Below are 63,232 nucleotides of genomic sequence, written 5' to 3'. Positions count from 1 at the left end.
TTGCTCGTGTACTACTCGGACCTCGGTAATGCGAAGAACGGTGGAAAACGCAGAGTTTGATGAGACGTTTTTTCCAATTTTACACCCGGCGGTAGGTCGAAGGGTGTTTTCTCATCTCCTGGTTCTGCGGGTCCGTCGTTTCGTTTGCACAGTTTTCACCGTATCTGGCGAAGCCGGTACTTGATTCAAAATTGAAAAGGTTAAACGGCCGTCCCTTTAAATTTGTAGCTACATCGATGTCGTCAATCCTGGCAGCGGAGGGCGGCTTCCGGATGACTGGGCGTCGCGACGCGTCGCGTCCCGACGCCCTGCAGACTTCGAGTGGTGCCAAGCGAAGCGGCGCGGCGTCGAGAATCGCGGCCCACGCCCGTCACAGAGCTTCCATCGACTTTACGGGCTCAAAGGAATCGAGGGAGCGATCATTTGTAGGCATTGGCGCGTGCCTTTGAGGTCTCGTTAAAAAGGAAATCTGACGATCATGCTCAAGATTTCATGGTTATAATTAACGAGCTTCTCTCTGAAATGCCTGCTAACGATATAAGATTATACATACATATATATACATATACATAATATAGTATATATTTGATACCTAGCTTTGCCAAAGAAAGAAGTTTCCTTTCTTTCCCTCAAACACTCGACTGTTTTGCCCGCCCCCCCTCCTCCTCTTCATATTTTCACCGTTTTTTGATCTTCCCTGACCGAGGCTCGCAATTTTCGACTCGCTGCTCCGCCCCCGTTTCTTTAAAATCATCTCAGCGAACTGCTTGTTTGCAGCACTCGCGAAACGATCGCTTCGAATAATTTATGCTTCCGTTTCAATATATATGTGTCTATACATATATTAAACAATCTTCAGGGGGATAAATTAATCGATTGATTTATCGGCTGACATAGTTTGTCAGATAGATTACTCGACTATAATGAAAATTTAACATTGGACAATTTGATATTTTTACCGGACCAACCGAAAAATAATTCCCGGTGAGCATCGACCACGAATCATTATATTCATGAGCTTGTGCAAAACATAGTCTTCGGGTTATAATTCGGGTGAACAACAAGATGCCTTTTTTTTATTCCTCTCGGCCTTTCACTTCTTCCGCTCTTTTACCTTCTCTTTTGTTGTCTTCGCGAAATTTTACCGAGTCCTCAGCTATCTTCCGCTCAAAAGTTGATCCGGATCTCTGAACCCTTACATTTCTACGTACGTGCAAAAGTATATATATTTTTCTCCCTCTAAACTCGTCACCAGAATTGTATAATCTTTTTTCTCTCTATCCAGTGACACGAATTCCCCAACGTACGATAAGATCTGTTTTTACCGCACGGATTCGCCCCCGGTAAAATCTGATTTGATGTTCAAGTGTCGGGTGGTGGATACAACGAAAAGAAAGAAAGAAAAATAAGAAAATAACAAACACAAAAAACTGATTTGTCGTATCTCTTACCTTTGTTTTGAACTTTCACAAATTCAGCGATAGTTAGAACAGACAGATAGAACCGTTTTACGTTTTAAAAAATCTCTCAATTTTGGAGAAGTGCTGTGACATATTTCAAGTGTTTAAATTATCCTAATCATTGTACTTCCAAATTTCATTATACACGCCTATAATATTTCAACGACCAAAAGTTGTAAGCGTATAAGTTTTGATTTCAAATTATTCCCATTCTCCATCCCCCACAAAGGGGGTGAATAATAAACGCCCTGCTGAAGTGATGAAATTATTGTACAGGATGTTGAGTAGAGTGAAACAATCGCATTGAGACTTTAATATAAATAAGGTCTTAAATCAATTTAGGCGACTGTTCTCAGCGATCCTCCCTAAATTTGACTTAACAGGATTTCGCCCCTCTGACGGCTCCGAAACGCGATCCTCCATCGTTGAGGCTGACGGTGAGACACGTTTCGCGCAATTATATCGATCTCTCGAAAACGATGAAACCGAATTTCCGTCCTAAGATGTAGGCCGTTTTTACACTTCCCGAAAATTTCTAGTTCCATCTTAAATCGCAGCTGGCATTAAAAAAACGTCGCGTCGCGCAAATAAGTGTCGAAATCGTTCAAAGGTTCGAAAAGTTGGAAATAAAAGGGCGATAACGAGCCGAGTCGAGCTTCACCAGCGTCCTTTGCCAACCGGTTCAAAGTGAGTAGCGAGAAAATCGTGTCGAGGTGGAGTAAGAAGTCGCTAAAGCGAGGGCTTCGAGGGGTTGAAGAATCAGCAGCGGACCACCTAAGGAAGCGTGGCGGCTCGATTTGCACTCTCGATTTAGCAAATTATTATCAAGCGACGATAGCGAAAACTTTTCGTTAGCGGAAGTCCTGTGAATGGTGGAAAATTAAATTCAACCTATCTCGGCTGGCAGTTTAATGGGATATAACGTGCAACGCTATCTTTGCCACAGTTTCTGCAGAAACGTGTCGTGTGCAACAAACAACCGTCGAGATTCGCGAACTAACAAAAACCGTTCATACTATACGAACTCAAAGCGTTACAACTCCTCGTTAATTATACGAAGTGCCACTGAATTAACTTCCGTTATTTCCCGGGCATTATCTACACGCGTTTTTTTATTATCATTTTTTTTTTGTTGGTTTTCAATTTAAACGAACTGAGCTTTTCCTGTTTGCCCATTTTTTTTCTTCTATTTTTTTTCCCCGTGTTTTCGTCGGTCACTGTTCTTTCACACCGCGCGCTGGGGGAAACAGACCAACGAAAAATAGAATAATATGAAAAAGAAAAATATTAAATCCGAAAAAATCGTCGCCGGGCAAAGAATACGCGGAAAGCAATGGCTCAGAATGGCTGATAGAGGCCTCAGGCGTGTTTAACGCGATGCGACGACGTGTCGGATAATTCGACAAAATATAACCCGCTGCGGGCAAAACAACGTGACAAACGTGAAAAATTCAACCGGGTCACGTGGCTTCTCACCCTTTCGCTATTCTCGTCCCTTTTTTTCTCCATCCCATCATCTCTTTTCGTCACTTAAAACCGCGACAGATAACACTCATGCACGTGTACGCAGTATATTGTAGTATATATATTCGTCGGGGTAAAAATTCGGGAAATAAAATAAGAGAAAGAGAGAGAGAGAGAGAGAGAAAGAGAGAGAAGAAAGCAGGAAATTAGCCCTTCGGCAACGGATCTTGAGAGGCGATGGGTTTTAATTGAACTGCAGTTAAACAAAATTACGCCTCGATTATTACATTCTAGATGAGACTTGGGAAATTAATTAATTCTCAAGTTATCATTACTGCCGGTTTGTTATACATGCCTACCACCTTATATTATATCTGAATATATATGTATACGTACCTTAAGCTACCTCTATTTTCTCATCAATACACCCGCGCTCCGCCGAAGGCTGCCTTACTTAATTAGTCCAAACATTTGGTAGGCTTCAACAATCTTTTTCTTATAATTAATCAAGTAAAAGCCTTATTGTTCCGACAACTTCATCGCGAGCTTCTCACGGACCGAAAATTTCGAGCCTCCCCACGCCACGATATTGGTATTCTTAATTTACTGCTGCTTGATGTGACAATTATTATTGACGGATACAATTCACCATCTAATTGCCGTTTTCATTCATTCTCGAGAACTAGTTATACACGGTTTTAAATGCTTTCTCGTTCGTTAATTATACTTCCATATTTCGTAATTACACGTTATTACAGACGAGCTTATTAAAACAGTTTTTACCTTCTTTCGACTCTCCGGTTCTCTTTAGCTAAAACTTTAATATTCCTGTCATATTTTTTCCATCTCTGATATTTCTGGCCCCGAGCAAATCCAAACTGGTTTAAAACGAGACTTTTCTCATCAGTCCAATACCCTTCATTTTCCGACTTGTCTATTGTTGATATTTTCAAATTCTTCCCTGCTAAGCACACATCAATATTCATATTCGCTAAGGCAAAGAAGAAAACTCTTCATATCTCGTATGTATAAGTATATTATTTATATTATACTTTCCCTTTTGACGTTTTCCCCCATCCGTCTTTGATCCATGAATTATAAATATTGTAATATACTTGGAATGACGAAGGCTCGAGCGAGGAATCGTTCTTGCAAAAAAGGAGCGAAACGCAAAAAGATTATACGGGAATATGGAAGCGGGAATTCGGTGCGGAGGAGTTTTGGCATACGCACAACACGCCGCTTACGCATCTCTTCGCAAGAAACGAGTTATTATTCTCTCTTCAATATTCCGCGCACTTATAATCACGCTCGTGAAAATATTTTCACGACTATGACGTGCAGCAGCTCGTGATTCAATCATTCAAACTTCATTCTGAAAACGAGACCGCGGAAACATTCGACACGCATCGATGCTGTACGATTGAATTGTTCATAAGTTTCTAGACACGCCTGTACAATAACCGCGGAAGATTTATTGAATTTTAATGAGATTTCCAACGAAACGGTGCGAACGTTGAGATAAAAAATAGCAGCACCTCCGGGAAGCAGCTCCGATAATTGCAATTTATGTCACACACGTGTGACCCGAGCCGATTTATATGCATATACATATATAATTCATAAAAATTTTCGAACGATTGAGGGAAGTGGAAAAGCACCGCAAAAATACGGTTCAACAATCATATTTTACATACACATATATACGTGCACGTGGTTTCGCGATTTACTGACCGAGTTTCACCCGGCTGTTACTAATGAAAATATTGTCCACCGATTTTTGACGGAATACAGTTATATTCCCGCCATGCATGGCAGCAGGCGAGACGTGAATTCTGTTGGATTTTATTTATAAACGGGTTAAAGTTTGTCGAAACGATTTTCACAGACATTGAACAGGTGTAATGTACGAGCCGGCGTTATACATGGGTATATAGATATTGTATCAGGCAGCTGTGAAGCTTGGAGAAAGGTTTGAGAAATGAAAAAAGGAAAGTGAAGCTTGTTGGAATGAAAAAAGTATATAACAAATCGCTTTTCCTATATATATATATATATTTATGTGTGTGTGTGTGTGTGTGTGTGTGTGTGTGTGTGTACATATATTTGATTTTCTTCAGACAGACACCATTATTGTTCAGACCGTTTGCAAACCATTTCGAATTCTTACAACAAATTGACTTCGACTACAGACGGCTTCTACTCCAATACATCACCCGCTTCGGCAGGGGAAAATTCCCTCGTAGATTTTCCACGTTTTTCACAAATATCGTATGATGTATATCCACCGCTGAGCGCTTAGCGCTGTATAAATTCAACCCTGACGTATTTTTCATTTCACCGAATGTAACGTTCCGCCAATTATTCACTGGTTTGGTGTTTAAGAATGCACAATTCCGATGTAACCGTTCCGATATGAAACGCATAAACTATATGACAAGAATTATCTAAAGTGCTGAAAGCGAATTCAAGCCGTTGCAATTAATCATCTATAACGCGATTTATCTTCTTATTATTCGTAATTAAATGAAAGAAGCTGCCGATTCAATTTTCTTTCGTAATAACTCAGATTTTTCACATTTTAATTTTCTTTACCGTCGCTGAAATCAACCGGCGCTGATCTTAGAATAGATTTACGAGCAGCGTACTTATATCTACACAGTAATTGTAAATTGCTTTCTATATTAATATAATTCTCATCAGAAATGTTATATACGGATGTACCTCAGCTATCACATATACAATATGCATGACATCTTATCACTTTTGTGCACGCTCTGCGCGTATTTCGCAAAGCACAGACGAAGTTGGACGGAGACCTTGAATCTCGCCTTTGAATTTCCACCAGAGTTAGCACGTCGTATAAATAAATCAGAACACAAGCAAAGGTAGAAGATTAAAGAATGGGCCTCTTCATTAAGTCACTCTTATCAGATCTTTCCGCGCCTTTATCCGATCCCCGTTCACTTACTAATCTAATTTCAACTCCTATTGAAACTCGTTAACGAGATTTATCGGATTAAAGTGCAGACGAAACGCCGAGCATCGATTTGACTACCAAAAAACATATAATGAAATGTGCGATATACAATTAGAGTAACTTTAAATTTTCCGCGCAAAGTAGTTTCTGTAAATGTTGTTTTAACTATTCGCACTGCATTGTTTAATCCCAATTAAATTTTCTGCTACCGTCAACATGCAACAAAGATAAACAAATTTTCCACGAACGAATGAGGGATGCGAGATTCCTCAGCGTTTTCACGTTTGACATATCGGAAATTCAAAAATTAATCGGCGCATTCTTATGCACTTGCAATTTTCGCACTTCCCTATCGGCCGCTCGCAGACGAGAAGCTTTATACCTACGTACTTTGGAGTGAACATTTGTCCCGACTCTTTGAACGGGGTCGTATATATCCTTCCATTCTGTTGTAGCGATTGCGAAAATGGCCCGGGGCGACAGGCTGCCGGGGGCGGCGGAGCCGGGGGTTGGAAACTCGCACGGATCCCAGGATCGAGCATCAGACTCACGATTTATCGCAACTGCAAAGACAATATCGTGTCCGATCGCAAAACAGTCGCGATGCGATGTGTGTTTCTCTTTCCGCGAGTTGACGCTCTACTTTTATTCTCTTACGTTATACGTGTATGATTCTCTCTCCTTTCGTCTCGTTGTGTGATACATATACGTAGGTACGTATGACGTATGACGTACCTACCTATATTTCGAACGTCCAAGTTTCTCTCAGGCATCTCCTCGTCTTTCTCCGTTTCTTCGCGTCGAACAGAAGAAAAACTCGGATTTGCACTCTCGCCAAATTGTCAAAGTTATACCCGGAGTGCCTAATAATTGCGGGTGAAAGGTTATCGTCCTTCTGCTTGCATTGCAGCCCCGAAATTAACTCGCCGTCGGCCATGAGGTTTTTTACTGACTTTGCTGGCCAAAATGGTCGATTTCATCCTGGGTTGCCCCCCTTCCCCCTCCCCCCACCCCTTAGGGCTTTTCAAAAATTTCCAAAACGTTTCGCTGATCAACTTCAGGTGCCTACGTGATATTCCAATTGTTTGCATTAAAAAAATTTCAATTAGTTAATTAGTAGAAATGGATAAATAATGAGAAAGTCAGGGTGGACGATATCGTCCATGTTGTTTGGTGGAGGGTTAAGACAGTGAAAATTCTCGCCCCCTCCCCCCTCCTCACCCTAATTTTCACCTCATTCATGTGTATCGTATTCTGCTTCCTTTCGCTCGTCCATTTTTTATCCTCTTCGTCGCTTCCCGCTATTTTCTCCTCTCCGGCTCGTTTTCTTTTTTCATTTTATCCTCAACCAACATGCCGTGCTCTCGGCGTTAAATTGCCTACAAAATACCACCGGCGCGGCGTGTGAACCGGCGTCACCTTTGCACCGAGTGAAATTTTTAACTCGTCGTTGTTTATTTTATTTCCTCCTTTCATTTTTAGGGGGTATTTTGAACGATCCAACTATACAGCCGTTTCCGTAGCTACACGCGATCGTTTTAACTGCTGCACCCCTAACCCAGTGTCCTATAAATACCCCTTCGGAGTGCCGTTCGATCGTCCGAAGACAATGGGACTTGGCTATTTTCGAAACGACCAATTCACGAGCTGCTATTGTTTCTTCCTAAAGCGATTAAACCGCTGATGGAAAATAATTACGAGTTTTGACAGTTTATTTCGCGCTTCGCGACTCCAATTAAAACTAATTAACTAGTTGCACCTTGACTGAGGGAAGGGAGCCGCTGCTGTAAGTCTTCCGTGAAATTCCTGTACACACATTCCCGTTTGTACGCAGACACATAAGGTATTTCATAAATTTACTCGAGCGGGGGGGAATCTCGTCAAAGTCGAAAAGGGTTAAATCGTTACACGCGACGTTTGACGATCAGCGAAGAGACGAGGATGAGTGAAACGATACGAAATTAAGGGGACGAAAGGATCCCTCACATATAATGTCTGCGGGGAAAGTCAACACACGATGAATTATATGTCTACATATATAAATTCGAACAGGTTTGATGAGGGAATATCTAGTTTCGGACAATGTTTCGTTATTATTTTCGAGCGGAATTATGCAGCCCGAAGGAATTGCAGGTTGACGAGAAAAACCTGCCGCTGGGTATAATTTCGGTTTTTCATCGTCGCCCGGCGTGTTTGTCTAACGAGTTTCGCGAGGTTCAGCAGAGCGGGCTGATCGCGATCTCGTTATCCTTCGGCTTCGTATAATGTCGAGAGAAAACAGCCGGCAGGTGTTGGTAAAAAAAGGTCCTGGGCATCGGGCGAAGGACGTCCCTGTAGTAACGAGTCTAACAGGTCCACTTCGAATTGATGAATCACTCGTCCGAGGCTCTCGCGGCGCTAATAAAGAGAAATTCGATAACGCGCGGTTCGACGTTCTGCCCTCGGGTCTGCAGGGCTCAAGACGATCCTGCAGGACTCGCCGGTCGGGGGTGGGTATCGTTCGAGCAGAGATGACCTGGCCGAAAACAAATTTCTCGGCTTCACTCACTCGGCGAGGACTGCACGGAACCGCCGGATCGTTTTAATTAAATTTGGTATTACATTCGGGACTCCTGGGAGTCCGGCAGTCCAGGAGGACTCTCTCTTAAGGATGTATTTCGCGTACAGTCCGGTAGAAAAATTGATCGAATCATGATATGTCTAGCGTTGAAGCGGCAAGAATGACCAAATTTAATCGATTTTCGATTAAATCTACTTACTAATGTAATCCTTAATTACTCATTACTAATTTAATGTAAATTACTTACTAATGTAAGTGCATATTTGATTTAATTGGTGAAAGATAAATGAATATTTCTTACCCAACATTGAAAAATATTTTTAATGAAACTATAAATTACGAAAAAAACTTTGCTGTCATTGAGAATACGTACTGAAATTTACGAAATTTTGGTTTCAAACGCACCGTTTTTGAAAAAAAAAAATATATACGAAATAAACGAATAACCGATTGATTTTTACCAACTTAATCGAGTCGTGTTCGATTATTTTTTTCGCGTCGATTTTTTTTAACGTAGTCATCATCGCTCTTGAAACCACCATTCGAAAAGCTATAAATTTGAGTTTGGAGCGGATTATTTATTAATTATTTATATTATTAATACCACCTCTCATAATTATGTGATATTAAAACATCAACAAAAAGCATAGGCATAAAAGTACAAAAGATTCAGGTGTAGACTCGTTATAACTTTCAAAATAAAGCTACGTAAGAAATTGTTGAAAATCGTGTAACTTTTCCGAGATTTCGATGTATCAGGGGTTGTTTCTGTTCGTTAATCAAAGCTGTACTACAGCTATAATCAACTGAAACGAATTTTGAATAACGTTATAATGTTTTCGAATAAATCACAAGTTTATCAATTATGACCAGCTGTGTATAAATGATTTCGCCACAACCAAACTTTTCTTTATGATCCGGAGAATTTACAGTCAACATTGGTCCCCGACATTTTTTTGTAAGTCAATCAATTATCCGTATACAAAATCACATACGTACACATATAAATATATATAAGTATACACAGATAATTAATTGAAGTTAGGCGAACGGTATATTTTTTGGCATTTAATTGTAAGCAAAAAATAATGTGGAAATATAATCTACGATTTATTCAAATGATCGTTTTTCTTTTCATCCGAATTTCACGAGGTAAATAAAATTTTTCCTGTATACTCAGAATACATCGTTTCAAATAAATTCCGCCTGACAAATTCGAGTCAGAGTTTGGGCAAAACTTTTTTATTATTTCTATACTTTCGCGGTGGGACTGTACCTACCTCCGATACATCCTTGACCCGAACCACGAGCCGTGTTATTCTCTGATCCCGTACAATTTGTTTCCTTTAACAAGGAGTCTCGACATAGTTGAAGTGCAGGCGGGTTTCCCCGATCCTTTCGTCTTTCGTCCTTCCTCGCGAGAGTTCCCGCTCCGTTCTCGTCTTCTTCTTCTTATTCTTATTTTAATCGCCGCCATTCCGGTAATGATTATTATTATTGTTATTTTTGTGCGCTTTCCCAGCTGGATGGATACTTTGGGCAAGCATTACCAGCCTGAACGTGGGGCGTCGCCTCCTCGCGGTTTGGTAATGAGCGTTTCGATGCTTCCAAACACCGAAAGACGTCCCGACTTTTGCCACGCGCCCTTTTTCCCGACTTTCTTCTTTTCTGTTTATGAATATGAGCGCCCCCACCCCCCTCCTTACGTCCTTCATATTCAAAATTGCGGCAGAAATTTGTTAAATATATGCATACCTATAAATATATACAGTATTATATCCTGTAATATATACAGGACCGATTAGGCCCGGGCTCTTTTGATTCGAGTTGTTTTTCTTCCTTCTCGAAAGAGCCTCTCGCACTTAAGAAACAAAAGGAAAATCTCGGCAGCGTCGACGAAGCGGTAAATTTGTCGGAATTTTTCACCACCAAGAGCAGCAGCGGCAGCCTGCTGCTTAAGAAAGTTTTACACGTACGCGGAGTCGAATATCGCGATACCATTATATTTCACAAAATGTTTCTCTCCCCGCGTTTGAGACAGCAATTTTCACTCAATTTTCAGAATCGTAGATTTTACAACGCGGGCTTTTCATTCTTTGCCGACATTATCGCAGCGCTACCGCACCACCATTTTCGACGAAATTTATAACCGTGCAAATTTTTATTTCCACGTATAATATATCAGTCGATTAAATGCAGTGGTTCTCTGGATTTTATATATATATATATATATATTTATATGTTTAACTAATATCTGATAATGGAAATTTCGCAAATTCTCGGAACTAGTTATAACAATATTTTCTCATTACATATTGGTATATTTCGCGGTATTAATTAGCGCAGCTCGTTTTACCCACAGTGAAAATTGGGTTTTTATAACTTCGTAAAACTTACGTTTGCGGCCCATTACTGCCGATGGCTCGTGAGATGAAAACGTTTTTATTCATGGAGAGAATTTTCGTTTCTTTATACTTTTGAAGAAAAACAAGCCGATAAATTGAGTAAGAATAATCTATACAGTACCGCAGAATTAAACGAGGGTTATAACAAGTATATGACACGTATGTTTGTGTGTACAATTATACATACATACATCGTACGCGGTTGTTAAAGGGGTGAAATTATTTTATTTGTCTGGTAGTTCAACTTTTTGTTGATGCTTTTTACATTGCTGTTACGAATGAATACAGGTGAAAATTAAACAAGTTTCTTTTTGAGGAACAAAAGGAAAAACTCTGCGTGCAAACCTGCGGTCATTCATACACGCTGCGTGTATTCAGCGAGTTGTTTGCCTTGCGGAATTGGACTGAAATAAATAACGAAAAAAAAGGGTCCAAATAACAACAATGAATGTCGGTGTAAATAACTAAAAGGTAAAATTTTCACGGAATTTAATTCAATCGTGTTGCCAATTTCGGCACGTTCCGTGTGAAAATTAGTCTCGGCGTCTTTATTGCACATCCGGAATAGCAGGGGAATCAGCGATGCCACACGCGAAATTGCCTCAAAATGGCTGTCCTTAACCTTCCAGCTATCATCTTCTAGTACCGTGGTGGGTTTCGGAATGTATTCGCAGGCGACAATGTGAGATCGTAAAATAATTGGCTCGAGATTTATTAATCACCTTGTACGTCGATTCCAGAATCCATTTTACGATTCGCTGCGTCCAATATTCGGCTGTGAAATCTCATGGGAATGATGTGTCCATATATCCATGTGTGCGTACATTTACTCATTATTTGTTATATACCTAGTGTAATACTTTCAAATCGATAAATCAAGATCCTGAACAAATGAGCTAGACATGGGCATTATATACCCGAGTCTGATTAAAATTTAAGCTTTTTTTTCATGCTCGCAGACGAGACTCGAAAAGAAATAGTTACGGTATAAGTACGCGCAGAAAAAGCTCGGACTTTTTTCGGATGCGTGGCCGTCGCGTCGAGCGATTTCGTATAAATGAGTGATTGTTTATTCTTCAATATGACTAGAGGACTGCACGGTTAAAATTTTTTAACGTGTGCTAATGACGGGAATTCAACAAGATTTGCAACACGTAATTCGTCGGATGTACGGCATTGATCCTTCGAGTCGCGGACGTCGATGCTTTCAACTATAAGTTAGAACGAAGTGTGCGGGGTGGTTTGTTCGATTTCACTTCACTGCTGAGGCTCTTTTTTTAGAAGACTATCTTCTACAAATTCTCGAACACTAAAGAAAAATTTTTTTTCTATCGATTTGGCACAATTTCAATATTTCAATTTACAACATTAGGTATTCCAATATTGACTATGATCAACAAATCAAGAAATAGCAATATTACATCGAACACTGAAAAACAAGAAAAGTCTGTTTCTGTGATTTTATACCGAAAATATTGACTTTATATAAAAACGTAACGAGTCTACTGGATTTTAAACGATATTAAAGCGATTCTCAACGAAGTATCGATATTCAAGTTTTTCTTTGTAATTCTTCAAAAAAATACAAAACTACGTCTCAATTATTTCTCGAATATTCTGTCTGACGAACCTAATGGAACTTTTTATCCACACCCCTAATTCGCCAAATTATACTCGACGTCCGGCTGTCTGAGGTTTTGCAAGAGATTGATAGAAAGTATGACCCCGTGACAAAGCCGCCTCCTCAACCACCGTCCGTCCATTCGGCCCTCGCCACGGCTGCAAGGGTTTCTCAAGTAACCGGGTAATTCTAACACCGAGTGTTAGACATCTCCTGAGGCCCCCATTAGCATACACTCGTAACACCCCGAAGCCCTCTACAAGTTTACAGGCTCCCGTGGGCCGGGCGGGTGAATTAACTCTCTTCGGTGGCACCCGACAGATCTGCCAGCGTCCTTCCCTGCATCCCTTCCACCTTCCACCTTCCTCCTTCCTCCTTCCTCCTTCCTCCTTCCTCCTTCCTCCTTCATTCCGCCCTGCTGAACTCGCCCCGACCCTCCGACGCGAGTCCACCACTTTCTACATAATCATCGTTAATAATCCGCCCCCTTATCTCAACCTCGCTCCCACCCCGGCAAACTATATGCGCGACCTAAGCCCGAACCCTCCAAACCGAAACTCGTCTTTCAATCGACCTTGGCCTCCGCCCCCTCCCCCTTTCGTCAGGTGACTTCCAAGTCTTATCTTCTCTGGTGGCTGCCGGGCACAGGACGTATTCCGGGTGTGGTACGCGGATTGATTAATTTCCATTTTTAATATGCCAAAGTATTTTCCTTGGAACGGAAAAATTATTCTGTTATGGATGTCAAGAACGCAATCGGGTTCACAGGTTGCGATTGTAATTAACTCTAAATTCTAACAACAAGACTTTGCTCTGAAAATTATGTTACGTTTACCTCTAACTTTGAGCTTGGATTAGTTATACATATAATGTGTGGGTATAACAATTGCAAATGGTACTTATTGCAGAGTAATCTGTATACCGAGGTACGGGACAGCTGATTCATGGCAGGTTGTATGGGACCCGTAATTCTGACGCGAAGGAATGACACGACCTCAAGTTCCGCGGTCGAACTCGCCGCGCGGCAGCGTGAGGGAATTCCGGTTTGATAAAGGGGTCGAGAAGTATCGCGACGGAATAATAATCTCTTCCTCGCCTCGGCGGAGAAATAATTTGGCAAGAGTGTCAAGCCGAGTTGTCGGGACTGGTTAGATCCTCTCCGATCCTCGAAGGTGCATATAACCAATGTATAGTCGACGAGGGGCGAAAGGGGTTGGAACGACGAAGGGGTTGCAGGGCTGGGCGAAACCCACCGCAGCGAGACCGCCCCACTCTACAACGGCGCAGAGAGTAGTAATGGAATTGCAAATCCGACGACATTACATGCCTCTTGGCAACTTGTGATTTCACGCCGGCTCCCTCGCCGCTCTTCCTCTCCTCTCCTCCTCTCCTCTCCTCTCCTCTCCTCTCCTCTTCTCTATCACCCTCTTCGCTCAACGAGGACACGAATTAACCAGACCCGCACTCGCCGCTGGTGCTTCACCATCAGTGTTCGAGTTTGGATGATGCAGAAGACCTTAGGTTAAACCTTTGCAAGCCCCGTTCTACCCCATAAAAGGTACCACACCACCTTCAACCATTGCCGGTGAGTGGACCCAATGAATTATCGCTGGTTATACGTGCAGCCGCAATACTCAACCGCAGCTGTTATTCGCCGACAAGCGCATTGTTTCGTGAAAATGAAACAGGGTTGAAAATAAATGCGGACAGCAAAACCTGAAACGAAAAGAAAAGAAAAAAAAATAGGAACGTATATTTGTCTTTCCTCGATTACGTGACCAGGGATGCGGTCGCATCGAAAAATTTTATGGTATAAACAAGGATGGGGGGGGGGGGGTTATCAGTTCATTAGATTGTTTGGAAATAAAATTTATACGTCATCCCTTCTGGACTCTTCAACCTTTCAAATCCCTTCGTTTTCAGCTTATGGTGAAAGATTCAATACAACTAAGGGTTGTTGTTTATTTATTTATTTTTTTTTATTCTTTACATTCACACTATCAACATCCTTAGTTTTACCGGTGAATTGAAAAAAATTGTAAAATAAAGGGAAAATTATTTGTATAATTGCGTAATGAATGGATTTCATTGTGATATGATATAAGTTTTGGCCCTTTTTTAGGACAATCGGCTCTAGTGAGATAAAAAATCGTCTCGAGAAATGACGGACCCGAGATTTTTTTTTGTTTCATTCGATAAATACGGTTCGTGACTGGGGACGAGCGGATTAATATTGGACGGAGATATTGAAAACCAAAGTTTCCTTTCCTCGAACTCTTGAGTAACTAAGTTACTTCTATATCTTACTGGCAATAATAACTTTTCCTGCAAGCTTGGTTTTTCTCAGGGATGCCGACTTAGAAGCGCACAAAACCTTTCAAGCTTTCTTCGAATAAGTCACATCGTCTCCGCAGGTAGCTCGTACCTACATACGGATTCGCATTATATGTAGCATGTGGGTATACATGTAGAGAAAAGCGGACAGCCTTAAGCTCTTAGAATTTCCGTCTCTGCCTTCTGCTTCTAGTTCCAAAAGGAAATTGAAAATCTTTTTACGCGTACATTTTTCAATATAATCTACGACGTCGGCTGTACCGCGTATATTATATGTAGGTATATAGATTGTATATATATATTATATACACTAGGGTAGCGCAAAAAAACCGACTGTTTTTTTTTTTTTTTTTGAGTCCCGTGTGACAAAATGTTAGTTTTTGATGTTTTAAGAGCCCACTCCAAAGGACAGCTCAAAAAAAAAATTTTAAGAGGTCGCTCCAAATTTTAAAAAATGTCATAAATCGTAAAAAAATTAAATTAAAAAAATTATATTTTCAGTATTTTGTTTGATTTTTAATTCATGTCGTGGTGTATTGTTATCGATTCTTTCTTACTAAATTAAAGAACAAAGATTTATGAAATTTTAATATGAATATTAAAAGGTCGCTCGAAAAGATCTAAAGAAATGCTCCAAAAAAATGAAAAAGAATTATGTGCGACCTTTCAAAATTCGAAATTTTGCACTGAAACTTTCGGAAACTAATTTTTTTTTTTGTATATGAAATTAAACCGTAACGAGTAGAAAAAAAATCGATTTTTGACGATTTCTGACGTTTTAAAAAATGTGGAGCGACCTCTTAAAAATTTTTTTTTGAACTGTCCTTTGGAGTGGGCTCTTAAAACATCAAAAACTAACATTTTGTCACACGAGATTAAAAAAAAACAAAATAGTCGGTTTTTTTGCGCTACCCTAATATACACACATATATATTGTAGTGCGTGAAACGATCATCAAAATATAAAATATTGTCCCGAGATCGCGAGTAAACTAACTACCGAAATAATTGTATTGCCTGAGTGCACGTCGACGTCGTTACGACCTATAATTTTCCCCACGCATTTCAACTCCATAGATCGTATACAGTTTTCATTTCTATTGACACACCGGGTCTCTCGCGTTATAGCCATTGCGCGAACATCAAAATAGCATTAGGCATCGCCGTGCCTACATTATTCATTAATCAACGCACGTTTTACTTTGACGAGAGTCGCGCGTCAATCGATCGATAGCACCGCGACCTTCGAGTATCGATGAAAAGCGTATCGGTACATTGTACAATTGTACCCTTGCTGTTACATGCCTCCGCCCTTATAAAGCTGCCCTCCCTCCCACCCCCACCCCCTTCTTCCAGCGGCCTCAATCGACATAATATGCTTTCCGGGCAACTTTCCACTTATCAGAGTAGCTGCTTTTGCTCTCGAGGGTTTCTCCTTGTTCTCTGTAAGAAAGAAAACGAGGATCGAACAAGAAAAAAGAAAGCTCAGCGGTCAATCATCCGTTCTTTGAGAGGTCGTACGACCGTTTCGTTTTGAAAGCCACTTTTCTACGTCGAAATATGAAGGGGAAAAAGAATAATAATAAAAAAGCAACTGCAATTATTTCGTAATATTGATCGTCGAGGGTCGCGTATAGGTATCCCACCCGGGAAAAGTGTGAGGGGAAAACCCTTAAGCCATCGGATCCGTATTATATGCACTTTATGACCCGGCGGATAGTCGTCGCAGGCGCGATGCTACTTTGAATATATTGTGCCGTGACACGGCGCCTTGCTGAACTTGAAAATTTGATATTTCTCCATTCCAATTCTAGAGAGCAAATCGCATCGATATGCACGTTCCGAGTCTAGTCTAAACTCTCCGTTCTGCATATGGAGACCTCTCTCGGTAGGTACGTACGATATCGTACCAAATCCACTTTTCTCCCCGAATTGCCAACGTTTTGAATACGTACTCCACATACTTCTTCATGATCGTACGTATTGTTGTTATTATTTCCTTCAATTTATTTTTCTCACGAGGAGATCCGTCGGTTCATTTTTCTTTTTCTCTATCGTATCTTATATCTCTGTATCCTTATTGTAATACTATATGTATGTATACACCCATCTGCGAGGAAGATAAGAAAATCGGGCGAGTAGGTACAACAAAGAAACGAAGTTTGTTGAATTCGATGAACATTTGACACAGCTGACAAGGCTGGGAAATGTTTTTTTATAAATTTTCCGAAATACCAAACAGCTATTTTATCTTGTTCGCGAAAACCTCTCTCATCCTTTCCACTTCCGTTTCACAGTACGAGACAATAACCGAAGATGTTATGCGTTGATTCATATCGAAGGCAAGAGAAAACTTTGTAAACTATATTTTATTATTAAATCAGGAACTTTACGGTCGAGTTCGCCAAGTTTTCATCTACTCAGTTGTTTATATGTATATGTGTACAGCGGAAACGCTTGCCAATGAAAATTACAATAGATTATTCAATGTTTCGCGAGTAGGTTACACACACACGTAGGCACACACTCATTATACTATACATAAGCGAAGCCCGCGTCGCCCGAGGGGCATTAATAAATTCAAGAAACTATTAAAATCGTTGGGTAAATTAATTAATTAAGCTCTCAGGGCGCGCGTAAGCCTCGGCGTTATGCGTTACTGCAACAGCAGGAGGTTGGATTTAGTACTTCGTCGTCAAGTGAACGAGGTGTATGTATTATATATATATAGTGTATAAATCTAGACGGTATAGAGGGTGTCTTGGAACCTTCCTGCGATTAAATGAGCACGGATCATGCCTCGTTTCGAAGTAAGTATGATCCTTACTTCGGGATTAACTTTTACGTTATGGCGGACCGGAGACGCTGCGTCGAGATGCGGGCGCGAGCTTTGCTGGGAAAAGTCCTGAGAGTTGTTTTACGAAAATTCCACAGCGTGGCATCGCGGGGGTAAAATAACAAGGGCGAATCCAACGGTTAATTCGATTCTAAACAACCAATTGGCAAATTATCGGAAATTTAATATTAGCGAAATTAGCACACCCGCTAGAATTAGTCGTCCTTAGATTTCGACCTGGAACCCCCGGTGAAGCAGAGCTTTATGAAGCTAATATTTCTCAATGTTTTTCGCAGAGTTCTAATTAATTTATAACATTCAGCGAGAAACTTTTTAATTGAGCTCTTTTCACATCGTGTCATGTTATATGTATAGAGCCTTACTGCCTCCAGCCTGCAGCTCTAGTTTCAATTTCACCTTCTCTCCTCTCTCTGTTCAGTTTCTTCGCCAATTTCTCCCCACGCTTCAAATTACACCCTCTTCAAAGCCTCTTTTAGTCAGCCTAGCTACGCGCGCCGTTCCCTCGACCTGGGCCCAGTCTTTTTCCCGATCTTCCCGGCAAAAAATTAAATCGTCCTTGCCGAACCGACGTGCAGGGTACAATATTTCATTGCTAATTCTTTTACTTTTTTCCTTACGTATAATTGGTTTATTTTCTAGAAAATAATTTGCCAATTTGCTCGAGGTCTTTACCTTTCCTATTTCTGATCCTACGAGTAGTGATCTTTGTCATGCTCATGTAAAATAATTTTTTATTCTTTCTGTGTTATTTCGACAAGAGAAAACGCGTTTTAAACTCACTCGAGGAAACTCTCTGCGCCGAATACGCACAAATGAGTTGAAACCGAGTCTGCAGAGGCTCGCTGCTCGACCCTGTAATTCACGTTTAATGGCGGTTAGGCGTATAATACCACCAAAATTAATTTTCACCTCACAAGACGACGGTATAGTGTATCCCTAATTGAAAATACGACCGTTGCTATGATTACCATGGTCGAATTTGAACCCACCGTGAATGACGCTGTGCAGATTTTACTGTCGGCCATAATTAAACAGATTTCACTGCGCTTATATGGAAAAGCTCAATTTTTTTGCCGTGGCTTTTGCCCTATCCTCGACAATTCGCGATGGAAAATTTGCGATACAGACTTTTTTCCCTGAGTAAGTTCGTGTCTCATACATACCAAGGGAAAAAGCCGTCTAGATCCTTTTAACCGGAAATAGCTAAAAGCATTTTTACATTTACATTCGAGTAAAATAGTTGCCTAGTAAAGTTTTTTTACTGCGCCAGTTTTTTTTACACCTCCGTTGGGGATACTTGCGTACCGAGAACTCAGTTTACAATCATTCGAGGTCCCTGACCGAATCCTTTCCTCAAAGTCTTGTGATATTTCGCTGTATTCCCTTTCTCTCGACATATCAAGCCTCAGATTTCATATCCCGTTACCGTTGACGTCGTTGTTTCGTTGGCTCCTCGGTTTTCCTGGTGAAACGAACCCGAAGAAAGAATAAAAATTGAAGAAAGTAAACAGGTATATATATTAGACTGTATCAAACAAATTGAGTATTTTTTTTCTTTAATGGTATACTGAAAATATTGTTCAAGACGACGAAAAAGAAATACCATAAAAATTTCAGATTTTAATATTGATATTTAGAGGTGCCTTATTGCGATTTTCTACTTTCCATAAGAATAACATGGCAAAAATGGTTCTTGCTCCTTGCGATTTTTATAACTAGATAACGACGCGTTGTACAGAAAATTCATAAACATGTTTTTGTAGAAAATTGAACGTTCTACAAAAAAAGTCTCTTGTCATTTTACGATAAATCTACTCCTTCAAAAGTTATTTGAGGTCCTTTGCTGATGTTTGACCTCAAATAACTTTTGAAGGAGTAGATTTATCGTAAAATGACAAGAGACCTTTTTTGTAGAACGTTCAATTTCCTACAAAAACATGTTTATGAATTTTCTGTACGACGCGTCGTTATCTATTTATAAAAATCGCAAGGAGCAAGAACCATTTTTGCCATGTTATTCTTATGGAAAGTAGAAAATCGCGATGAGGCACCTCTAAATATCAATATTAAAATCTGAAATTTTTATGGTATTTCTTTTTCGTCATCTTGAACAATATTTTCAGTATACCATTAAAAAAAAAATAGTCAATTTTTTTGTTACAGTCTAATATATATACATATATACATATATATACCAGCTAACAGCTGAATAAAAAGAGAAAAATAATCAACGTAGGTATATCGTGTATAGATATATAGTTTTTTCAGCCGAGTTTTACACCAGATTTCCAGCCACGGTGTCAAATCTTTTCTCTCGACTCCACCAAGCTCTTGCGGTCGTAACGCGTGGAGTCAAATTTTCGATACTGGATCCCCGACGGAGAAAAGAGACGCCTGGGAATTCGTTAAATTCGTTAAATGTGTATATATAGGTATATACGTATATGTATATGGATTTCGCGAATGTTTTCAACCTCTTCGTCCTTTTATTCATCCGAGATGCTGGGCTGGCGTCGAAGGGGGTTGGATTCAGGTTCGGGGGTGAGGGTGGAGGCGGGGGATGGCTCCCTGGAGGGTAGCTAGCAGTTCACTCGCGTCCCTCTTGTTATCGGTGCGGCGGCGTTATATACCTTCGAGACTGGAGACACTCAGGACTCCGATGCCGAAGTCAGCACGTCGTGGAAGATTAAGCTCTTTAAAGCTCTCGGGTGCGCGGTACTGTGCAGGCACCACCGGAAATAACGCTGGAGTTTACTGTCTCGATCGGCAGGAGAATGAACGATCGGTTCCGAGGCACGATACCGAAAAATTTCACCCTCTACTCTGGCCGGATATAACTTAACGGGTATAATCGAGGGCTGAGAATCGGCTCGCTTTTCCTTTTATCTCCATTATTATCACTCCTTCGCTCCATCAAATCCTGATCCTTACACCCAAGCTAGGATCAAACGGACGCGACTGTTCAGACCTTGGATAAATTCGCAAGGATTTCAACATCTTTGAAAATGATTTCGCCATTTTTTTACATTTCAGCCACACAACGAGTCTCGTGACCTCTTTGACCTACGAGGGGATCCAACACCTTGAACATTTCGAACGTCCAGGTTTCATTTCAGCCGAGGATTACGTATGACGGTAAGAAGTTGATAATTTTTTCAAAAATCCATTTTGAACATATCACCACGCGGATTTTCAGTCTTGAATATTTTTTGCCCGTCTCGACTAGCAAAAAACGTTCTCGAAACGGATACTACAGACTCTGACTTCGTTATACCGCGGCTCGTTATTTCGATTCTACAGGACCTTTGCCTACGTACACGAGAACGTCAGGAGATACTTTTTTGTGATATTCCACGAGTTTGACGTCTACTTTTGATTTGTTCCACTTTTGTGAGCAGATACCCTTGAATTTTCGAATATCCTGATACAATGTCAGTTCTTCAGGATTAGGTATCGAAAAGAAACTTTTCGTATATATATTTTTTCTTATGGCTGATCCTTCGTTTTTATTTACCCAAAAACATTTACCAGGCACATGGATTCGAAAGAACACAAACCTTTCAGTACGAATACACAGATAGTGCCTGCGTACTTTTTTCTCTGTCCGTTACATTCTTATCGAAAAATTCACGCTCTGTTCAAAATGTATATATTTTTTTAAATTCTTCAATCATCCGTAATGTATAAATCACATCAATTCGTACGTGAAGAAAGAAAAATGGAGGAAGAGAAATAAAAAAAAACATTAAATGGCTAAACACAGTTTATCAATACGAATGTATGTGCGAGAGCAGTACTTACTGCTAAAAAGAAAAACCAAGATGTACAAGATCAAACAGTGTCATCAAGTTCATTGGGCTTAATTTTATTTTTTCCTCAGCAACAAACTCGGAATTAGAGTCCTAATCAAACGTCAATAATAATTATCCGATCGATCTTGTAGAGAACTTGTGTAGCTGGAGAAATTATCGTTCCGCTCGCAATTCCGATCAAATTCATCATCCTTAGCAACGTGGGTACGATCCTTTTCCGTTCAACTCAGATTAAGGATCGAGTCAGTCCAAAAGCACCCGTCATAAGAAGGAGATCCGATTTTCGACAATGGGTCTTACCCAAATTACGCAAGTATTTTGGTATGAGAATTTGCGTAGGTATATGACAGGAAGTATTCGCGACGAAATTCCATTCCTCGATCGCGGACATTTCAACCTGAAGCCGCATTCGATCCACTCGTCTGTGTTCCGGCGTAACGTGATCCTAGAGGATTCTCAGCAGGCGATCCAGGTCACCGAAGTTGTTTAACCTACGTTTAATCATTCACGCCAGGTGGATTGAAGCAATTCGATGCATTGGTGGAGGCGAAAAATAGAAGAACTAAAAGCGGATGGCAGGTAAACGATGTATCCGGCTTTCCGGGAGTTTCGGATATACGTAGGTCGGGAAAAAGGTCGATGCTCGCGCAATCAGGACGGATATATTCGCACGTCAAACCCTGTTCCTGGATTCTCTCCGGCCGGTGCGATAACTCCGGAAACCGTATCACGGATAAATAATGATTTCCGTCCCGAAGGGCCGGCCACGCCTGATTTTTACCACTAAAAGCACGATGCATGAACGCTACTTCGAAGAAGGCGAACTGCGACTCGCTCCGTTGAGCTCCTTTCATATTATTCAGAGCTTCCCGACGACCTCAAAAGACTTAACCGTCGAGCAATGAATTCACATCCAGTATTGGCCATTCCAAATTCTTTTGAGGCAGTCCACCGATCCACGCTGATCCTTCTGACAAATTGACGAATTTTTCCGAAACCTGAAAAATTACCGCTTCGCTTTTCTCGCCGAGTCAGTAAAATGAAAAGCTTCAAGGGATCGCTACATTCGGCTCTCGGATCCCGTGACGACGACAGTGATCATCAACCACTCGGATAACGAGTCATTAGCGGTCGCTGCTCATGTCTCAGTCCGTACTTTGAGCTGCCCGTCATAATGTCTCTGTCTTTAGGGGTTCTCTGGTGAATATTATCTCCCACGGGGTAAAAAGCATGTAGATATATATCTGGGAACACAGGCACACATATAATACATAAGTTTTGCAATGGACTGTTAGTAGTCGGAGGTAGGAAGATCAGACCGTGCATCAGTTCACGCTTCGATGATCAAAAATCAAGCACAAAGCTAAAGAGACGCTTTGTGTCTCGTCACCCTTTTGTCCCGTCGTCTGCTTCTTCGACTCTTTCCTCCCTCCCTCCTCCCTCCCTCCAATCCTTCATCCTTTTCTGGGTTCGCCTCTTGTGTTCTCCATGCATCGCTCGTCCCCGTCGCCCTTTAACCAGTGTCACCATTAGCCAGTGTAGGTGATCCAAATGGTTCTTCGGATTTCTAAGAAGCCCTTCCGCTGGTAAGACTTGGAGTTCGAAGTCGTGCCGCGTCCTTAAGTGCATTATGAGGTTTACCTATACACCTCTTCGAAACGGGGAAAAAGTGCCTCTAATTACATGGCAGAAAAATCTTTCTCAACTTTCGGCAAAAAGGTGTTGCTTAAGTCTTCGGTCGAAATACCCGATTAATCGAGAACCGGGGTCTTGCGATAATATCACTCGGCTGACGAGAGGCTTTGTTTCGCTCATATGTCAGGCTTCGGAAAAGAGAAAGGAGCGGGCAAAAAGCCGAGGGACGAAACGGCTAAACGAGAACAAGAAGCCCAGGTTGGGGGAGGGTAACGACGGCTCCTTCCGCGCACCAATAAACCACCAGAGGACCCAGAGTATAACCGTATTTAAGTGGATTTTTCTCCTCGGTTCTAATTCGACGGAGAGAAACTCTGAACTCCGACTACTCCGTGTACGTATAGATATAGCGTATGATTAGTGGAATTTGTTCGGTACCGCGAACTTGATGTAAGTTCTATTCTGCTAATCGGTGCGGGCGTGCGGATTAACGAGACTCCAGAGTCGTTGTCTGTGCAATCAATCCCAAATGTAGTATCTAATTCAAAATCCTTAGTTGATTGACAACTTATGTCAAGCAGAGCTCAGCTGCCAAAAGCGGCTGCAACGCATTCCGATTGACGCTCAGCGCGTAGCTACGGAGTAACGGTACGAACCACATCCGCCAAACCCGCGCCGTGCTCGAGCTGATAAATGACTTTGGCTTAGAACACTAATGGCGGCTGAAGCTTCAGGAGGTTTTTATTTTCTCCGTTTTTCCTTTTTTTTTTTTAAATTTTTTTTGTACATCATTTTTTTTCCTTTTTCTGCAACCCAGTGACGACCGCTCAGAAATAAAGGCTGCTCTCGTGGATGAGTGATGTTAGCAACCCCAGGTGTGTGTCGAATCGGCTCTTAAATCACACCGCGTGTTCGTGGGGTGAAAAAAATGTTCACAGATCGTATACTTTTTCGTTTCTTTCCTTTTATTTTTTGTATTTTCTGTGTTCGAATTTGTTTTCACATTTTTTTGTTTTTTCGTCTAGTTCATAACCATTTCTTTGTATCTCGTGTGTATGTATAGCAGATGTGATCGTTTGTTCAAACGACGTACTGTGGGGCTGAGAAAAATAAATAAATTAAACAAGAAAAAAAAGGAACTCAAGTCATATTTTAACCCAAGTTTTAACAAAGAAACGCGACTGCGTACGTATGTACAACTGTAATCACGTGATACGCTTGAGCGTGTAAATTGATTACTTTTTCGGAAGAAATCGAGCTTGGGAAAAGTATGCGAATCAAATAAGGGGTCTCGTCGAGAGGTAATCGAACCTCGTTATTCGTCAATTTTCAGACATACTGCTGGGCAGGAATCGATAATCTTGAATTGTCAGATGCCGCTGGAGCGCAGCGAGCTTTCAAACTTTTGATCACCGCGGCCAGAGTAGGTACGAACTCGTATTCGTATACACATGCACGACAGTCTCCAGGTTTGTCAGTTTGCGGGAAGCGAGTGCTGAGTCTCCCTTGTTATGCAGTGCGGATTCCCTCCCCGAAACTTTCTCGTTTACGATAATTATCGCGTACGTGGCTTGTAATTCTCTCTCTCTCTCTCTGTAGTTTGTCTCAGAGTTTCTGGTAATTGTCAGCCGGGTATTAAAATGGATTGACCATCGACATCGGGGTGCAGCTTAGGGCTCGAGGATCGATGCAGCGCTGTCAGTGTAGTGTGTCAGGTTCGGATTTTAGCCGCAACGACTAGACTAGAGTTTCGCATCGCCTACTGTGTACCGGCACAATATCTGCACGCGCATCTATCTTCCCCCAGGTTGAGGACAATAATTCGGAAAAACACAGGGCCAAACTTTTGACTTATGAGCTTGCGCGCGGTATTCGCCGCTGCAGGACAGCGCGTCCCGACGTTTATTGCCAAAGTTGAATGTATCTACGGGTGATGTTGCCACAGGCGGGGCAAAGAAGAGTTACATTTCGTTATGTAATATACATATCTCTGCATCGTTCCTGCGTTTTAACATTGGCCAAAAATTATGCCGTATAGAGTCGAAAATTGGACGTAGAAAAACTCTAGGGCGAGGGGCAGATATTTTTCTCTAAATTGAGAATTCAAATTCCCTTCTTGATTCTTACGTCATGCTTGCTGTTTTACACTCAGTGACGGGGTAAGTCGGGTCGAGTCAGGGGAGATTCGAATAACGGTATATACAAGGGACCGTTGAGGCGTGTGGTGAAACGACTACATGGATACCGATGCAAAGTGGTTTCGGCGAGAGAGTAAAATGGGTAAGTAATCGCGAGGCGAGTAAACGCCAAAGAGAGAGAGAGAAAGAGAGAGAGCTAAAATTGTTTGATCAACGAGTGGAAGTAACGCGGATTGATAGCCCGGTGGGAAAACGTCAGAGGAAAATAGTTCTCGGTGGGTTATGGGGGGGCGGAATAAGCAAAGTAAATGGGGGCGGGCGCCACTCAGACGAACTCGACATACGACGCGCCGGGTGACGAAAAGGATATTAGAATGGTTCGGCGAAAGGGAATGAGGAATGGAAGGAGAGGGGAAAGAGGGAGGAGAGAGAGAGAGACCGCAAAATATTAAAATGATAAATCATATCTCGGATACTCTAGCCGTTCGCGTTCCAACCGTAGCGCGAAGCTCCGGTTGTTTACGGCGATGGATGTCCGCGGAAAATAGTTAAAGGAAGTAAAAAATGGCCGGAAAATACTCTCAACTCGAAGGTCTCCTGATCGCACGTTAGACCGGCAAGCACGTACCATCGACTCTGGTTGTGCAGGCGAGTTGTGGACAGCATAAGAGGCGTTTCCTCTTACCGCTGCACCACGTTTTACCCGCAGGATAAACGCCGCTGGGGGATGCGGCTGATAACTTTTCTTCCTGCTTGCAAGCTGTTTCTCCTGATTCTTTTCACCCTCGTCTCCCCTCGAGCCAATGGCTCTTTCACCGCTTTATCTTCACCTCTCGACTGCAAATTATCGTGCGCCACTCTCGACTTGGACAACGATGCGATCGCTTGTCATCCGCGTCCTTCTTTCAACCTGATTTCTGTGACTGATACGTGCCTGAGCTTTTCCTACTCTTACCATCATCATCGCAGGAACATATGTGCCACGGTTGCAGGTGTTCGGGATAATATCGAGCTCGGTGCACTAGAGATAATTAACGACGACTCGGTCACGTGCTTGACTTGTCCTGATTCAAGCTCGATTCGAGTTTCATTGCAGATGAGTGTCTCGTTTTCAAACCGTTACAGCTCTGGAAACGATGTCATAAATGCAGAAAGCAATTGTTAGCATTGAAGAATACGGATGCAATCCGTGTACGCTTTCTGCACTGTTAAAAATTTCTCTATTGTACTTCCTACACTGTATTGGAAGTTTTATGCGGATACGGAAAACAGCGAATTCATCATAGATTCACTTTTTATTCAATTTACAATTACGACAAATTTACTGCTCAATTTAGTAGATTCAAATTACTATTTTTTTTTAGTCCTATAAATTTTAGTAAGATCAAATATTTCATTGCAATAGTTAAGATAAATACATAGTAATTCACGTCGCTGAACCGAGTTTGTAAATTTGTAAATTGATTTTGTAAATGTGTAGTAAATTCACAATCATCCTTAACACTGTAGATTCGAAACGCAGCAGGTCTGTCCGATAAAAGCGTTTCGTTTCAGTTCTACGACGCTTTGAAAGAGTTGGAATTTTCAGGTTCATCTTTTGAATAGGGTAGATTCGTTTCCGCACTCGGCGAGACGAAGCGGCACCTAATTTTCGCCTACTTACTCCGACCCCTCGTTATGGAACTTCGTTGCTCCCGCAGGCCGCAGTTCTGAAGTTTGGAGCTTCGCGTCGAGCAGTTTTGCGGCTTGAAATACGAGGAATAAAGTGAATCGGGAGTTTTCACTTCGGGAGTCACGTGCCGTTGGATAATTGAAATTGAAAAACTGCGATATTTGTTCGGTACTGAACAGCATCCTTGACGAAAAAACAAAGAAAAAAGAAACAAAAAATTCCTAACATCTACGTCGAACAGTGATTAATTCATCTCTCGCACCTCGGCTGCAACCCGGCACTTGATTCCCCGGTAATAATAGTTCGGCGAGCGAGACGATACGGCGTCCCCGTGGAACAGCTGTTGGATCGAGTCGATTTAGCACCAGGGTGAAAATTTGAGGCTACGTATACCACGCCGACGATGCCCCACGTTCAACGCATGCACACACAGCCAACGTCGGGCTTTTGGAAAGTTTAAACTCCGCGATCTGGTCTCTGGGGTTTCTGCCACGGTCCGGCGTGTAGAGTCTCGACCCTAATTACAGTGCAGGTTCACGGCCAGGAACTTTCAAGTGCCTATGAGGCGGTGCTCTTCCAGATCGAAAAGTTCACCCCGGGGAAGAGGAGGAGGCGAAGGAGCGCCTTTGGTCGAAGCACTTCGCACTGGATGCTCCTCTTCCTTCCGCAATTCCGTTGTACGTACGTCTATGTATCTGCCGTCATGTACGACCCTCTGTATAATGCATGCAGGCACATGCCTGCCTACCTATGTGTTGGTCTGACTGTTTGTGTACTCGGTGGCAAGACGTACGGTTAGTTTGCGATTTTAGTGCGAATTGGGGGCGCCGGGCGACCAACTGTCAAAACATTGCTGTTTCTCAGTCCGTTAGATCCGCATCGTGACCCATATTTCTTGGCTGGCGTGAGGAGTCGGCGAATTCCGAGACCTCGTCTTCCCGGGGATGCACTTCACGTGCGGGTCTTTTCTTCCTGGTATATTCCTCCTCCTTCACTCCCTTCTCTTCCCTTGGGGCTGGCCACTCGACGCTGTTGCGAGACAAGATGCATTCATATATTGCGGAGGTAATGGCAGCAAAGTTTTCCACCCGCAATGATATCGGTTACCCAGTTTATCATCTTTCAGTTTGCTCTTGTCTGCCTATATGTATGGCCTGCCTCTAGCATGCGAAAATTCTCGTATGTCGTCTGCTTCTTTTCAATCCCATGCACTCAAACGGAGGAAAATAATAAAGAAGATTTATTTTGTCGACGTTTGAAACAATTCTACAACGTCTGGAAAACTCCACGCGCTGGTAGTTTCTCCGATCAGTTTTTTACTGCCGCAATCATTCTCCGCGGCTTTTCGCAAGTCAAGGGTTGTTGTCGCGTAAAGTGAATATCTCCTCTTCGCAGAAGAAGACTCGATATGTCCACAATTTCTCACTCAAAAGTGCAATTAAACAGTGACGAATACGTTGGCGAAGTTGTCCACTTCGATTAGCCTTGTTTTCGACTCGTTGAAATATTTTTCATCCCCCGACAAGTTTTCGAAACGACGTTTCGTGCCGCGGTATTAACAGCTTACCGTAACTGGGACAACGTTTACCAAAACTTTGCTTGGTCAGCAGACTCTTGGGGCTGTAAACTGCCACGTCTAGCGGTGCTCTTCGAAGAAATCTACTGGATATCGTTCCCCGAATCGCGGAATCAGTACTTTGAACTGAAACCCGCGTTCTGCTGCATCTCCGACAAAGTTCTCGACGATGACCGTACCATCGACCTAATGCACCCCGAAGGATTACACGTTTGCGGTTACGGGGGAGGCAGAGAGTTCTTTTATAAGTTTGCTTCCCGCTTCTTCATCCCTTACTAGAGCCGGTAGTATGCATATTGACTCGCGCCGTTGGTTTCAGTCGTTCGAAAATCTCTTTCAGAAACAAATAGAGAATTCGATAAATCGTATGTTTGGATACGTTTGCGATGAGATTTTACGGAATGACGCATCTCCGAAACGTGATTAAGGAGCTCTGACGGTATAAATTGTTTGTGAGAAAATTTATATTCTTTGTGATTCGGTAGGGGCGTCATTCTAAATCATGAAGTGTCGTAGATTTTTGGCTCCTTTTATTTTCCCACCGTTCGATTCCTGTTCTTTTCTTTATGGAACAGAATGCGAGGAGCTTTCTACTCCGGAAGTGTGTAAGCTAGGGTTTCAGCGTGGATATAAGGGTCTAAGAGCAGCGTAAAATGTTTTTATTGAAAGATTTCGCGGAACCCTCGGGCAATTTATTTTTACGTTTTACTTCACTTGACGGCCAATCTTTACGGTTGTACAAAACATTTTCTGCGCCAAATTTTTGCTGTTGTATTATACCAAAAGTAGGAATAAAAATTGTGGCTTACCGTCCAGGTACCTGAACCCTTTCAGGTTTCAAGTGTTGTACAAACTACGATGTATCTTTATACAATTTTTACAAAACTTTCGCAGAAAATTTGTTTGATGACACGGAAAATAAATTCTAGGTCGGATTCCCGGGCAAATAAGGGGAAAAACAAGAAAAAAAAAAAAAAAATTGGAAGACGTCGAATATTTAGTGTAACTGCTAAGCGACACGGTACGCGTGCAAATTGCATACTTGGAAGGTTGATAATATTTGCGTGCGAAAATTCTGGGACGTGGTTAAATAACCCGGTTCAGACTGTGAGAACTTGTTTGACAGTCTCGTAGCATTTACATTTACGTACGCATATAAACACGCGGCAATCGTGACAATGAGTTTTCGTCTGCAGTCACAGCTTAGACGTGAATTGTTAACTGTTTCGACGAAACGGGTTTCATCAACAACTCAAGTTTGCGAGCGACAAATGAATTTCTGAAATACTCGTCGGGAGTCTCTTGCCTGTCTCCGCAATCCGAGCTATTGATTTTACTTGCAGAGGGTGAGATAATTAGATGGTGAGGTCACGTAATAACCTATCGGTAATCCATGAGCCGCGCAATTGCGGAATGATCTTATTTACCCATCGATACAGATCACTCTCCGACTCTCTCCTCCCTCTCTCTTTCTCTCCCATGCCACTGCTGGCCGCTTTTACAGCGTATATATAACGCCGCAGTATTCAGCATCACGAGCATCGCGACTGCCTTTGATAAAATGATTGATTCGTCTTCTTCCCTGCACGCCAACGTCAATAAAAATCTGTTCCAAACAAAAATTCAGTAGTTATACCGTATACGTGTATACGAGGGTGCGTCGTGTCATTTGGAGCAACATATTTTGGCAATCATTCAACGTTTCTCGGTTTTTCTGTTTTCATTACTTTGGTGAAATTTTTTTTACGCCGTTTAGTCCTTATTTTTGGTCTTTGTTTTTTCACTGGCCTCTGTGAATAATATTCCCAAGCAGGGGTTCATCGGATATTGGTTCGACTCCGGTACGATCGAAAAATAATTTTTTATTTTTTTTATTTCACTCACTACGCCTGATACTGAACCGAGCATTTCAATTGTCAATCAATATTAATGCGAAGGGTTTTACTGTTGAATGTCTCCCTCCGTGTTACCCTGCAATGTCAATCGCAAGTACCCATCTGTGTAAACATTTACCGCATACGAGTAGAAAAAAGAAACAGTAAAAAAAATATTCAAAAACAAAACACAGAGAGAGAAAAAAATGCAGATTCATTGGTTTGGAGCTGTGGTAAAAAACACTAACAATAAGCCATCGCCAAATTCATCTGGGATTAGTCTGACGAATTTTGCACGGTGCAGGGTAGCGTGACCATGATAGCAATTCAGTCATTCTAATCCTATCCGGCAGTTTTTTTCCCTGAAATGATTTTCTTTATTCTCAAGTGCGTCTGTAAAGAACCAATTAAGTCTCAGATTCCCGATAAATGACTACATCGCTCATAATTATGGGGATAATTTAACGGCTATGGAAAATCGTAATGCGTCTTTGAATATGATTAATATTTCACTAGAATTTTGGACTTGGACATCCGCTCTTGTAGTAAAAATATCATGTAAATTTTGAATTTCATGTCTTTCAATTTCATTTCTTCGTTCGTCCATTCGGGTCAACTGTCAACACTTGATTGCGATTTGGAAGAACTCTGTGTAACTGTATTCGATCTCTGCCATTTCGTCGAGCTTTACTTTCCCATCTTCGTCTTTCTTCTGTTTAATTAAATTATATTCAAGTTAGTTGTGAGTCAAATATTGCGAGGGAGTCACTATATACCCTCGTATATATTATTAAACCACGTCCTATTCTAATCTATATCGCGTTACTAATGCCAAGAGGGCGTGTCTCAAAATTTACAACCTTTTGGCTCTGCAGAACCAAACAGGCGTGTCAAAAACGTATTTTTCTCCAATCAACTTAAAAATGTGTGTTATAATGTATAAATTTATGAAAAAAAAAAAAAATCCATATTTTCTAAAGATTTATACATTATACACATTTTTAAGTTGATTGGAGAAAAATACGTCACATTTCGTATATCGCACGTCAGTTATAGATGGAGTTGCGACTTTGGGTCCCCTGCAACGATTGCTCAGACACACAGCATACGGTTTACCCCCGTAATGCAAGGAGCTACCGATGTTTCGCCAACTCCGAGATAAATCTACAGCCTCGCGTCAATCTTCGTCCGAAGTTTCAATCGCCCCTTGAATCAGGAGCGGAGCGACGCGTCTCTGTAAGCCCTAAGGAACCGCGTTACAGCAGGAAACAGCAAACTACACTCCAAACTTTACACCCTTCCGGTTTCAAGAGAGTGAGAAATTCCCGCCTAGTTTCTCCTCCCCCCGCTCCTTGTTATCGAAGATTATACTTTTTTTCAAATTTCAATGCGAATTTCGCACTTCCAAATGGTTATAGAGCAGAATTCGCGCTGCGGTGGGTTTAATTTCGCAACTGCCACCCCCTCGAGCACAAGGTTATACGTATAATCAGAGCTGAATATTACATAACGTTTATTACGGTATTCTAACTTCAACATCTAATCTCTTCTCGAGGTGAATTATTACCCCCTGATAAAATTATACGTCAGGTTTGGACACTTGCGATTAATAATTCAGATATAAACCGGATGCGTTGTTGGAGGGGGGGGGGGGGGGGGGGGGGATTTCGTTAGGAGGGACTTATATACCGTGCTTGGACTTGAGTCATCTAACGATCGGATTTTAGAGTAGGTATATTGCACAGATCTCTGAGCGAAGGTAGCTCGAGCAGTATAAAAGTTGTTGCAAAATTTGTCACCCTGCGGGTTGATCGTTCTGGTTGCAAAAAATATCCATCCATTGGCTGCTTCGCCGAGCGGCAAAACACTTGGAATATTCCGTCCGGAACGTGATTCGAATTCTTCAGCGTCTTTTCCCAGCCTTTTACAAAAAGACGACGACCAGACGAAGGACGCTGCACCTTCAGGCCCGCTGAATATCCGGTGTAAAATTATAAAGAGTATCCCACCAGCTGTACATGACGTGGATTAACCACGCGGAAAGCGGTTTCTCTGGGCGTTAAAAGGGGCGATGGGCTAAAATAATTTGCGGCCTCGAGCGATCGGTTCTTGAGAGAGAGAGAGAGAGAGTGAGAGAGAGAGAGAGTCGGGGGACCGGCGCGGGCGTCTAGACGGTAATCGGAAAGTTGTTACCGACCGGACCTGCGGCCCAAGTTTCATTTTCAACCCTGGAAAGTTCCGCAGCCAGCCAGCCAGCCTTTAAATTGCTCTCTGTCTCTCGGACCGCAGAGGACACGGATAAGCTCTCAGGGTTTAGATCTGCGTGTTTCAAATTTAATCGCTGTTCTCTATCCAGCTGCGGCGCCTTCGAGAGAGGGAGAGAGAGGGAGAGAGAGCGAGGAAGACGTCTTCAGCTTCTGGTGCTGGTTTAGACGTAGTTTCTATATCGATTAGGACGTTTGGACAGGAAACGACTTTCCCCAGTTCGAGTTGGCTTAACCCCGCCACTTCGCTTTTCCAACCGACGTTTTATCCCACTCGAAATTTCACGAAAAGATTTCACCTCGTTCCCGGAATACCGGGATAAATTATCCCGCCCTTATCGTTCAACGCTCTCGGGCCGATGAAAGAATACGTGCGACGAAAGAATATATATGGGGATTCAACGGGATCCACGTAGCATCCCGTTCGTTTTTATTGCCAAAATGTGAGAATAAGGGTAGTTTTTTTCCCCCACTTATGTATATATGTATGTATACTTTTCATTTTATTTAGTAAACATCATAATGTTATATTTACAATACCCAACTACCTTCACGTGTGACTGCAGTGTAGGCAGATATATATATATGTATATATATATATATATATAATATTATAGGTAAATTCTGTTTTCGCTTGGATGAGATTTATATCGTCGATTTACCTTATAATTTATATTTTCATTTTTTTTTTCTTCTTAATCTTATTTCATCTCATCTTCACTTTTTTTTTATGTCAATTGTACAACAAAGAATTAATTATCAACAGCCCTTGTGTGATACAATTCATACGATTAAATCGACTTGTTTCTACGTACAGACCTTGTCGAAAATCTGAATCTTATCGTAACTCTGCATGTAGAATATAGATACGTATATCTATAATTGTCCTAAATTTTTTCCTTTCTATTTCTTTTCTTTGTACAAAAAATTTGTAAGACCGCTACTTTAGTTTCTTTTAATTTTCTCTCTCTCGCTCTCTTTTTTCTCTTTTTCCTCCACTCGTGTCATACATTGTTTCAGATTTTCGAACCTGGCTGTACACAACAACAAATACCAGTGTTTCGTGAAATATCATATTATGTATGCATATGTTACAAGACTATTTACAATATAGGTACGTGCCGCATACCCAACGCTATTACCAGAGAGAATTGCGTTTTCGAAACAGGCAATCAGCGCGGCAGAGCCTTTGTCGCGGAATAATTTCCGGGGATCCCGATATGCTCTCTGCACAGATTTTCAATAGTCTGATGCCGAGTTTTTTTCCCTTTTCAATTACCCCCTACTTTGTTCAGCTTTTTTTAATCGTTATATCGCCGGGGGTAAACAAGCGGAAGGGTCGACATGCCCTCGTTCCCTTTTTGTTGGCCGTGTAATTCCTGGATTCAGGATACCTACGCGTCATACTCAACCGTCTGGTATTAACGTTCGGATTCAGCGGCAGAGTTCGACGTTGGATTACAAGCTATCAATTAATAGGTTTTATCTGTTTCTTCTTCTTCTTCTTTTTCTTCTTCTTTGTTTGTTTGGTTTTCTTTTAATTTTTTCTTTTTCCCACATTTCTCAATAAATTGCTTACATTTACATCGAGGATATGTACAAAATAATTAGAGACACCAAAAGACAACTCGATGACAGAATAGGCCCAGCTGTCCCAGTCTGCATAGCCTCTGGCCGTTCTCCTGAAACACATAATCGTCGATGGAGAAACGTTTAAAGTTTTGATTGTATTGCGAGTTTCGTCGCACAGTCGGACGGGTCCGTGTCGATCGGTTTTCGGAACAGAACAGCTTCATTCTAAGTATAAACTTCGCTTCGAATAAGTTTTGGGGACTCAACGGGACATTCGAAAATTTCCAATATTCAAACCAGGCGGTAAAACCAATTAAACTTCGGGGAAAACTTACATATTGAAAAACAGGAACTCCACTCTAAGGGAATTTTAAATGGAGAGGAGAAGAAAAAAATAAGATAAAGCGAATGACCGCGGCGGATACGCGGTTTATAATCCTGGCAGAGCCCGTCAAGTACCTACGCCCGGGGATCATTACGAATAGATCGATTTTTGAGTATAACAAATTGGTTCAATTAAAATATCTCCGAGCCACGCCTGTGAGTTTAAACGTATACTTGTAGAGGTAACCTTGAGAATCTGGTATTAAAATCGTTTTATACACCGCGGGTGATCGACGGAAAACGAAAGTAGGTATAATAATGGAAAAAGTTGGCCAAGTGTATTACCATAAGTTTTCCGATGGAAAGAGAGCCGCGGATACTTTCCCATGCGCATATATATATATATACAATATAACAGCAGACTGTGCAGAGATAACGGACATCGATATTGATTTCGAGGGAATATCGTGATAAACTTTTCCCTACGGGTAGTTATAGTTGTATGTAGATATATGATAAAAAATATACGGAGAATGAATTGGCAATAAGTGAAAGGGAGGGCATTACGGCTGTGTCACGGATTAGACGTACGCTGGAGATATTAATTCGTCCAATCGGCCCGATTGAACGTCAATTTTTAATCCGTTATCGAACTTGAAAGGACTCGGATTACATTTTGGGCGAAGCTTTAATGCGGCGAGAAAAGGGGGAGAGAAAATGAAAAACGAAATCACCCAATTTCCCGAGGCATTAAGAGTATAAATTGGCTTTTTGGACATTAACTGCTTCTTTGCCACTCCGCTCTATGTACGCACATAAAGAGACCGTCGGGCAAATTTCATTAGCCAAGATTTTGTCCGGCTTGTACTATACATGAGATTTCGCTCGATTGGCAGAAAAGGGCAATTTGTCTTGATCGATTTATTCGCAGAACGCGTGTAATTCCCGCTCTCTCACGCTCCGATCGTAAAGTCGGACGTATTTTGCGACATTCGATGTGCAGGAGGTCCTTCGCACCCTTGTCCCGCGTATTTCCGGCTCGTGTCTTTAGAAATGTTTGTCAAGAGAAGCCAAGAGCGAAGAGGCGATTAATGAGTCGCTTTGAGGTTTGAGTAAATCGAGAAGATTCGCTTCTCAAAACGTCAGGAAATTAAATCCGAGGATTTCTGCCTTCGCTCTCGGCGGGGGAAAATTTGAATTTTGAATTTAGGAACGCGAGAGAAATCGCGAAACTAATTGAACGTGCGAAATCGGGCGAAGGCTGATCAAGACGTAAAAGCCGCTGTAATTTTGGGCTCCGTTTCATCACGGTTACGCTGCAATCGTACGACTGTTGGCAGAAAGAGAGGAGAAAAAGATGAGGAAAAAGGAAAAAATCAAACTCACTCACCATTCAGGACGTGAACTCTGACGGAAGCCATTTCCGCGTTGCTTGGCTTACATCCGTATTCCCCCGAATCCGAGGGCTGAGCAGCTTGGATGAGTAGCCAAGAATTAGTGACGTCATTTCCTTTCTCTGTGATCACAGACACGCCGCCTCTCGGACTGTCGTAGCTCACTGTTCTCTGATTGTAGTACCAAAATATGTACGTCGGTGGTTCGGAACTGAAGTGAATGGCGCATGTCAGGTTTATCGTGCTTCCCGCGCCCACGTAGAGCTCCGGACCACCGAGGATCGTCGCCGTTGGCACTGCGAAGGCAGAAATTTGCGAAAAAGATTCACAAGAAACGGAAGGTACATAAAACTTCGGACGTCGAGGATGAGTTTTTAACTTGCATTAATTAAAGTCTTGAAAATTCCTTTTACAATCTAATTTATAAAACAACAATGACCGACGTCTAAAATATAACAAACACGCGAGATTTATAAGAGTGATTTCGTAATGGCAGGATGAATTTCGATGGAGTTATCGAGATAATCCGACGTCTATAGAGAGGGACGTGAATTTTACTCGGAAAATTGTCTCTCGGTTAATCGATCCTGTCCTGTTTACGGTAGGACATGGTTTCTCGTTTGTTTGTCTAACAGTTCGCGGATATGCGTCGTAGTCGTCGTCGTCGTCGTCGTCGTCGTCGTCGTGGGCGTCGTTAGCTTAGGCCAGCGGATTAATCAGCGTTGCCCCCTGGGAGAGGACGTTGCCTGGATTCCGATCAAACCCCACGACCTGGGCGGAGAAACCCCGAATTTCGGGACATTGAAACTTGGCCCATCCTCCGCACCTTTTGCCACCTTCCACGCAATACCCGTCAAGGAATCAAGTCAATGAGGGGTCATCCCGTTACCCTCGTTCCGCGCCACTTGTTCGATATAACAATATATACATTTCACCCGACAGTGTACACGCGTCCCGAACCGATCCTCCACTTCGAAGATCATCCCCTTGAAATAAGGATCGTAAATAGCTGTGCTCTCGACTCCGTTTTGCCACTAAGGATATTTCGTTGACGATATAAAGTTTTCGTTGTCACGGTTTTTCTTTTCCCGCACGCATGATTCATGAATTTATTATAATACTGCGTTTTTCCGAAACTCGGCACTTACGGCTGTAGGTAACCAGAATTTCACTCACCGACAACGTTCAGGTAAAAGTGATGAGACTTTAAGGGAACCGTTGATATCTGGCATTCGTAGATTCCTTCGTCTCGTTCCTGCGCCCATTTTATGCACAACGTCCACTCAGACCACTCGCTGTTTTGCCCGGAATTTTGAACGGGTAAAGCTTGAAACCGCTGATCACTCGTGTAGGTGTAAACTCCGGCAGTCAGGATGTGGATGTCTCGATGTCTGACCCAGGATACCTTTGCGTGGAGAAGAGAAAAAAAAATGAAGAAATAAAACCGGTGATTCCGGTCACGTCGTGATTTTTGCTCTATTTATTTCATTTTCTTTTCATTTTCTGTGTCTATAACAGTATTAGACAATGTAGGGAGAGAGGGAGAGAAAAAGTGAGTGCCAAAGTGTGTACGTGAGTCTTTTATTTGGATTTGCAAGCCGCGGATGGACATTTCCAGAGACACCTCGGAAAATTGGGCATCTCAAATCCTTTGCAGCAAAAGCCTTCTTTACTGCCAAGCTTTTGAATAAAATATAACCAACAACGTGGCTTGTCAAGTGATGTTACGTAGGTACGTTGTATATTCTGTATACTTAAATAATAAGGGATGGAAAAAAAGAAACGGAAATCTCCGTACGAACTTGCGCCCTCAAACTTCAAAGCTCAGAAATTAAAACGAACTCAAATATGCAGTTTCACTTTGAAGGAATAAATCTCTTTTAATGAATAATTCTGGGCGTCTGGACAAAAATGTGCGAAACTCATTCAAAGCCAGTATCAAATCGAAACCCATTTAGAGCATGCAGAAGACGGCTTAAACAAGTTATCAAAGTTTTCAGCTATCTTTACTAAATTCTTGTTCTTCGTCAATAAAATAAGTTTATTATTTATGCATCTAACGCCAAGCGAAAAGTTAAAGGATAAAAAAATTAGCTGCACCGAAAAATCCTTCCCATTGCTACGGAACATGAAATACAAGCTTCGTTATGATTCCCTTAACGATGTTCGCAACATTTGCGAAATGTAGGCAGCCGGCAGGCTTTTGATGTTTTTTTCAGATGTCCGTAGACCCTCCAAGATCGCGAAACATCAGAGATTCGGGAGTCTGGAGAACCTATTTGATATCCCGAATTACTCTCAGCTCGAACTCAAGCGAGCCTCGCGCACTTCGGTGTTCGTGCCAGGCAGGTAATTCGCCAGCAGACATTGATTTCGCTGATTAAACATGAATCCAGAGGCGAGCCTCGATTGATTATGTAATTATTATTGACCGCGGTGCTAATCTTCCCGCCTGACGGTCGCTCCTGTAATTGGATTGAACACGCCGGGATGTATATGCGGGGTTGAAATTGTTCGAATCAACAATTCGGGTGAGCAAGCAAAACCTCCGGCACGACTATGGCCGAGTATATCCGGTGCAAATACTGATATCATAACTCGGTCGCCTCGCACGAATTCCCACAGCATTAATTATCAACTCTCCCATTAAATTTTCCCGATAATTATCACAAAGCGATGCCAATCAGGAAGGCCTTCAAGCGTCCCAAGACTCCTTAATTCCTCCTTGAATATTCCAACTTTCTTACGGTCTTGTCATCCAGATTCCTGACTCTGCACGTCAGGTAGGCCGTCTTGCCAATCAGCGCCGTCACGTTGGTTGGCTGGCTGGGGTCGAAGGTGGGCTCGGGCTTCGGCTTCGCACCACCACCGACGGGGTTCAAAAGCTGTTGTCGAGGCCTCGCCTGGTTCGGATGTCGCTCCGAGGTGTCTGTGCCACGTTCTCCCATGCTCAGAGTATCTGAAAATCGAGAATAACGTCAGCTGCACGCCCCTCGCAGATGCATTTCGTCGCTTTATTGCTACAAGCTCGTCAAAAGCCATGATGTACGCGCCCGTTGTCGTGGAGGAGAGCTTTTGCGGATCGGTAGGTACGTTACACACGTTTCTCGAATATATCCAAGTTTTTTAACACAACTCGGGTCTGACATCAGCATCGCCGCTAATGCCATAAATAAAAATTCACCCCTGAATCTGACGCTGAGAATTTTCAGATGAAATCTATGATATTATATATGACATTATACGTATTATGTATAACAGGGAAAGAGAATGGAGTAGATAAAAAGATAAACGAACCGTGAGCCCCCCTCCCTCCCCCCCCCCTATAAAGTATATCTGTAGAACGTTGCGAAAAAAGAAATACGAGCGTTAAGGGGAGGGGGGATGCAGGATCGCTGTTTTATTTCGTTTGAATATCATCCTATTCCGCGTAATAATTTTGCGGTTTATAGCTCCCTCCTCAAATTAATTGCTTTCGGTGTATAAATGCCGGTTTGTTTTGTCTACGACCATTTTTACCACCGAGATTTTATACCCTGCGGTTGCTTTTATCTGGAAAATCACCACCGCGCAAATTCGGCTTTAGGAATCGAGAGCTGCTTGCATAAATACCTCGCACAGCTATCTTATAAACCCGTAATATTGAGTGTCATCTGTGGTGGAATGTGACGACATCGATGTCTCGAGTACCTTTTCTGGCAGTTTACTTTTTTTCTCCTCTCTTCTTCGTAAATCGAAGAAACGTCTCGAATGCGAAAATCATCGATTACCGTTGGCCAAACACCCCGGCGAGTGCCCGACGCTGTCGATTTAATACCTGATACCTACTTCAGCGAGATCTCTACACACGTACACCCACTTCGCTACTTCGCCGAAGGAAATGGCTTTGGGATCGCCTCTCTCCCCTAATACGCCGATCCGTTATAGGTATCCTCAAAGTTGCGATGGGTGGGGTCAAGTAATTACGCGAGTTACCGGTGACCTGTGAACCTGTGGATAGTTTCCACCCCGAACGACCGGAGCTCAAAGTCGAATCGCATAAAGATGACGAATTTCAGAAGAATCGATCCGCCGCCTCGAACCCTAGAGACTCGGACGAAGTCCAAGGAAAGCCGCCGGCCGTCGTTCCTCCCGATGATGAGGCGACGCTCGCGTTTGCACCTTGACGTCGTTCCCGCAAATACACACCCCGATTTAGATTTGACGGTTATTGATCGCGGCTCGATTCGCATCCTCATCACGGAGCACCGCCTGCGTTATACGATCCAAATAGCTGCCGGACCCAAAATACGGATGAAATATAGATAACGCCGTTGATATGTCAGCTCTGCTCCTCCCCGAGTATGAACGGTTATTATCAGGATGCTGAAGGTTACGACCCTGCGAACCCACGTCCGAGTACTGTCAGCTGGAAAGTGGGCTGCAGGCATCCGACGTCCGTACGTCTCGGCCCTAAGAAGGGTGAGAATAAGGGTGGCGGATGAGAGCTGTTGACTTTTCACTCGAGCGAGAAGTAACGATTTGAAATCGACACCTCAACCTTTTGTGTCTCACTTCTTACTTTTCTTCTTCCTCTTCCTCTTTCTCTTCTTCGTTTTTTCGATCCTATACTTCTCTACCGATGTTTTTTTCATCGTCTTGTCTTTGCCCCGTCCCGTCGCGTCGCTCGTCGCTAAGCGTTTCTCAAAGAGCGTTGGAGCGGGAAATGCTGGAGGGAGGAGGGGAGGGGGGAGGTTTGCAGATACTCGCGAGCCCTTGACGAGCCTTGATATACCTCGAAAACGTTCTCTTAACTACGCGTTGATTGTTTGCCGCGAGAACCCGACCCAGAGACCAACCCGGTATTGGAATTGATATACGTTCCAACGCCGATTGTTGGAGGGTGGAGAGTTTCTTCTCGATGATCATATCGAGATGCTCCGAGTGTACTCGAGGCTGCACTCGACCTCGGCTCGATAATTGATCTCAATTTACGAAAGGCAAGATAAGGAAATTCTTTACAATGCTTTAAGCAATCTCTCATCTCCGTCTACGTGTTGTTATTCGAAAAATGTTTTGTTTCACACATTCTGCTGAATCGCAGGGGAGAAAAAGGAAGGAAGGTTTAACTTGTTTTGTTCTCTTCCATGAAACAATAATCAAGGAAAATTAATTGTAGACTATTGGAATAAAAGTTTAGGCAGCCAGTTTGTTGGTAGGTACCTATAGTTTGAAAAGTATATCTCTGTAACACGAATCTTTCACTTTTTCGCCGAATTCAGAGTCGTTAAACTAGAGCTAAATTGTGAGAAAAAGCTGGAAGAAAATATTGGGAATAAATCTTTACGATAAAAATGGAGCGTCCTTGACAAGTTACGTACGCGTAGCAGACGCGTGCGGGCAAATAAATCCGTACCAGCCATCCTATATCTCTGGTAACCATTACATCTGAAATCTGGGCCGTCTCGGTAACGTTATTCCGACGCATCCGCCAAGACTTTTTTATATCTCGATATTGAAATTCCAAGCAAAACGGGCCGATGTTCATTCGCTCGCAATATTTCCTATCGATATATTATCTGTACTTTACTCTACACCGATAATGACACAGAGGGATGAAATACCTTCTATGAATGCAAGCGGCTATTGCAAAAAACTATAATGATTATATCCGCGCATGTTTATATTGAGGGTAAAATTACTTGTGTAGAAATCTATAATTAACGCTCGTTCACGAGTTCATGCGATATGATACTTTTACGTTTCTTGTCTGCATCAACGAGATTTGTGGCTTACGCGATATTCTAAATCACAGATTTTTTGTTGTTGTTACTTTTGGAGCGCGGAAATTCCGGTCCATTATTACTGAAGGCGTGGAAGAACTCTCAAGGAATTCTGATACGCTCGCTGCCACAAAGAGCTTGATTTTCCCCTTGTCTACGGTCAAGATAGGGTAGGTATGCACGGGTTATTTGTGAAACCACGTTCACCGCAGTAGTAGCTGGTATCTTTTGGTAATTGGTAGCGCGGCCAAGGCGACGCGACGCGACGCGACGCGGAAAGAGGGTTTTTGTCCGAGCATCGCCTTGGCCAGATTCTGCACCGTTAAAGATTGTATCGCGTCGCTCGGTGAAGCTATCGGACTCGCTTCTTCGCCGATAAAACTTTGCCATACCTACAGAGAGACGAGGAAGAAGAAGAAGAAGAAAAAGAAAAAGAAGAAGAAGAAGAAGGAGGAGGAAAGAGTGATTGACGCGGGGTGAGAAAAGAAAAGAATCGAAGGACGCTCAAGATAATGGGTGAAAGTCGGCGGCGATTCGCGAGCTGGTTATATCCCTCGGGATCGAAGGAGGGGAAAGTTCGGGACGTGTTTAGGGTCCCTGCAGCAGGAGGAACGGTTCTGTTCTCGTCCTTTTCCCGGCTCAGTTGCAAGGCACGCGAGGCGCGCCGTTTAACCACGCCTCAATTAATGTTTGAACCACTTTCTTCGGGCAAATAGTCGACTTTGAAGGGCCAAAACTAACCCGTTTCCTTGCCAGATGTGCGTAAGTGAGGATCATGTAACGTGGAGTGTGCTGAAACGCAGTTCGGCTGGATTAATTTAACCTGTAAAGACATTCGGGTCGGTCCTGTGTACCCTCAGCGGTGGAAAATTAATTGGATCTACATTAATTACCGGCAGCGTAAGCCGCTTTCATCAAAAACCTATGACGAACCGTAAGCCAGCGATTTTAATCAGCAGACTCAACCCTCCGAAATTCCTCAAACATTCCGAATCTAAAGCCTGAACAGACGCTGCTAGGACGGATTTCGGTCAATTGCCTTATGCTTCCGGAGTTTTTCTTCTCTTCGAATTCACCAAAATGAAGATTGCCAATATCTTCATATTTTTCGGCGTCTCAGGTCACGGACAGCAGATTTGTTCTTCACTTATACGGTATTCTTTTGAGGCCAATGCTTACTCCTATTCACTTTTACCAGCCTTTTTGAATTCTGGCATGAGATGGAATATTCAAATTTCTAACCCTCATGCTTTATACGCGGGGAAAAAATGCTGCGATCAATACTCAGTGCAGGTACGTTTTTAGGTTCAAATTTTTTGGTCACAGCACGACAAGTTCACCAGATTAATCGAATCGTCTTGATTTGTTTCATCAAATCCAGATGCCATGTATTTGTCCAATTTAGACGAGGACGTACATTATATTACAAACATGGCGAATTTATTCACCCGAAGTAATTGTACTGCATGTAGATATCTACAACAAAACGCCATTAATTCATAACAGTTATGACGGCGCTTATAATCTGCAATCTCGTAGAGCTAATTGAAATGCTTCATAAAGATTATAACGCTGCACTCTCGGAAGAACAATTTATCACGATTGTTCATAATAATTTTGCTATATTCCATATTGTATCTTCATTGATAAAAACAGTTTCTCGAAATTGGTGAATTCGTTTTGGAAAAAAATTTCTCGTTCAAATTTTCTCTCGCAGCTGATGAATTTGTGGTATTGGGTGCGGAATTGGAAAATGTGGTTGGAGTATCCGCGGCTATATTTGTACTTCCCTCAGACAAATATATAATTTTCCTTTGATCACCGGCGCGAAAAATTTTAATGACAGTTTATCGTCGGGAGTTATTGCGGTGTATAAAAATATGCTTCAATATAGGTGAACGTTGTTAACACGCGACTGGTAGCTGGTTTGTTGTTTCTCCTTGCAATATTATGTCAGAGGTTGAGAAAGCAAGTGGTTTAAGTCAGTTTGACCTGATTTTTCACTAGAAAGGCATTTCTATTTTAAGATTAGCAGCAATTCTGGTGTCAGAAAAAAATATATCATTTCGTTTTATTCTATGTTTTAACAATAGTTCAAAACTACCGTTGCTAAAGTATTAAGTTTAAAATGAAACCAGAATAAATCACCAAGGTCCCAACTGACTTACACTCCTGACATTCTCAACTCCTCATAATATCATGTACGTAATATGTTACACATACAAACGTTAATAACGCGGGTCAAATTTATCGTCGGTATTAAATTTTTCACTGCACCCTGAGGAGTTTTTTCTTACTATTCGCGTCGATCAACGTTGCAAGAGTGTATAAAAAGACGATGAAGATAAAAAAAAAAACGAAAAAACTTCTATTCCTCGGGTATAATTAAAAGTTTGGACGATATAGAGGCCCTCCTACTGCGATAAGCGTGCAGATTAAGTAAACCGCGAAGCAAGTTGTTTTCGCGATGGAATTCCACGCTTCCAAGCGCATGCCCTGCAGTCTTCTCATCCCTCCGAGAGGTTTTTCCGCTATCTCCTCGATAACCAGCGCGCATCGTCGGCAAACCGGGTTATGCATAAAAGATCCAACCGTCGAAACGCGAAATCGGGATTCTGAGCGTCGAAGCCATCTTCGCTTCGCCTTTGCTCCGGCTCATCCAGACTTCCAATTCCCTCCTCGCGTCTTTGCATATTTCGCGTACGTATTTTCAAAGAAGAAATTTCACTAAGTGTAACCGGGTAACGAGGGGAAAATGATGCTTCGGAAAATTCGTAATCTTCCGGAAAGCGTGTAAACATTTTCTTCTTTCGCCTCTTTGCAAACGAACAACCGGTGGAAGATGTTTGCTTCGTCTGACTCTCGTCGTCTCGCGAGCTGTTGTATATCAAAGAAAACGAGGATAATTTATTCGCAATTTTATTCCGATAGCGAGGCGGACTTATCATCTCCGAGAATCCCGAGTGCAGAAGTTTTAAATATCCTCGATATTCGGCTGAACGAATGAATTATGTCGAGCACCTATTCTCCACGTTTCACATTTCAATTCTGTACGGGATGCGGAGGTAAAATTCCACACCTATAACTCCCGCCGGAGTACGGAGGTTAATTGAATTAGTTAGTAGGTTGAATTGATTATAAAATCGTAACTCGTCCAGTGCTGAATAGACATTATACACGGTGTACATAGGCATGCACATATGTGCCTACAGGTACATTACGTTTACATATACACGCGGTGGAAATTTATTTGCATTTCGTGCAAATTCGCCGGTCGGAAGGTGTTTTTTTAATTTATTTTTTTCCTTCATCTCCTCCATCAAGAGGGGCCGAATGAAATCTCATCGCTTAATCATTAATTATTTCCCGTACGCTATTCAAACTTCAGCCGAATACCGATCGTCGAAGAATTTGTGTTTCAATACAGCGCATATACGAAGCCCCTTAACATCTAAGGACCCTGAGGCCATTTCTTTAATATTCAAACCACAAGCTTGTACGAAAATTTTTTTTTCTCGAAACTTTGACTCGCTTGCTTTGTTGGTTCAGAGCTTTCTTACGAGTATCTCGGAAATGTAATACCTTCTCGGAAATACTTTGAAAAATAATTTTATACCACGATCCTATGGGTTTGTATTGATTTTCTATAAAAGACTTTGGCAAACCAGCAACACTTGTCGATATTTTCAAGAGAAATTATACCTACCGCGGTGCGAAATAAATTTTGAAAGAGCAGATATTATACAGATACACTAGTTTGCTGTTACGGTAATGAAAATTTCTACACTCTTTCGCCCATTTCATAATTTGAGTCTTGAATTTGGACACGATCAGTTTCGGTAACGTTCCAAATTTAAAAACTTGAACCTGTATTCCACGCGTAGCACATACATATGATATACATAGGTATACCAGCACGTAAGTATAATACCGAGCATGAGATGACGTATATCGCCGGAGTAAGTCAGAGAGGAGAAATATCTCATTGGCAGAAGCAGCAGCCACGGTGCCGTTGATTTACGCGTTTGTGTTTACGCAGACTAATCAGGCGTTTCAGATTTCTCAAAGTCACGTCGAGTTATGAAGCGCGTTGGATTGGCCGAATCAGAGTAGGTAGATAGGCAGGAGGCATCAGGCAGGCAAGCAAACTGCTGAAGCCTTAGTGAAAACGCGAGGGACTGGGGGATATGCCGAGCTTATTAGGGCGGGCGAGAATCTCTCTCTCTCTCTCTCTCTCTCTCTCCTCTCTTCTCTCTTTCCGTCCTTCCATCATCCCGAAGGAAAATCAGAGACGAAGATCTAAGACTTCTGCTGGTAGACTTTGAAAATTGGAGAGTCAAGAGTGGGTGCCTCGCGCTTCTTCACCATGAATATTCCATTCACAATCCAACATCGTCTAATCAACCGAATTCACCCCCCACTCCAACCTTTCTGTACAAATTTTGAAAACACCTGATCGCATGACGTTCTACTTGAAACTGTCTTTGTCTCGAATTATCGTGACGTGAGCTACGCTGACCTCTGACAAAGGTCTGTAGCTTAATCGCCAGAGGTAAACACCTCGCACAGTATCCCCTGAACCTTCGCGTCGCGAACATGTTGTCATTACTGTACTTCGGAGAAGCAAAAGTGTTATTCAAACGTGGTGATCAGTGGCGTTCATTTCCCAACACGTGTATTTTAGCGAACGTGATTAGTACAGTTTCTCAATCAGAGTTGGCAGTGAGTAGTGAAGTGAGTGTGTGAGTGTGTGTTGTGTGTTGTGTTGTGTTGTGTCTTCGATGGTTACTTTCTACGAGTCTATGCAAATGCAGGGCACGGTGTGGAAGTCGTTACATGGTAAGGGTACAATTTTTGTCGATTTACTATATTTCATTAATGTCGTCGTGCATATTATTAGTGGATACTCGTGCAGCTGGTTGTACTCTGTATCTAATTGATGATGCTGTGACGTTTTTCTTCAATTATTATCCGCGTGTATGACGATTTGCAAAGTTGCGTCATCGTTGTTTTAATCCCTGCGTTCACTGGCCTGGCTCTCTCTCTCTCTCTCGCTGATGAAACGCGTACAATGCATGTAATAACAGTCTTTCTGCATCGCTTGGAATTGTTATACCAAACAGAAATATCCGCCATATCGGAGTTTGAAAACCACAGCGATGGCGAAATGAATCACCATCCACAATCAGGATAGTGAATTGATTTTAATGGGGGATCGTTGCGAAACTGTGGGAACCGGATGACGATGCATCGTACGTTTCTTTTTGTTATACAGTCAGCCGCTGTTTCGCCCCATTGTCTCACCGTATTCCCAGTTATCCCTTCGATCCATAATCCGTCTCAAATTCTAGAGTCGCAGACCCCTCAGCTCCGTCTTCACAGGGGAGTTTTAGCGACCATAACTGTGCAGTCATGAGGCAAAAAAAACAGCGACGCGTCCGTCATATATATCCGTTTAAAGTTAATCCAGGGAAGAAATATATACCTACGCGTATCCTGGAAGAGCTGAGAGCTCTCTCTTTGCTGTATTTTATACCCCCACCCTTCTCTCGACGCTGGAATCTGCAGCAGTGTGTATATATTTTGTTCATTGAGTCGGTTGCAGCTCGGGTTTCGAAATGGCCTCGATATTGTGGGAATTCGAGCTTTTATAAGGAATTTGCATACGGCAAGTGCCCGGGAAATGCAAGGGAAAAGGGATGGAGAAAAGGGCGCCTCCTTTCCACTCGAGGCGACTTTTCTTTCTTTATGTTTTTCATCCCCACACCCTTTCACCGATTTCCGTGCGGCTCCGACTTCTCGGAGTGAATTCGGCGGCCCTCAATTCGGGAATTCGCTCCAACCACGCGTATGTTTTTGGTCGGGTTTCCCTCGGGAGAAAACGGGGCTTCCCTCAGGGAGCGAAGCCGACGCTCAAACTCGTCGACCTGTAACTGCGAGCGACCGAACCGGGTAAACAAATCACAGGCGTCGAAGACCAACCCGTAGGTATAGCAAAAATTTCACTACCTCCTCCACATTGGCAACCCTTCGAACGACGCTCCAGGTTTATGTCTACCCCGCAAATAAACTTTCACCCAATTTTTGACAATTTCAAAATTATACCGTGAGACTTTTTTATTTTCCGTAGAGTCAGCCCAGTTTTTTGACAACCTTGTTTACCCGTTTTTCCATAATCGCAACCCTCCATTTCTCGATCTTTTGTCGTTGGACATGTAGCTAAATTAAATTTTTTCGATTCCGAACGCGGTTCAATACAGCGAATATGCTTTGCAGCAAACTTGTTGTGTGTTTCGGAGAATTTAAAAAACTCAAAGCGACCTCAATTTCGCACGGATCGAGGATGAAGGTGCGGTGAATTTTACAACCGAGGAAAATTCGGTGCTTCAGAATTGTTCAAGTCTTTTTTCCTCCCACATGTCCGTAGCTGTTTCAACTGCAATCTAAACTTGGATTTATTATTTTCAACTGTAACGTGTACCACGCAGTAAAACAGTTGTTTAATATATTCCTCAATCCAAATGGCGTTTCGCGTACAGCAATATTTCTCCCAGGTATATAGAATTACACCTATAATCTAGCTACTGTGGAATTTTTACGTCGAGCATTGTGTCTTATATTGCCGTAACACGCCAGTCGAAAAGCTCGAGCGAAAAGGGGACTAAATTAACTTGTACTTGTGTAACATTCTTCCTCTCGACGACTAGTTAAAGAATTGTCTTTTCGATAGCTTTGAATATTCCATGAATATGAGGAATTTCATTACGGAGCATCAAGGGTTGGTATCTGGAAAAAGAAGAAAAAATCGAGCCGCCTTCGTTAAAGATTCGTTACCACCGGCTTCTTCCGCGCTTGAATAGATACAATATATCTTTCTGCAAAAGGAATGGATGAAGCGAAATTCTTTCTTCTGTTATATTATTATTGTAATAGGGTATTCAAGTATATTTCACGTCTTCTATAGCCAGAGATTTAATTATTTCCCCTTTGCTCCCGTTGAAAGTTTTCAATTTTCTCAAATTTTTCAACGATTTACTAAAGCTTTGACGAGGTACTTGATGCTGCTAAATCCATATATGTACCAGGCAAACGATTCTTCCTAATTAGAGATATCGCGAGAACCCTCGTTTCGATGAAGCCATAAAAGAAGGGACGCGAATACGTCGTCAAAAAACTTTTCCAGCTGAATTTAGCAGCCCACACTTCATCGAGCTCATCGACGCGGGTGAAACTTTATTTCCAAGTACCACACATAGGAACTCGAAGAATTCCTCCCACTTGAATCTTGTTATTTCGCTAAGAGTGGAATAGATCCCGAGGGTTGTCGTGACGAAAATTATCTCACGAACGTTGAAGTTTTTGACGTTATCGTAACAAAACGTTGGAAAGAAGTTCACTATTTTCAAGTTTTCAACGCCTTTAGAGAGAAACTTGAATTTCAAAATATGAGTGCGTCTTACTTTATTACGGTTTCCACAATTTCAGACAATTTCAAAGTCGCGTCAGCTCGTTGATATATATTCGTATTCATTCCGTCACGTCGGTCTCCTGAGAAATGAACGTACCGAGTACCGGCAGGAATCCTCGTTTGCTGTCGGGTGCAAGTGATGAAGGTGTATATAAGGTCATTCACCGTCGAAGGTACCACCTATAGTTACAGATAGAGAAGGAGACGACCTCCCTCCCTCCCTCCCTCCCTCCCTCCCTCCCTCCCTCCCTCCCTCCCTCCCTCTCTCCCTCGGCGAGTCGCTGATTTGATCAGGGAAGGTTTCATTACCCTGCAGGGCTCGGCTCGCAGGTCCGCTGCCAGATTCATGGCTCGATCCACCGCGGACGTATTGACACAGCTCTCCAGCTTCGTTCCGCAATATCCTTCGTGGCTAATAAACTCACAGATCGCTGCTGCATCTGCTGTCTGAAGCGTCGTCGAGCGATTCCTCGTTTCTTTGCATTGCAGCCACCTCACTGAATTTTATACTCAGTTTCTGTGTGCCGAGATTTCGATTGTTATATACTCACCATTCACCGCGGGATTAAGATTCACGATGACGATGCGGTTTTTGCATTCTTTCATTTCCTCATTCTTCAGAGCGATGATTGCGCCAAGTAGGGAATTGCGTGGAAAGGAAAGGAATCGCGAATTATTCGATATCCAGGATCGCGAAATCGTCGAGGCAGAGAAAGAAGAAAAAACCGCTCCTGCTTCAACGGTAACGCGCAGCCAGCCCCCGGCTTTCGAACGTTGCCAATCTCCGCGCGTATAAAACGTTCACCTGTATCTCGAAAAACGAGAGCAGAATATTCAGGAAAGTCGGATTCAAATCGGTTATAACCCCCGTGCTCGTACAAAAATCCCCGGACCAGCCTCCGAGGATGGAGCCGTTTACCCTTCTATGGGTTTGATCGATTGGAGAGAGGAAAAAAGAACAGGAAAAGAAACAATTCTGCGCTTTATTTACGGCCATTTTGCGGATTCATTAAGGCAGACTTATTGCACGATTATCCGGTATTTTGGTTCGACGTACGGCGATGAAAGGCGCGATAGAAATCGGCGGAAAATCGATCTACCGATAGATGGTAGGTGGACGTAAATCCGTGTCGAAGGTATATATGAGCGGCAAAGACTGATCTCCCATGGAGATTTTCCTGCATAGACGAGCTTTTATCTCGCGCTGGGAATACGGAATCTTCAAAGAACTGAGAAGACAATTACGTGTGGGGCTCGTGCAACAGTGTATAAGCCGCTTAATAAAGCTGCCATGGCACAGGGAGAGAAAAAGAGGCGCCTCGTGCGGCTCTGCAAGTAGAGCTTTTGATGAAAAGCGTACTTCGGCATCAAGGCATGACGAAAAGAGACGGATGTTAATACAAGTACGCTGTACACAATACATATATGTACATAAACTTTTTCCTCTAACGAGGCAAAAAACATTACCTTCCGTACACATAAGGAGTAGGGCAGCTAAAGACAGTCTTGTTTGCCATCTCAGTGCCATTTCGCAGCTTTTTCACACGTGCTTTTTCACTTCTGAATTACCCATCGCTCAACACCACAGTTTTTTAATAGATATAATTCACCCAGTTTTCTATGCCACATATCACAATCGATTTGTTATAATCCCTGCTGCATCTCCGACCACAAAATCCACTCAAGTTTATTCCTCGGTGGATTCACTAGCGGGAAGGACGGGGGCGGGGAGGGGGTGGAATCGAAAGGGGTTGGTCGACACTTTTGGGGACACTGCAATTATCCCGAAGACATTCCGCACCCGTCCTGCACTTCAGGGTGTCCGTTTTAATCCGCGAGGAACGGCTCGAAGGAATCTTGCTAACTCGGTGCAGAGAGTGAGACGTAAAAGCACTTGCTCTCAACTTTGATTGGACTAATTTAAGTTTGATTAGTCCCGCTGGAGGGGGCGGCTATATTCGCTAAAACTCTTTGTATGCAAACTAGCTTATCGTTAGTGTTGGTCCAGGCGTGATGACGATCCCTGGCCCGCCGGGTAATTGGCTAAATATATATATCCAGCTGTTACGGAACTGATCCTGCAGGATTAACGCTGAGCACTCGACCGGATCTACGGTGGCAATAAATTCGATCCATGCTGGGAATAATATATTTTCACTATCGACGACGCGTAGGCGGAATTACACGTTTATAAAATAAAATCAGTGGCAAAATATCCCGTGAATGTGAAACTTTTTATAGCAATATTTGGTGACGGTAGGATTTCACTTTTTTTTACACTCATAATTCTTCCAGTTATTTTATTTCTATTTCATTTTCTGTTATCCTCTTCGTTGTTGTTTGCTTTTCCGGTATTCAATACTTTGCGGTTAAAATTACATCGACATGTTTTTTTCCCCAGCGGTTATTCGATTCGCACGCACTTTTTCACCGTTTTACTCCTCATCGATGATTCATTTATCGCTTCTCTTGTCATCGCGATCATTCACGAACCCCGCTGATTGTCAGCTCTTTCATTCTTTGAACCCACCGTTTTTCCACTCCGTATACTATCCGATCGTGCACTTTTAAATTTCTCAACGCTGCTAACGCGTGCAGTTTTTTATATTATAATATCCTTGCCGCGCGACGCAAGGATGCAGCGGAACGCGTCACGTCTTAATTCGACGACAGATTTTCCCCGACTGCGGTCTGCCTTCCTCCGTGGGGCATGCGCGTTTTCCCAACCCCGTTGAACACCTATATATACGCGAAGGGGTGCGCCTCCCCCGCTTTGGACTTCAGCGCCGCGACGCCCGGCGCCAAGGCTCCGCGAATACTAGAAACTGTGGTGCGAACCGTGGAAACTCCAGAATCCCGTCGAAATCGTCGATAGATGTACCTTGTACCCTCTACCGGGGGGTGCAGGTGAAATCTATGTGTTCCTACCCTCGGGCACCGGGAAGCAATCAATTTTAACACGTTGCAGGCGTTTGGATAGCGGATTTTTTACGATTTCTTTCCGCAGCCTCCGTTCGGACGTATCGGAATTCACCTGAATTCATCCTTCTTGGGTAATTAATTGAACGCATTTTGTACCCAGTCGATTAAACCAGTCTAGACTTTAGGACAGAAAAACGTCGAGGGGAGAAGTGCAAATTTTGCCTTTTAACCTTACTCTCCTCGTGATAATGTTACGAAAAAAAAATCCTCCTCATTTCACTGAAGGGTTTTCGTTACGATGAAAAAAAAATCTGTCAGGCCAGAAGAATAATTAAACGAATATCATATACAGTTAGAATTTTTCGACAGCTTCACAACGTGAAAATTACACGTGTGAGATCAAGATAATTTTGTGGAATTATGAAGTAAATTAGGCAAGAAAAAAAAAAAAAAAAAATTTATCGATTGTTTATTTTTTGTGTACATTACGTTTATACGTACACAGGTAATATTTTCGATGAAAGTGCAGGTTTAGAATGCACTTCTGGCAAATAATCTATCTATATCGTAGGTGCATTGTGTTCGACAAACGTCGTTGTGTACCGAACTCTGTAATTTTTCTTTTTCAATTCACTAGAGCGTATCAATTGAAACATACATATTTCTTCTGTGGCAAGGTAACAATTCACATCGTTCTCTACCCGCTCGTTCCTCCCCTTTACAACAATTCACTTCCCACCAATAGTAATACGGTTTCCATATATGTAGTTGTACACAACGCACGCGAGTATCGTGCATCGTTACCTTCATCGTCTGACGCGTTAAGTCGTGAGAAAAAAACACCAAAAATAAAAACTGGGATTTTCTCTCTGTTGTGGTTGTAACACGTCGTGCCTTGTTAGGTTAACAATTGACGGGACCTCGCGGACGCAGAGTGACTTGACACAAATAAAAGAAATCACAAGAAAGAAGGAGAGAATTGAAATACAGGCGGAGAGAGTAGGAACTAGGAAAGAGAAAAGTAAGGAAAAAAATGTGACCCATAGAATTTATAGCCGTAGTAAAAAAAAAAAAAACGAAGCAATCGGAACTCCAGGGTAATAATATTAATAATGGCAATAATACAACCGAGGAAATGAATAAGCAATAAAAGTAAAAAGGGAAGAATGAGTCGAGAGCGAGAGAGAGAGAGAGAAAAGGAGGGCGGTATAAAGTAGAGTGAATTATAAAAGCGCGAATATCAGAGGAGGACAGACGGAAGTGAATCTATCATTTGCATATTCGGGAGTGCAAAGAGCAAAGAGAGCCGGATACCTTCGGGGATGGTTTCCATTTTCATTTCGCTTCAAGTTTAAATCTTAGATAACTGCTCTTGGCTCCTGCTTAAGGTCTCTCTTCCCTATCGCATAAAGGCTCGGTGCTCGAGCCTAACTGAAAATCAGGATACCGCGAAAGCCTTCAAAGGGGAAGGGAAGGGAGGTAGACGAAGGTAGATGAAGAGAGGATGGGACAGAGAGGAGATGAGAGGAGTCATGTCGTGTATAATCCTGGTACATACAGGTATTACCCCTCCGTTTATAAACTTGAAGGTATAATATGAGTGCGCGTGTTCGTTGTACAGCCCTCAAAGTGGGCGTCTGCACTCCCGCAAACCCATAATAATATACCTACGTACCTACGTACAATATATATACACACACCGTACATCTCTGAGTTTCCCTCAAAAACGAATCTCCTCGGCATACGTTTAATAAGTGTGCACAGCTGTACAATCCGTCCGTACTTGTGATATACACATACATACATACATATATATATATATATATATATACATATATATGCTATAATATACCTACTTTATATACTCTTGTAATATGCCATACGGAGAGAAGAAGGATTCTTGTTGGTACAGGATTTTTAGCGAAGGGAGTATTTCCTTTAAGCTCGCTTTACTGCAAGCATAGGAAGAAAAAAAAACTCACACACACACACACACCTTGAATATTCACCTAGAGACCCACTACAGTGGCTCGACTGTAGACGAGGGCAACGAGCCGACGGTAGGGATGACAAAATGGCTTGTATACTGTTTGTTGGGGTGTGATCGCCCGTATATAACCCATCCTGCAGCCCCCTGTTGCAAAGTGTTGAAGATTATGTAAGATTCGCGACTAGATTTCATACCCCGTGAAGAAGAAAAAATGAGCCCTGAATTGTTGTGTAAATGTTTTTTTCGCAAAAGTACGTCTGGTTAATTCTTTTTCATCTTGAAATTTTTTTATTATATGCAGAAACCATCGTTCGCAAATTTTATTGCCAATTTTTGTGCTCGACGATCGAGTTAAGAGAGTGAGTATTATTAGGAAAGACGATAACAATGTAACAAATTGGGGTATATTAAACAATGAATGAAAAAAGCAACGATATCGCCGAAGTATTCACGGGAAAAAAGATGGTCAAACTATCCATCGCCTCCGTTCACCGCATTCTATGCATGCATGAATCTGTGCATCTGCACTGGATATACAATAACGTTGCGGTGGCTCCCGTCGACAATCAATTTTTAAAACCGCTTCTCCCGAAAACAATGGCTCTCTCGCCACGCATACAACAATGTAGATATTGTGTGTCGTTCCCTGATTTTCGTCCATATTTCACACAAATACTTTACCCCCGATCAGGTATTCCAACGGGATTCCACTTTATTATTTTTAAATGGGGGATCGTACGTATACATTCATGCGTAAAAATACCCGTTACATTCGTAAAACAACGTTGGCTATTCGTCATGGGGGAATCGCATTGACTTAGTAAATGGCTACGATTATCGTCGGACAGATGTCCATCAATTTCTTGATAAACATATATGACGAGCGGAGGGAAAACTTGTGCCGAATATATATGTATGGCATTCTATGACTGGGGGGTAATAAGAAGAACGCGATGCTTCATGCATGATCGATTTCACGTACACCCTGATCGTCATTACGCGTATAATATATTAAAGCAACGTTTCGCAAACTTTGCCGAACTCAGTCAGCACGTGTTAAAAGATGAATGAGCTTAAAAATACAGGGTAATTTAGGGAGGTTATCGACGCCGGTAAAAGTCAACCATCCGGGGTATTCAGTCACTTGGACACACGTTTTGTGGAAAAATATTGCGTAGCTAACGCCGCGAACGCTGACGGATGATTGCCGTCATGCCCGGGGAATAATTGCAGGGTGGAAGTCCATGCTTCGTCCTTAAATGCTTCCCTTCGTCGCGAGAAGGAACGAAGGATGGGTGTCGTGTATCGTCGGCAGTGGCAGGTAATGACAGCCTTCTGGCAACAATCAAAAAGGGCAGAAAACTACCCTTGAAAGATCGCGTCGAAGTCGATTTCACGTGGTATTAGACCAGTCGAGGTTCTCGGCACTTGTTTAGTTCCCCTTTCTTCCTCCTTCCCTTTCTTCGACGTCGTCGGGCATTTACGAAAATGGCAGGCAAACGTCAACCCCTCAGCTTTTCCAAATCAATCGATACGGCTTTACACTTATTATCCCCGTACGAAGGTACGTATGTACAAACAGGGTTCGTAAAAGACTTTACCTGTAACAAGTTTTCTCCTCGAATGTTATTTGTGGTGTATAAGGTATTTCCACTACGCGGAACTCGTCAATAAAATCCAATTCTTTAGCGCCTTTCAATCCCCCCCCCCCTCCCCTCCCTCCCCCCTTCCCTCTATGGCAGACGGAAACCGCAATTTCCCACGATTTGTTCCGCCGTAAAACATCACACCCTTGTATTATATACGTATTATGTCTATGTATATATGTATACTGTAGAGTATACCGCATTTATAGAGTTTGTATTTTACCGAAGTTGTGGCTGCAATTTCCCACCCTCGAATACACAGGGATTAGTCGTTTTTCTTATTGGATAACCCGGCCAATCCTTGTATACGCGTTTATGGAATACATAAAGATACAGCTGCAGAATATCCACGAGTGTATTCCCAGCTTACACACCCCCGACCAGACGCTGGGCGTTTCTTTTCTCGTGAATGCTTAAGGTGCTCTAAAAAATCTTGAGCCAGCTGTAGCGCCGAGGTATTTCAGCTTTCGCACAGCAAATCGTGTACGTCAGTCAATGGAAATAGAAAAAAAAATATCGCATCTTCTGATTTCAACCAAGTTTTGTCGGCCGTTTCACAGCGCTTTCAACGTATTTTTATCGATAAATTATCCTCCTGATCATCAAGTTGAAATTACACGGCATCCGAAGCTATAGAGTTGTAGACGGATTCTCTGGAGGAAGCTTCCATCTTCTTAGGAGCGAAGAGCGAATTATGCTAGCGTGAAAGGATTAATGAAGTCGTAAGACAGCATGCGCAACTCCATCGCGTAGAACCGCACAGCCATTTATTGTACATAAATATATATATATATATATATATATATATAATATATATATATACATTAGGGTGGCGCAAAAAAACCAACTATTTTTTTTTTTTTGAGTCTCGTGTGACAAAATGTTAGTTTTTGATGTTTTAAGAGCCCACTGCATAGGACAGTTAAAAAAAAAAAATTTAAGAGGTCGCTCCACATTTTTTAAAACGTCAGAAATCGTCAAAAAACGATTTTTTTCAGTTTTTTTTCTCGTTATGGTATAATTTTATAGATAAAAAAAACAATAAGTTTCCGAAAGTTTCAGTTCAGAATTTGAATTTTGAAAGGTCGCTTATAATTTTTTTTCAATTTTTTCGTGCATTTCTTTAGATCTTTTCGAGCAACCTTTTAATATTCATATTAAAATTTCATACATTTTTTTTCTCTAATTTAGTAAGAATGAATCGATAACAATACACCATGACATGAATTAAAAATCAAACAAAATACTGAAAATATAATTTTTTTAATTTAATTTTTTGACGATATCTGACATTTTTTAAAATTTGGAACAACCTCTTCACATTTGTTTTTGAGCTGTCCTTTGGAGTGGGCTCTTAAAACATCAAAAACTAACATTTTGTCACTCGCGACTCAAAAAAAAAAAAAAAAAATAGTCGGTTTTTTTGCGCCACCCTAATATACACATATATATATATATATATATATATTTATATAGGTATAAACAAACATTTTTACACCTTTACCTGCTAGTATAATTTTCCCTACCGTAAAATTTTTCTCATCCTATTACAGTATGTATAGATCGTGGGGCAAACCTGTTCGCCGTTTTACAGCTACAACTATAGGTACCTTGCTCACCACCTGCCGTCTACTTCGCCTTTATTCAGCGATAAACAGAGCCGCCGGGTTATCCGAGCTAAAGAATATTCACGATTGTCAATTGTTGGATGGAAAATTTGCGACCCTTGTCCTGATTTGGGGCTGGAATTTATACACTTGCGAAAGAACTTATTGTCACTGGAATTCGCTGCGAAACTTCGACTTATTTAAATCCTACTGCGTATACAAAAAGCTCTGCTTATGATTTGAGACTATATCTTTAACTCGATTTTAGTAATTATACGTACATATAACCTCAGATTTTTAGGTTATTTTAATTTCTTTACACCCAAGAATATTCAACCCACAGGGTTCAGGATCCCTTGGATTCCTTGTGGAATCCCGTCGCGTCTAACGATCGGACATTTCAGGTGACACGTGCTCTCAGTGATTTTTTGCGATGTCGCTATTTATCATCGACGATGGTTGAAAGTGTATTTTCTCGGTCTTGATCGAGGGCGGAAAAAGGGGGAGCAGCACGTACAGGATTCCTCCAACGGTCGTCGTTTACGCGGGTCACGTTCGTTATAGTAACGCATCGCGTCAATGGACAGAAACAACTAGGCCACATGGGAATATAAATATTTTACTCGACGAGCGGGGATTTTCCAATTTATCTTTCACCCCTCCCAGTTCCCAGTTTTCCGATGTCTTCGACTAACGTCCGGATCAGGATATCTCGACCAGCCCACCTTTTTTCTAGGCGTTGACAAGATCGTTTTTCGGGTCAACGTTTCCGGGGGTTTTCCGATCCTCGCGTGGCGAGAAGGGAGGGAGGGGCGGGGGGGGGGGGGAGGGGGGAAAGTTTTGAGCTCTTGGAACGCGAGGGTGACGTATGGCGTCTGGGGGAAGGAATTGTAGTCGATTTGAGACGTCTTCGACTCTCCCGACCGCCCAGCTGCGGAACCGCGAGAGCTCGACGATTGATGATGCTCCGTATATAACACGCGTGTAACGTGTTACACGCCGCCTTCGAACCGCGGCAAGAGAGATCTATATCTTTTTTAAAAGCAAAAGCATTTCTGCAGTGCGTAGTTTCGGGCCTTGGACGGAGTTGCGGACGCGTCACTTTCACTTTTGTTCGCATTTCTTTGCTCTTCGGGTATCATCGTTTTCAAGATTTGGTGCAAATATAGGTTTTCCTCGTGTTAAATTTTCCAGCGTTTTTTCTCACTCACTTTTTTTTTCACGTGTCTGTCGCCGATGGCAAAGGAGCTCGATACAGCATCCGTTTATCCCGCGTGCCGCTCGTCACGTCTCATTTCCTTATTTTACGAGTCGAAAGTTGTTTCTCAGGAATTGAGCGAACGTTTTCTTTTGCCCAAGTATGCGTATGTCGGTATATAAGTTGTTCCTGACTCCGGAGGCAGCGAAGGAAATGCAAAGCGACCGGTACCGCAATAAGTATAACTTTGCTAAATCCTAACGCTGACGAGAATACAAATCGGAGATACGTACCGTGCAGCTGATCGTGCTTATGTGGATCGGAGGGGATTTTCCGCGGTTTCCTTAAGTCTTGAAAACTTTTACTTCCCCAATTCTACCCTCGAGCTTTTCGGGTTACGATACCCTGATACTCTGCAGTTGTTTTGCCATTGCTGCGAGTCACGTTTCCGAGGGAATTGACACCGTTACAGGCTGCTTGCCGAACCTGTAATTCGAGTCGAGCAATATTATTGCCTTCTTAATTGAATCCTGATCGCCAATTTCGGTCATCATTAGACAGAAAGGAAATTTAATTGAATTTAGGTATATTCGCGGTAATCAAATGGCTCGTTTTACCTACTTTCACGATCCTCGACTTCGGAGGATAATACTCGCAGTAATTTTCCACCTGTTATTTCGTCGTTAACGATACGGATACGTGTAATCGGCTAAATATATATGCATATTATCTAAATACATTTTCTATTCAAGTATACCCTTGTAATTCGATGGTCTAGAAACTTTTCTTCTTTAACTCTTGCCACTGGTATCGTAAATAAGAATTGCACGCCCGGTGTTTCCGGAAATGACGTATATTAATGTCTAACTCCACTGTCCTGGTAACATTACCAAAGTTTTTAGTCTTTATAAGCCACTGTGCATGCAGAGCGAGAAAAAATGTCGACGTTTCTTATTTGCGTCTCATCAGTCAGTTTACTGGCAGAGTATTTATCGCTTTTACAGTCACCCGTTAGTCCGCCATGCTGGCGGTAAAGTTGGGGGACTTAATTCCCTCGGCCAAATTTGACTGTAACTAATATATTTTCTTCCTTTCATTCTTTTGTCTGATTGTAGACGACTACGGTGTGAATAATAAGCTGTGAAACACTCCAGATTTACACTGATTTCGATCAATCTTGAAGTTAAGGATTTCGTGTGTCACGCGACGGTATAAAAAGAAGCAGGATTTTCTTTCTCATTTTACGTTCTGCAGGTTTCGCTGCGACGAATTTTTTCTTCCCACCGACCACGCAGCTTTCTTACGATTAGGTTTCCGTTCAATTTCTTGTTCCGTTATTCAAGATACACTCCGCAGATAAAGATATATATGGTAAACATTATTCTTCCAATCTTTATTCAACGCGTTTGATATTAGATTGCAAATATGTCAGCTCAACATAGTGCCACAAAGAATAATGAAAATGTAATTGCTGATTCATCATGCAGTACATGACTGAAAAAAGTGCGATTACTTTCTCCGTGCATGTCGGCAAGGTCATTTTCTAAATCAAGTTTGAAATATTAAAACAAATTATCAAATTCACTGATTCTTCCAACAACCTTGTTACGTTATTGTTGTTTTTTCGACTACCCTAAACAACGAACGTCCCTTAGCTTAAATTGTACAACGATCGCTGACCGACCGCGGAATGACAAACGATAAACGGAAACGAAATCGTGTCCAGCGGAAGGACGCGACGGGGAACCACTGGCGGAAAAGCATCGATTAGAATCAACGACAAATGTACCAAGTGGCGATCACATCATGCCAGCCAGGGGCGCGTCCTGTATCTGAGCCAGAAATTTCTGTACAGTGTAAACTGACGGTGGTGGCCGATCAGGGCAGTTTACAGTGAGAAGATCAACTATATAAGCGACTTTGATCACCCACGTGGGGCGAAGCGGGGTCGAATATTGTATCTAGTCTATAATTCGTTTATACCAGGGAATTACGACCGTGAGAAGGCATTGATTATTAACGAGTACGGTGCAGGTACGTCATCCAATTAGTCGTTTAATTAAAAGTTGCAATTATTATCGCCCTTTGGCCCTTGCTTCACCCCTTCGGGCAGGGGGTGTGCGGAGCTCTGCAGGACTCTCATCGAGTGCGTTAAAACATTTACACATTCGCCTGTCGCAGGTGAACGTCAAGCTGACGCGTTATAGTATATTACAGTTGAAAGTTATGATGGCGAAGCAAGAGTTCAATGAAAATTGAAAAAAAAAACGTGGAACACGTTACGTTGTTGCATTATAAGACTTTTAATTGACGTCGAGGGAAGCAAAGTGAACGAATTCGTGCAGCTCCAACTGCCACTGATATATTCTGCCTGTAGTAAGCGAATATATTGAAATATATCGCGCCTTTTCAACGGTTCGGTTCCAGTACAACTCGAATAGACGGAATATAGGCATGAATTTGAGTGCTGGTGGTGGAAGCTCGGGTAGACTGTTGACCGAGATTCTCTACGAGCTTGAGAGACGACTTGTAGTCAGTCAGGCTTTTCGACGTTGTCGCAGTGGCGTCACGAGTGATGCGGCTGTGCTTAAAGGGTTGGGAAAATATTTGACCACCTTGTAATAACACGGTGGTCGGAAATGTGGCATTAAAACTCAACGGACCCTGAACAGGAGCCTTAACAAGACGTTACAAGGGGGAAAATTTCGCCGCTGTAGTCGGTGTCTACTACCCATAGCTTTCCTGCTTTCCACCTATGCATATATTTGGTTAGTCGTTTAAGTTATTTACATACGACATATAGGCGACCGTCGCTGGGGGTAAACATGACCCAGTTGAAGTAGCGTCAAAGCGAAAATCTATACCTCATGTAACTTTTCAATCCATTTGGTCGAAAACTGCATAACAGCTACCCTCCATTCGATTTATGAGAAACAGAGCACCGCGGCGAGCGAAAAATCACGCGAACCGGCTGACTGATGATGAGTTCTCCGAAGGACTTCGACTTATCTGGCATCGAACACGCTTATATGTCTCGAACTTATTGTTAGACATTGACACCAATTTCATTAGCAACGCGAGCCGCAGCTTTTTTGCTTATCCGCTATTCATAAGGAAAGTGTCCCAGGCCAGATTTGATTTCTTTTGGAATATGTTATAGCGGACTAAAAACTGAGCGACGAGTATTTTTGTTTTTTCATTTTTTTTTTTGTCCGGTATTAAACGATTTAAGGGGGTGAAACTACCCTCCAAAGTCAGGCATGTCAAGGAGTGATTTGACAGTTTCACCCGCTGGAAGATAATATTTTTTAACCAAAACAATTGGAAAAGTTTTCTCATAACGAGAAATGAATAATGTAATTTACTCAATTAAACAAGAATAATAAAAAAATAAAAATAAACTGCCGAATCGACTCTTGACACGCCTCACTTTGGAGGGTGGTTTCACCCTCTTAAAGCGTTTAATGGCAGATTAAAAAAAAGTATAAATAAGAGTACGTGTCGCTTAGTTTTTAGTCTACTTTAACATATTACAAGAGAAATCAAATCGGAGAAATCCCCATTTTATCACAGGATATTGCCTGTCTGTCTGCCTGTACTTATGCCTGTAATCAACCCTGGGGAGTGACTGAATATTAGTAACCGGAAACATACCGGGCTGATCGACCCGGGCGGTTAGCTTGTCGGAGTGATGATTACAGCCTCGTAACGCTAGCCTCCAACCTTTTCGGGACAACCTGAATATTAAACAAAGTACCTTCACTTATGGTTTTCGGACTGCTTAAACGAAGTACGAGGACTTAATGAACCGTGATGGTTGTACTAATCGTGTCTGCCGCGAAACGACGCAAAAAAAAAAGGAGGAAAAGAGAAAAGTAGCGATCGATTTAAGTCAAAACCTCTTTTTCACGAATTTCATCGTATTTCGGTAACTACTTGTTGAGTTTTTCACTTTCATGGATGGGGAACGCAAAGGTGCAACTAATTGCACAAATTCCTCTTGCTCGTTAACGCGGTTCCCAATTCATTGCAGAGCGAGTTTTAGCGCTGAAAGCTCGACGAGCCTGTCACATAGAAAAATCGCTACTTCCGCTGCACAATGGCGTTGTGCGGTGCGTCGAAATGGCAATGACCCTTCGTCTTGCCCGATGGTCAGGCTTTCCTTTTTCCTTCTCTGTAATTGATTTGACGTTTTTTTTTTCTTTTCTCTTTGTCCTGATTATGCGGTAATTCACCCTTGGAATTTATTTCACTTCTAATCCGTGTGAATTATTTGTAGTTACGGAATGTCTGTACTGATTTAATACCGATTGATTAGTCAACGACGCATTTGTGCCGTCGACAGACGAGAAGAATCGAAACTGTGAGAAAACAAATAAAATTGAAATCTCGGTAAAGGATCTTTCCAAAAAAAAAAAAGAAAGAATTTTATTCTTTAGTCTTCAAATTTAGTTAATAAGTCCTGACACAGCCGGTGGCGCGACACGACGGGACTTGCGGAAGACAAAAGAGCAGACGACTCATCGTTTTTGTTTCGAATCCTTTTGTTACCCGTCTCCTAGGACAAGCTAATACTAGCAAGGACGACAATACCGAGGCATCGAGCCGCGCCGCGTCGCCCCTGCAGGGGGGTGGATATTCCCTCTCCCCTTCTCTTCTCTTCTCTTCTCTTCTCTGCTTTTCTCTTCTCATCTCTTC

At 42.3% G+C, this 63,232-nt stretch overlaps 1 protein-coding gene across 1 annotated transcript; it reads right to left on the bottom strand.

Annotated features, from left to right (window-relative positions):
• Positions 1–34,210: 34,210 nt before the first annotated feature.
• On the bottom strand, positions 34,211–56,535 carry LOC124412819 (peroxidasin-like). The gene is made up of 6 exons (XM_046892962.1): positions 56,506–56,535; positions 50,639–51,214; positions 38,689–38,900; positions 37,118–37,346; positions 35,938–36,237; positions 34,211–34,333 (listed from the first exon to the last, which is right to left on the bottom strand). The coding sequence occupies exons 2-6, from the start codon at positions 50,697–50,699 to the stop codon at positions 34,233–34,235; spliced, it is 903 nt and encodes a 300-aa protein (XP_046748918.1). The 5' UTR covers positions 50,700–51,214; positions 56,506–56,535; the 3' UTR covers positions 34,211–34,232.
• Positions 56,536–63,232: the final 6,697 nt, after the last annotated feature.

This window comes from Diprion similis, chromosome 12 (genome assembly GCF_021155765.1).
Source record: "Diprion similis isolate iyDipSimi1 chromosome 12, iyDipSimi1.1, whole genome shotgun sequence".
In the NCBI taxonomy this organism is placed as follows: domain Eukaryota; kingdom Metazoa; phylum Arthropoda; class Insecta; order Hymenoptera; family Diprionidae; genus Diprion; species Diprion similis.
The sequence above is the reverse complement of the archived record's forward strand: the minus strand, read 5'-3'. Positions and strand labels throughout refer to the sequence as shown.

Coding starts and splice junctions, on each gene's coding strand:
- LOC124412819 (XM_046892962.1), bottom strand. CDS start 50,699: ATGGCACTGAGATGGCAAACAAGACTGTCTTTAGCTGCCCTACTCCTT. Junction 37,347..38,688: donor GGAATCTGGATGACAAGACC/GTAAGAAAGTTG, acceptor CTCCACGCAAAG/GTATCCTGGGTCAGACATCG. Junction 34,334..35,937: donor CAGAGTTCACGTCCTGAATG/GTGAGTGAGTTT, acceptor TATGTGTTTCAG/GAGAACGGCCAGAGGCTATG.